Here is a 72089-nt window from a genome sequence, read left to right as displayed (position 1 = left end):
TCTTAGAAACCAGAACATGGAGTTAAGAAGAACACATGTGTATTTGAAATGTTTATTTACTAATGCCGTCTTCTCAGGCGTAGTATCTTAGATAATACAAGTACACATATTATCAGTAGCAAAATTACCAGCATAGTTACTAGTACATAAAAAGCGAATGGTGACAGTATGTTAACATGCTGTAAATGAATAAGAGTTATCAACACTTATAAGCAGCCACGGGCCGTGGAGGGAGTTACGGTGGGGCAGGGAGGCGGGGAGGGGGAGGGGCAGGGTGGAGAGGGCTCCACCCTGCCCCTCCCCCTCCCCGCCTCCCTGCCCCACCGTAACTCCCTCCACGGCCCGCGGCTGCTTATATCTCACCCTCCCTAATACACATATTATATTATTTGCTAAGAAGGTCTGTTTGTGTTGGTTTAGGGCGTGCCCATACTTTAGTGTCTTAGATTTGAAGGAATCACATCAGCATACACCAGCTCTCTCTTCAAGTGAACCGCATCAACTGTTGTGTATGTGTGTTCGGCAAAGCAATATAAAACCCGCCTCATGCCCAGAATTGGCAGAAGCTGCACTTATGTTATGAGTATGAAGTCGTGCAGATCAGACCTCATAACAATTCTGTATCGTGTTGTTCTTGAAACTTCAGCACTCGCTGTACAGATATAGTTTAACAAGCAAAGCAGATAGTAGAGCAATAACATATTATTCTCATGTAAACCACGATGAACTACTAGGTGGAAAGCTAAAGCAACAACTAAGTGTCGTGTGCAGAAGTTGCAAAAAAGGAAAAATGGCGTTTAAACCGGTAATGAGCCCATGCTAACTTAACACGGTGTAAAGATATCCAGGACCTAGATGACACCTCCCCATGATCCGGAAACGAACTGAATAAGATAATAGAAGTGCCATCTCATGAGAGCAGATTGCAACTTTATATGTGGACGGTCCGCAAGGTAAAACATTAAAAACTAGGAAAATTTAATGCTAAAGAAAAATAAAACAGCCAAGTACTTTATCGAGTCTTAAGCCAATAGGCAAGCTAAATAATAAAAACTTGACAAATAAGTCAATGAATTGTCAATGAAATGCTAGTACTCAGCATATCAAACATGAAAAAGGTCTATGACATAACTGTGTATGCAAAATAAGCTGCAACAGCCTCCAATAGGAAGTCACCGTCTTCATCCGAAAAGAGTTCAGCCATCCAATTTAAAAGCGGAAAAGAACATACGTGCTCTCCCAGCACCGGATCCTCTATCACCATCAGAGGACAGCTCGGTGGGTTTTCAAGAAAGCTCTGTTCCAAGAAAGACTGTGTTGCCGCCAGTAAATTCCAGGGACCAATTAGTCCATGCATCAATGCCACAGCCATAATCCTTTCGCCAGGACAAACCAACTTGTGAGTAATGATAGGAGTCATCAGCTGATTAAAGTCGACGTCAGGAGAAACCGGTCCGCAGAGACACAAATCAATGGCCCAATCGAAATCACAGGTCAGGCAGTGAAATACAGGCTGGACACAGGTGAAGTAGGAGAATCGAAAAGATAATCCATATGCCGTGCTTAATATCGCCAACGGCATTGTGCCATAATATTCTAGCATGCGATTGCGGAACAGTGTCAGCAGCTGCAGGGCGGGAGCTTGCACAGGAGGGACATCCATATTTAAAAATTTAAAAAAGCACAAGAGCGTCCGCTGGTAATGCAAGTAAAAATGGCAATCCACGAAGCACAGTGGAAAAAATAGAATGAAAGAAAGCAGGGATGACTCCAAAGATTTTCTCAAATGAAGTCACGAGACCACTGGTAACAACTTTAAAAAAGTGCGCCAGGGCCTTTGTGGAGGATGCGTTAAAGATAGTCCGAACCATCTTGCTGAAATGGAAAGGCAAATCTGTATTGAAAAGGGTCTGCACCTCTGTACGGGTGTTCGCTATGTGAAGCACGAAAGTTTCACGGGCCGAACTCAAGGCCACCTCTCTCTGAGACAAAAGAGCTCTTATTCTTGCCATGCCGTTGAAATCTGCTCCCAAGGTTGGTATTTGTGGCGAGATTGAAAACTCCCTATGTTCATGTGTGGGAGGAAATAGAACATTTCTGCAGCAAATAACCCGTTCACTTACTGTTACGATAAAAGGAATACTTTTAATTAACCCAGAACAATCTTCATTATTGAGCATCAAATAACTACCATTTTCCAACAACTTGAACGTGGGGATGATAGCAGGAACTGGTGTGCCTTGCAACACGCAAGCCATATTTGGTCGGTGTTTGTTGCATGAACCGTGTAACTGTATGTGCCTACACATTAGTGAATGATCTGGCGTCTCAGTGCATTCCTCTCCATTCAGATAAACTTCTTGATCATCTTTGAAACATCTGTATGTGTATGGAAGCGACCAGACCTCATGAAGAAAAGCACTACCTAAAGGTTCATAACGACCTATTGGTATATATTTTATACAATTTGAAAACTTATATAAAGCAAAAGGCAGCGTTATTAAACCGTGGATAAGGCACGTTGCCAAAAAACCCGCAATCCTCTGCTGATGATGTCACTGAGCATGTCATGAATGATGTAATATGTGACATCATCAGCAGTGGATTACGGGTAATAGTATCTCTAGTTTACTCCCCTATAGCTGTCTTTCTTTTAACATAAGTGTCTGTTTCCTTCCCTTATACTTACTGTTTTTGGTTCGCTTCCGGTTCGCGTACCGGCGAGCGAACTGGGAAGCGTACTACGAGAAATAGAGTTTGGCACAGTTCCAAATATTGTACCAATTTTTTAATAACGGGGAGGTAGTTCTGAAAAGAACTTTTTTTTTTATTGTTTTTGTTGTTTTATATTTTTTTTATTATTTTTCTGAACTTTTTTTACTTTTTTTGAATTTTTCTGAACAGTTTTATATTTTTGGGGGTTTTTCTTGCAGGGGGCAATGAAAACGATTCATTGTAAAGGGCTCAACAGGAGCAACAAAACAAAAAAAAAGTATTTATTATTTGGGGCGTTTCGTACAAACTTGCATATGATAGTCAATAGCTCTGTTGATCAGAGTGATGCTTCTTTCTCCGTAGCAAATGAATCCACTGCAATGTACGCAGACGTGTTTTACTTCATGAAATCTCGTTTGAATATTTGGCACCATCTCCCTGCCCTCTGGTCCCGTTACTTCCGGTACAACAGATCTTCTGGCCATAATAGGGAGATTATCTAGGTCGTTCCGAAACTGTGCAGCACTGTAGTTGTTAGGATGCCACCTAGTCATATGGCGATGCATTGTGTAGTTTCCGAAGCTGTATTTTTTGTCGGTCCCTCTGGACAGTCTATCTTGACATATAAGGCAAGTTACGTATCTTGCATTTACTTTTTTCTGACCTTTGGGAATTTTTAAAAATTGCCAAATGAAGTTTTCTTTCCGGTGAGACGTCCTGGGCTCCTCAGGCAAAAACTGCCTCTCTTCGTGCTCGTCGTCCTGTTCCTCTTCTTCCTCTTCTTGTTGAATTATAACTTGAGCAGGTGGTCCACTCTTCCTTGGATGTGGTGGAGGTGGTGGGGAAGCACCAGCTGAAGCTACTAAAGAAGCCATTGCTCACTGGTAACAAAGGGTCTTTCTCTCACAATGATGAAAGTCAGAGTGAGGAAAGAAGGAGGGATTTTCATCATTTGGGAAAAACAAGAGTTCTCAACCAATGAAAAGTGTTCATTTTAGATTATATGACCTAGTCTTACATCATTAGGAAACCAAAAGTGAAATGAACCAATGAAAAGTGTTATTACCAAGTCACATGACCTGCTGTGTTTACGTTAAGCGCTTTGCAGGGCCTCCCGGTTTGCTTCCAGAAACCTGCGCTTTGCGACTCGCTTCGCGTACCAGTTCGCTAACGTAGCACGTCATATGACGTATCACGCGACAACGTGAAACGTCATGCGGACGGGAGGCATCACGATGTTGTTTTCTAACGCGGCAGTTGCGGTAAAGAAACGTTTACCGGCTCGCGGTCTATTTCGCGGCATCAAGGTCAGCTAACGGGAAGCTTCCCGATTCGCGAAGCGGGAACGAAGAAAAAAAAATATTAAAAAAAAAAATGTATTCATAAACATATAAAATATATTTTGGGATTTAAAGAAGAATACATTTTACAGCTACAGATATTAGCTGTTAAAAAACCGATGAAATTCACTGAAAAAACCATAGGTTATAGACCATATATAGTTAGGAATTAGCATTTACAAAACCTTGAAAATTCACTGAAAAAACCATAGGTTATGGACCATATATAGTTAGGAATTACCATTTACAAAACCTTATTTTACTCACACAAAACCATTGAAATTCCATATATAGTTAGTTGCACTAACTATATATCGCGCACCCGCAATCCACTGCTGATGATGTCACATATTACATAATTCATGACATGGTCAGTGACATCACTGATGACATCACTGATGACATCACTGATGACATCTCATTTGACATCAATGACCACATCACTGATGATATCATTCATGTGACAATACAATGCATCTCCTCACATTTTAATATAACCTCTGTTTCACCCAGTGTTAAATACAGAGTATAATTTTTGAAACCATTGACACACCAATACTAGTTACTACATACCCACTCACGGATTCCTATGTCTACACACACATTCACTCATTCACCCATACAATCATTCATACATACAATCACTCATCTTTACAACACTATCATATGCACTCATACACCTATACAGACACTCACAGTCTGCCACTCATCCATGGAGTTACTCACACACCTAGTCAGTCCTGTAAAGAATCAATGACACTTCCATTTTCTTGTGTATACAGTTAAACATAGAGCACCTTACATTTTCAAACATATACTAACACATACTTACCTTCTTATACAATCATTGATACAAGTACACATTGATCTGCACAGAGTCACACACCTCCCAGCCAGCTACACACACACTCAGTCTCCCATACAAACACTTGGACAATCAATCAGTAACCCATATAGTTAATCATATAGCTACTGATCAACACATGCAGCAGTTTACAGAACAACAGACATAATGATGCACAAATTAAGACAGTTTAGTCACTAACCCATGCACTCAGTGAGACACATTTAATCACTCACTCATACATTCAGTCATGCACCTACTAAATCCTTTGTCCAGACACTTATACTTCCACTCATTCTTCAATATGTAAGACACATTTTAACTTTACAGAAACATACAGTCACTGGATGTTGTCATCAGTGATGTCATCAGTGATGTCATCAGTGATGTCATTTGAGATGTCATCAGTGATGTCATCAGTGATGTCACTGACCATGTCATGAATGATGTAATATGTGACATCATCAGCAGTGGATTGCGGGTGCGCGATATAGTTAGTGCAACTAACTATATATGGAATTTCAATGGTTTTGTGTGAGTAAAATAAGGTTTTGTAAATGGTAATTCCTAACTATATATGGTCTATAACCTATGGTTTTTTCAGTGAATTTTCAAGGTTTTGTAAATGCTAATTCCTAACTATATATGGTCTATAACCTATGGTTTTTTCAGTGAATATATATATATATATATTCATTGAAAAAACATAGGTTTCAGACATGTTACAGATAGGAATTAGCATTTAAAGAACCTTTGAAATTCACTGAAAAAACCATAGGTTTCAGACATGTTATAGTTAGGAATTAGCATTTAAAAAAACCTTAGAAATTCACTGCAAAAACCATAGGTTTTAGGGGTGTTATAGTTCGCTAGACATTTCACTCATATAAAACCATTGAAATTCCCCTGTTATAGTTAGTTTTACTAACTATAACTCGCGCGCCCGCAAGCCACTGCTGATGATGTCACATATTATATCATTCATGACATGGTCAGTGACATCACTGATGACGTCACTGATGACATCTCAAATTACATCACTGATGATATCATCCAGTGAATGTGGTTTGGCACAATATTTAAATAAGTATTTTATATATATATCAATCTGCCTTGAAGACTGAGTGGATGTATAAGTGTCTGAATGGAGGATTTAGTAGCAATGTGATTGACTGTCTAAGTGACGAATTTAATGTGTCTCACTAAATATATGGGATAGTGATTAAACTGTGTGAATACCTGTATCACTCTATCTCTTGTTGTACTAGCTATGTGAAAGTCTATATTAGTAATTAATTAGTTACGTCAGTATTTGTATGGGATAGTGAATGAATGTGTGTGTGGTTGGGTGGGACGTGTATGACTGTCAAAAGATGTGTAAATAGTTCATTTAGTAGGAATATGAGGTTAAGAGTGTATGTGGAAATAGTTGTTTGAGTGAGTGAATCTCTTTATGGGTGTAGTGATGAGTAAATATATTTCTGAATGATATATGTCCAACAAACTAGAAATATAAAAGGCAGTGTATGTGACAGTTGTTGTATATAAATACGTATACCTAAGACTCAGTGATTGTATGAGTGACTATCAGCTAGATTCATCAAGCTTAATTGCGCTCGCAAAGGGCCAGATTCTGAGAATCTGGCCCTTTTCGAGTGCAATTTTTGCATTTGGGATTCATCATCCCAAATGCAAAATTCGCTAATAAAGAATTCGCACATTTGCGAGGAATTGCATTTAAGGAATCTCTATTTGAGATTCCTTAAATGCAATTCATGAACCATTTTGAAATTGCGAAATCGCAATTTAGGACCGCTATTTACCACGAAGTCAAACCTCGTGGTAAATAGCTAAAACTTAGAAAAATGCATTTAAATGCATTTTTCTAAGTTGCATGTTCTACACACACATGTCCTTTGGACATGTGTGTGCGCAACACATGTGTACATTTTCATTTCAGGGGTGCTACAGGGTGTCCTTTGGACACCCCTGCACCCTTGAAATGCATCCTTATTTGCGATTAGCAAATTGCTAATCGCAAATAAGGAATACCTCCCCATTCATTCCTATGGGCCTTTAGGCCCATAGGAAGGCCTTTAGGGCCTTTACGCATAGGAATGAATGGGGAGTTATTCCTTATTTGCGATTAGCAATTTGCTAATCGCAAATAAGGAATGTGTAGAAATCGCAATTTATTTAGCAATTCCTACATGAATCCCGTTTTGCAAGTCCTTAATAGCGATTCCTTATGAATCGCTATTAAAGACTCGCAAAACGGCCCTTTCATGAATCTAGCTGCATATGGGTAACTGTATACTTGTAATAGTGATTTAATAACACACTAAGTATGAGTTACTTTCTCTATGATTAAATGAAGTGGTGTTTGTATAAGTGTGTAGCTTAGTAAATGTAAGTATGATCAATTGTGTGCATAAGTGAGTAGGATGACTGCATAAGTGAATAGGATGTGTGCTGGTGTGTAATGTTTATGTAGGTGTATAAGTATAATATATAGTGTTCTATTGATCTTTGTTAGCATGTATGAGTGAATCTATAGGTAAGTGTTTAGATATGTGTGTAGATGTAGGAATCACTGAGTGGGTGTTTAGAAACTTGTATTGGTGTGTCAGTGGTTTCAAATATGGTACTTAATATTTTATAATGAGTGTTGAAAAGTTATACTAGTGTACGATGAGATGTATCAGATTGTCCCGTGGATGATGTCATCAGTAATGTCATCAGTGATGTCATCAGTGATGTCATTTGATATGTCATCAGTGATGTCATCAGTGATGTCACTCACCATGTCATGCATGATGTAATATGTGACATCATCAGCAGTGGATTGAGGGAGCGCGAGTTATAGTTAGTACAACTAACTATAACGTGGGAATTTCAATGGTTTTATACGAGTGAAATGTCTAGCTAACTATAACACCCCTAAAACCTATGGTTTTCAGTGAATTTCTAAGGTTTTTTAAATGCTAATCCTAACTATAACATGTCTGAAACCTATGGTTTTTTCAGTGAATCTCAAAGGTTTTTTTAAATGCTATTTCCTAAATATAAAATATTAAAAACCTTTGTTTTTTTTAGTGAATTTCAAAGGTTTTTTAAATGATAATTTTGAAATATATTTATTGTTGTTTTTTAAAATATTTTGTAAATAATTTTTTTTTAAATCTTTTTATTATTAGATATGTTATTTTTTAAATTACATTTCACATATTTTTTTATGCATTTTTTTACATAAAAAGATATAATTTTTAATATTTTATATTGTTTATGATATATTTGAATTATTTCTATTCTTTATTTTCCTTTTTCATGGAGTCACGCACCCAAAGCGCACCCTATTCATTTACTGCATAAAACCTGTCCGCCGTTTTAGGGTCGCTGTCTATGATCCGCGTAGGGTGTGCGACGGATATGACTTGTCCAACGCGGTTGCTATGCGGCTTGTGCGCTAGTCCTGGTGCATACGCGAGATGTATGTATTACGCGACGTGACGGACACGCGGTAGCGCATAATGTCATATGTATATCGGACACGGTGGGTGCGCGACTCCCGCGATTTGTTTAATGTTGAAAAACGTTTTATATATATTTAACATAAATATTAAGACAAGAGATTATCTGAGGTTGTTCTTATAATAATATTCTTTAACTTTCTTAAAAAGTACATCACTTTTTAATGCAATTTTGCAAAGTCGCGCTTGGTGCGAGCACAGTGCGAGAAGGGTGCTTGCTGAGTGCGCGCATCCTACGCGCACCCCATGTGACCTCAAAAAAAGAGATTTGATTGGTTCATGACACTTCCTATTGAAACTATTGAAGGACCCCACCCATTTCAATCACTCTTCTTAGAACTTTTCTTAGGGAAAGACCTCCTGAAAAGATCTGCTGCTCCATCATTATTGGAGAAGAGATTCACCTGAATACACCATGGCTGCAATCCACCACCTTCCTCTGATTCGGAGAATTCATCAGAGCAAGAATTTGTTCCTGAACCTCCACCTAAGGAAAGATATACCAGCATTGTCTGGAAATTTTTCACTATACCTCCAGACTTTTAAAAGGTGAATGCAACGAAAGTCACTTGCCGCATTTGCAAGGCAGTGCTTTCAAGGGGAGACCCCACCCAAAAATATTCCTGCGGTACTGCAAGTATGCGGAAGCACTTGCAAACCAAGCATCCGGTGAACTTTGCCAGGGAGGAGTTAAGAAGATTGAGGGAGACTCCTCCTGATTCATCAGCAGTCCCAAGTTCTAGTGGAGCAACAACAGCAAGCTCTTCATCACAGCCTGACATCCATCCCCAATAAGGGAAAGTCCGCATGATGTGCATTAAATGCGGATGGCTAATTGCATATGGGAAGCAGTCAGTGGACCTGGTGTGTCGAGCCATTGACCACCACCATTGTTAGTTTTCTTTTTTCCTCTCCTCCCAGTTTTTAGTTCTCTTTTCCCAGTTCGCATTTTTCCCCTGTTTTAAAAAAAAAAAAAAAAATACAAAATCATTCAAAAAATCCACAAAAAAAACAAAACAATGAAAAGAAAAAAAAAGTTCTTTTCGGAACTAACTACTCTGGTTAAAGAAACATCTAAACTAGTATGCTAGTGTGTGAAAGTTTAGGTGAATGTATGTTTAGTGCATAATTGACTGCAAAAATACATTTGTTATGTGTGTTGAATGCATGAGTGCAAAAGTATAAGGAAGTGCTGCAGCATGACACTGTAAACTTTTTAACGACAGCATACTGTGATATTTACCAAGCACAGGGATGCAACATATGTATATAAATATGCTGCAGGTCTGGGTTTCACTTTGCACAGCTGCTTAAACTGCAGCCATGTGGTTACACAGGCACCCTTGCACCATGGTGCAAGGATGTCCATGTCATGCGGAGATTGTTTTTGTGCAGGAAGGGACACCTTCCTGCACAAAAATAATCAGTATAGGCATTTTTCTCCTTCAATATATGCTGTGCATTGTGGCATATATTAAAATTGAGAAAATGAGGAAAAGTGAAAACTATTTTCCTCATGGTGCAGCATTCACAAACATGTCCAGATTTATAATTTTAGATGAATCTGAATATGTGTCTTGTTCTATGAGTCTTCTGTGCAAACACGCCCAGCAAAACCAATAGTACACCTTTTCAAAGGGAAGTGCTGTGTATATTGAGATTATATTTACATGGAAAAGAAAAGGTAAACAGAATACCTTTTCCTCACCTTGTAAATAAGAAAGAGAGTTAATTGCTAAGCCAATTGTTATTATAGGAGTACATTTCTGTACTGATAACAGAGAACAATATACATTTAACAACTACTTAAGTTTTAGGGAACTGATAGGACATATTTATATATTACTGAAGGGAAGGGATGCAGCCTAATATGACGTGCAAAAACACTCAGTGATGTGGTTTAAGTTAAAGAGTTTCATTTCTTTTAATTCTGAAATTATCAACACCTGCAAAACAACCATATCAGTCTATTCTGTACTATACCATGTATCTTGCAGACAGGTGTTCTTAAGCTGTCCCCTATTTCATACTTGTCTGCATTGGAATTTTGTGGCACAAACCTAGTCCATCCATCTTCCTTCTCTTCAACTGTGTGAAAACACAGTCCATTGTGCATTTTAAGACTTACTAAAACGTACCTGAATAGTAATACAACTAAAAAACGCTACACATTTTATTCACTTGTTTTTTATAATCTAAATTGTGGTAAGATCCAAATCTTAAAATTAAGATCTGTAAAAGAAAAGAAAAAATTGTTATAACATGTAATAATAAATTTGTAACAGCACAGCATGATTTTAACATTTTACAAAGCAATTTCTTTGCCTTTTTTGCTGTTTTCAGAATATATTGAATTTCACTGGAAATAGTGATTTGAATCGTACTCATCACATAACAGCGGGAAAAAAAAACAATGAATTAGATTGTTTAAAAAAAAACAATAATCCATCTATTGTAGAATACTAGATGATACAAATCACACATTATTAAAATATTACTGCTAATAAAATGTTATAACTTAAATTTATAAACACTATAAATGATGTCAGTTAAAATTATACACCGAGACAATGTGCAACAAAAAGTCCATAATTCAAAGAAATACCTTTCCTTGAGGCCAAATTGTATTTTTACAGTCATTTTTATGTAAATTGTCCAATGGTAATCCTATTAAATCATAATAATAAATACCTCAGAGGCTGGTAGGAATTTGGTAATTCAGAAGGCAAAGGTTGTTTGAAAACAAACTCAGCATCATTACAAAGCCTCCAGCCTTTCTCACTTTTTAAATAGGCAGATGTTGTTGAAGGACCATCATGGAACATTTTTGCCACTGCTACAAAAGTCCTTCCTGATATTGATAGTTGTGTAGCTACAAAATGTTTTTTTAAAGTTTGCAATTTTCTTCCATCTGCTGTACAACATTGCATCATTAAGATTAATATTGTCCATATCTTTTTGTATAAATAATGTTGATAACATTTCTGATTTGCATTGGCTACACTCCATGTTTTGATTTGCAGCTTTAACTAATTTATTTAAAGACACTGATTTACAGTCCGGTAATGTCAAATATAGAAATCTTTCAGTGTCTACATTAGTGCTACATGTATAAATACAATTCTCACAATAATGATCCCATTTATAACAAAGACCAAAAATACTCTCTATGTCTACACCTTCATTTTCCAAAACAGTAAGCATATACATTAGAAATTCCTGAGCATCTTGTTGGATATTTTGTGTAAATTGTGTAGAACCAAAACATACATCCAAAAGATTACGAACCTCAGGAGCGCTTTGTATTTTACTTTAATCAGTTCTCAATTTTCCTTAAACAGAATGCAACAAGGAACAACATTTTTTTTCCCGATTCTCCATAATTTGCTGTTGAAAACTTTCAAGAAAAAAAACAACATTGACCACTACATTAGCATAGCAGTTGACACAGAACTATTTTCAAACTGATAACCAACAATCTCTTCAACAGTGTCCTTTTTCTTCTTGCTTGCAATTACATTATCTTGTTTTTTCCCTTCTCTACACCTTCAGTACAGATATTGTTATACCTTCTTTTTCGACCAACCACATGCTTTTCAAATACAGGATATTGACCTAAAGTAGGAGCATATGTTCTTCTTAACCTATTATACTCTTTGACACAGTTGGCATCTGCAGTAACCTTCGTATCATCAAAATCAATCAAAAACAATCCAGATAATGTTCTAACTCGCGACAAAGCAACATATGGCATACCCTCTTTAAACACAGTATTTCAAATGTTCACCAAAGCACTGTCAACCCTTAAACCTTGAGATTTATGAGTAGTCACTGCATATGCCAGAGAACCTGGAAACTGTTTTCTACGGACATATAAATATTTGACAAGCAAAAAACAAACTGAACAATCACCAATTTGTTTAACTTCTTCAATCTGATCAAATATTATTTTTAAGAATTCAATACCATCTTTATGTTGATAATTAACAAAATCCACAACTTTGCCCATTGCTCCATTAATTAAACTTTCTCTACATCCAAATTATGCCTTAAAATTATCCGGCAGATTCTACATGCATATAGATTCTTTTCTAAACCAGCATATTTAGTTATTGCTTTTTCTAAAGAATCCAATTTTGTCTTCGATTCTTCGGTCTAAATAATAGTGATTCCTTCATGCTCTATTTTATTGATGGCTTCCATTTTTTATTATTTCTTCATTTTGCAGTTTCAAAACTTGTTCATTGAATATAGAACACTCGCACAGTGTAGGCATTAAGCTGATTACAGATTTCTTTTCTGCAATTTCCATGTATATTTTCTCAGGAAATACATTTTTATTTGGAAACAAATTGGAAAGTAATCGAGTCTGCAAAGCTTGTTTGCCATGTTCAGTCAGTAGTCCAATTCTCATATCTTGGAGAATAGTTCCATAATCAACATCATTTGCCTGTCGCATATTTGTAATTTATTATTTATTTTTTATTTGTTAGATTTATATTGCGCATGGCTGCCCCAGCGACGGGGCGTCCAAGCGCAGACCAACAACTCCTAGACCAGAAACCACAACAAACAGCCTTAAGCCGGGAAAAGCCAGGTCTTAATGGCTTTCCGGAACGCAGAATGGTTTTGAATTATTCTGATAGACCCGGGGAGAGAGTTCCAGAGTTGCGCAGCCAGGCAGCGGAAGGAACGGCCACCCGCTCTGGCTCTCCAGACGCGTGGGGTGCATGCCAGCGCTGAGGTGGCAGATCTTAAAGGACGTCGGGGTGCGTAAGACTGCAGCAAACCCCTCAAACCAGCCGGTGCCCGCGGTGATAGGATCTTATGTGCCAAGCAGAGCGTCTTAAATTGAATTCGCTTTGCTATCGGCAACAAGTGAAGCCTCTGCAGGACATGGGAAACCGAACAGGTATAGGGGTGGGCCAGCAACATGCGAGCAGCAGCGTTCTGTGCCCTCTGCAGACGCTTAATGCTAGCTTTGTTTGCGCCTAGATATAATGAGTTCTTTGTATTCAAATTATGACCAAATGTTCATGTTTCCAACAGTACCGAGAGACTTTCGGGTGTCTTCATGCGCAAGTGTTTTAAATACTGGTTGTCCTTTTACAGGAGTCAGTTGAGGTAGATCACCAAAAACTATGATGTGTTTTCCTCCAAATAACACATCATACTCTGTTTTAAGAATTTGCTGCATTCTTAAATGCACAGAGGCAAGCATTAAGTTTGATACCAAGCTTACCTCATCAATAATGAGAAGTTTCATTTTCTTCAAGACTCTTGAAACTTCACAACAAGCTTCTCCAGATAGCTTATGGTATTCAAAGTTTTCATGCTCTACTGGTAGCATTAGTAAACAATGTAAAGTAATTCCTTTAATGTTGTGTGCTGCCAAACCAGTTGGAGCAGTGACAAGACAAGTTCTTTTAGGTATTTACCAATTAAAATGTTGCTTCAGAAATGTTGGTCCTATGCCCTGAAATGCCTTAAAAACTAGACACAAGGCCTTGAATTTGGTCCGCTTCCTCATGGGTAGCCAATGTAGGCCTTTGATTACACCGCTAATCGATGCATGCCTAGGTGTTCCTGAGAGGAGTCTAGCGGCTGCATTCTGCAAAATCTACAGTTTATTCATTAGGCCTTCTTGTATCTTGAGGTAAAGGCTGTGACAATAATCCAGTTTGGACAACACTAATCCTGTAACTACTGTTTGTTGTGCTTCTTTGGGAATTAGAGGCATGATTTTTTTGCAAGCTCTAAGGGTAAACGCAGTCGAGGATGCTATTGAGTTCACTTGGTCCTTGAAGCTGAGAGTCTCATCTATCCAAATGCCCAGGTTCTTCACTTTCCTAGTTGGGACTGGCAGTTGTCCTAGTGCATTCGACCAGCAGTTAGGTGACCAAAACACTGGGTTATTCCCAAATAATATAACCTCAGTCTTGCTGGAGTTTAACTTCAAATAGTTGTTAGCCATCCAATTACCTGTAGCGTACATGCAGTCATGGAATTTGGCAGTTGTGTCATGCAGTCTCTCTGGTTGAATGGCAACAACGATTTGAGTATCGTCGGCGTAAGATGTTAAACTGAAGCCGTAGGATTCGATAAGCGGCGCAAGGGAGGACACATACACATTAAATAGAGTCGGGCTCAGTGAAGATCCCTGCGGGACTCCACATGGCAGTGAAAAGGCCTCTGCCTCATATTTATCAAGTTTGACTGTTTGAATTCTTTCCAAAAGAAACGATTTTGAGAGTTTTAGGGCAGTGCCTTTTATTCCTTTCTCCTCTAATCGGTCAATCATTAATGTGTGGTGTATCGTATCAAATGCGGCCGATAAGTCCAACATAATGAGGGCTGCCCGACCTCCTTGATCCAGAGTAGCTCTGATTTCCGCCGTGGACTTAATGAGGGCCGTCTCGGTGCTGTGGCCTTCTCTAAAGCCGTGTTGGGTGGGGTCCAGAGCCTGAGTCTGATTAAGGAACCGGTTAATTTTGGTTATTCATGTTCTTTTCTATTAATTTGGCTGGGAGGGGGAGTCTGGATATGGGCCTAAAATTGTTTGGGTCATCTGGGTTCAGATTGGATTTTTTCAACAGCGGAAGTATAGCGGCCCGCTTCCATTCCCTGGGGAAGTATCCTTCATTGTATATTAGGTTAAAAATGGAAGTGAGTTTGCTTGCCACTGTATGACCAGCACGTTTTAGCACTTCTATCGGACAGCGGACATAGGGGGCGCCTGATTTAGTTTTAGCCAACAATTTGTATGTGCCCCCTTCCGCAAAAGGACTAAAGAAGGTAAGTTCAGATTTGGCATTTATATTTGGGGTTATACTGGAGCTGGCACCCTGTTTGACTGAAATTTCCTTAGGTAGGTCTGAGAATGTAGAACAAATGATGTTGACCTTGTCAAAAAAACATTTGGCTATTCTATTGCATAGATCTTGGCTTGCCGGAATAGCTGGGGCTTTGGGATGTGCCAGGTCATTTACAGTTTTGAACAGTGTTTTGGAAGAGTTTTTTGCCTCGTGTATTTTCTCCGTATAGTATTTTTGTTTTGTATTTTGTAACAGTTGTTTGTATTGTACATGGCTTATTTTGTATTCTTTTTTATCTTTGTTGTTATAACCCTTCCTCCAGTTTCTTTCCAGCTGTTTACATACACGTTTCTGGTCTTTGAGCTCCTGTGAGAACCAGGGCGCAGATGGACGTGTTCTGTGGTGGTGAACTGTTTTTAATGGGGCCAACTTCTTCCCTGCGCCTTCTAGCTAGTTAAAATAAGTTTTAGTGGCCTGATCCAGATCGATCAGAATGAGGGTGTCTGTGATTGTGAGGAAATCATGAACATCCTCCTCTACTATGTTTTTCCATGCTCTGGCTTCAACATATTTATTAAAGGGTTTGTTGACCGAACGATGCGGCATAGTGAGTTTAAAAAGTACTGCTAGATGGTCTGACCACGTAAGAGGAAGTGCTTTCGTAAAGGCGAGTAGGGGGTTGTTAGAAAAAATACCATCCAGAGTGTGCCCCGATGAGTGTGTGGGTACTTTGACCCGTTGTTCCAGGTTGCCACCTGACATAAGGTCCATCAGGTTGATTGTGTCTGGGTCCTGATCTGCCTCAAGGTGAAAGTTAAGATCGCCTAGTATTGTAAATGAAGGAGTGTTTAACCCAATCTCTAAAATGTCGCCTACTTGGGCAATAAACAGTTTTCGAGGGCCTGGAGGTCTATAAATAAGGGAGCCTCTAAAGGAGTCCTGATGGGAGATCTGAAGACAGAACTCCAGTGCTTCACATCCCTCGTTTTTTAGTGGGCTAAATGATGATATAATAGAGTTGTGGTGTATCACTGCTAATCCAGCTCCTTTTTTTTTATTTCTGCTAAGTGAATAGCAGATGTAATCTGAAGGTGTCGCTTTCACTAAATCAGGACCTGAAGCTTCGTCTGTCCATGTCTCTGTAATGAAGGTTAGCTTGATATCTTTGCTTTCTAAGAAGGCGGCACACTCTATGCTATGCTTGACCAGTGATCTTGCGTTGATCAGGACACAGTTCCACACGGTGTCCTGCTTGGAGATGCCCTTCTTCCTAGTCAGCCCTGCCACCGGAAGCGATGTCAACTCAGGGATTTTGACGTTACATCCTGAGCAGATCTCTGAAGAGTGGTGGCACCCGTGTTCAGGTAAACAGATTTTGCAAGATTCCACGAGTCTAATTGGTTGTAGAGCCCTCAGCTCAACACTAGAGTATGTAAGCTGAGGGGCAATCTCTGATGTCAACCGAGCAGGGTGGCTGGCGCTGAGCACGGTGCGAGCGCGGACGGACACAGATGGGCTTGCCGATGGCGGGCCTTTGGCGCGCCCGCTGCGCGTCCGCTGCGTGCTCGCTTCATTCTCCACTTAAATGGGGTCTCGGGCACAAAGACTAGCCCGCTGAACCCAATCCTCCCCAAGATGGCGGCGAATCCCGCGAGGGAGTCAGTGAGTACTGTGCAAATGCGCTATATTTTTAAAAATCCTATTCGATCATTAAAATGCCCCAAATGCCTGAGGGTTGATAAAAATAAACTGTTGTGCAAATGCGCTATTTTAAAAAATCCTACTCGATCTTCAAAATGCCACAAATGCCTGAGGGTTGCTGAAGATAAACAGTTAATGCAATTCTTATAAAACAAAGCGTAGCGCCCGTCTCTCCCGGCTGTGCCTCAGGAGGACTTTACCTGGCGCGCTCGCTCTTGTGCCCCATTAAGTAGAGTCTCGGGCAAAAAGACTAGCCCACTGAACCCAATCCTCCCCAAGATGGCGGCGAATCCCGCGAGGGAGTCAGTGAGTACTGTACAAATGCGCTATATTTTAAAAAATCCTATTCGATCATTAAAATGCCACAAATGCCTGAGGGTTGATAAAAATAAACAGTTGTGCAAATGCGCTATTTTTTAAAATCCTATTTATGTATTTTGACTCTTCATTTCTTCTTAAGTTGTTGGTATTTTTGGGAGACTTTCTTGTGATAGTATGTCGCAAAGATGACATAAACTGTTCACTCTTCCTTTCGATATTACAGGATGTGGAAATCCAAAACGACATTTGGTGTAGAACTTGTCCTTAGATTTGTACTTTCGTCAACAGTATTTTCCACATTGGTGGCTTTGGAATCTTAACACTTGTGCTCTTAAGTTGCTTTCTGCTGTGCTTTTGGGTACAGCACATGTTGCATATTGTTCAATAAAACTCAAAACTGTATCATCTTCATCTGTTCCAAATTTGGGAGTGTCCTTAATCCAGAACAGCATATGTATATGAGGAGCACCTCTTGCTTGATACTCCTTTCTCCAAAAGAAATCCACAACTTCTCCAAGAGGAGGATTTTTTTTATTGCAGATAAAAGACATCATAGCTTCAAATCTATGATTGAAATACCTGCATACATTAACAGGATCCAAAGAACACAATTCTCCCGGTGTCTTGTATTCAATATTTTTCATATTAGAATTTGCCTCTTGAAGAAATTCTAGTAAATCATCCCAAGCGTACTCAGCATAGCTTAGGGTAAGGAAACATGTTGGAGTTCCTTAGTTACGAAGCATAAATTTCAGTTCTCCTTGACGACTGTACCAATATTCATCAGTCCCACGCTGACATGCCATCAAATTAATGAGCTGAGATTCTAGATGATCATCTCTCTGGTGCACTTTATCCATAAAATCTTTTGCAGATACATTTTGCAGATGTATTCCAGTTTTTAGAATATGATTGACTGCATATGAAAGTCCAGACAAGTCATTTTCAAACAAAAGATGAAATTTATAAGGGATACATTGTCGAAATCTTGGATCTTCTACATATATTCTTGTTGTCTGATATTCAGATGCGGGAATCTGCACAGAACGTTCATCATATCGTCCTCCTTTTCCAGTTGGGAACAACTGAAGAAAACAACGAGCTTCCAAGCTCTCTTCCCATACACTCATGGGAGTTCCTTTTGCTTTTTTCATTTGGAACAAATCAATAGTGTTCCCCATCACTTTTTTTGAATGAAGTGGATGCACACTGTAATGTCCATAGATTTCTTCCCATCTTAACATATCCACTTTTTCAATTTGTCCACTTGACGTTTCAGCATCTTCTGCTAAAACTATTTCTTCTGTTCCTATATAAACATTCTGATAGTATGTATTGTTTTTTATCAAATACAATGTTGCCTTTTGCACTTTCCTAACATCCACTAACTCCTGCCAAATTGTCTTATTCTTAGTCGGCACACCATTAACAAGAATAACTAGTGGTCCACTTTCTACACTCTCTACACCAATAGGTTCAATATTTTTCTTTAAATCTAACGGTAAATACACAACTCTTCCTTTTAATCCTCTTTGTAAATCTGAAGGAGGCAATTTACCCGTTTTAGGCTCCATACGAACAATAGCCTGAAACGGGTGCACACATTGAATGAGAATAGACTCAATCTATCAGTTCTGGAGGAATAGCAACCAACTCTAGATTACAGATCAGAACCCATATCAAAACAATTCTCCACCAACAAAGAAGTTGCAAATTCCTTCCACGTATCATTATTTTCTATTTCACTTTTTAAATACAGAACAACACTCCTAGTCTGATTTTTGTAGTGAGTTCGGCGACAACAAATACAAGAAAAATTTGGCTTTTCACCTGAAATCACCTTAAACTTTGTAATTTCATTTTCAACATTTTTTGTACAACTATGTTCAACATTCTCTACAACATTTTCTTCTATTAATGTCTGAGTTTCTTCACTCTCTTCTTCAGGATTAGAGTAGCAGAACTCAATATCATCACAAACCTTTTACACATCTGATACTGACCCACACAAAAGAGCACTGTTAAACTCATTTAACTTAGTGCTGGACTTTTTGCATAATATAATCTTCTCACTAACTTCCGCCTTTGAATATGATGTACTGTCAACATCCTGAAATGGTGAAAAACACTTTGACATACTTTCCTAGAAAGACAAGCCAAAGAATGACCATGCAAACCAGTGTATTTTCTCACTCTGCAAGGGTCTAGTCCTTGCAACAGCTTCATCTTTTGTTTAAAACTTTTTTTACAATATGCATGTAAGAAATTGCGTAATTTATCAATGGATTCTTGTTGTACACTACAAATACTACTACAATCCCAAGTGTGCACTGGGGCTTTAGGACATCTGCCTAGATCTTCATCAGCTATCACTCCTTCTGCCTTTCTAGGAACCATTTGCACTTTCTCAATTGGACAACCATCTCTAACCTCATAAGCTCGACCACTGGTGTCAACTGCATGCAACAAATTATTGCTCTGTAAATAACTCTCTTCATTAAAAAAAGGCTAAAAGGCTCAGAACTTCAAGAGTGTTTCCATTCCCCTAAAAAAAAATCACAAAAATTACTTCGGTTAATTACTCTTTTCCTCTTACTTTTGGCCTTCGTTAAATGGATTGGTTTATCTAGTGATCGAATTCTGTTTATTACTAAAATAAAGAGTTTCCTCTTTATTTACTTCAAAAGCCTTTTTAACTATGGATTCAATATGCTTCTTCTTTTTATAAAATTGTGTTCTCTTTCTATATTTCTTTTTATGTTTCAGTAAATTATGGACTACTCTGTTGTAAAAAAAAATGTTGACAATTCTTTATATTGATTTTCTCTTCTTTTACTATATGCTGTATCCTTTGTTTTTACATTGCCTTTTTTCCTTTCCTATTCTTTGCACTTTTTTATGCTTGGAACATTTTCACTGCTTTGCAAATTTGATTTTTTTTTCTAAATCTAGTAATAATTTTTTATGAAGTCCTTTGTGGTCTTACCATGAATTATTCTCTTTTTAGCCACATTATGTTGGTCTTCCAATACTTGTGGTTGAGTTGTTTTCAAGTAAGTATCCTTTTTCTGACCTTTTCTTCTTCTTTGTTTCTCCGGCATGATATCTTTATTTTAAAGGATGATAAACAGTATCTGTAAAAAATAAACATAAATAAGTATTTATTAACAACTTAAAAAAAATTATACATTTGTATTACTATACAAACACTTTTCATATAAATTCTGACTAAAAAATTGTAGGCCTGAAGCACAACTGTGAAGGTTGTAAGAGCACTACATACATAGTGCACAGCAGTTTGAAGCACTCCATAACACTAAAACCTGAAGCACTGTATGAGTACATGCTTATTTTCTAAATGCTCACAATACTATAATGAAAGACTCTGAGTGAATTCATAATTGGTTCACTTTTACTTTAGTAAATACATTACTACATGGTACATAAACAGTCACTATGGTTTTGCAACAGTACATATTTAGAATTTTAAGTAGTGCAGTGTTGTTTGTCTAGTGTAGGAAGTCGTGCTGGGGTACTGTTCTAGGGTAGTGCTGTGGTATTTCAGTAGTGTAAAAGGTTGTGCTGGTGTACATTTAAGGTTTAGAGTAGTGTAATAGTGCTTCAATAGTGTAAGGGGTCGTGCTAGGGTAGTGTTTTAGAGGTTAGGATACTACACTGGTGTTTGGGTATTGTAAGAGGTCGTGCTGGGATAGATTTAAGGTTTAGGGTACTGCAATGGTGCTTGGATAGTGTAGGGGGTCATGCTGGAATAGTCTTCTAGGATAGTGCAGTGGTGTTTATGTAGTGTGGGAGGTTGTGCTGGTGTACATTTAAGGTTTAGAGTAGTGTAATAGTGCTTCAATAGTGATGGGGTCGTGCTAGGGTAGTGTTTTAGAGGTTAGGATACTACACTGGTGTTTGGGTATTGTAAGAGGTCGTGCTGGGATAGATTTAAGGTTTAGGGTACTGCAATGGTGTTTGGATAGTGTAGGGGGTCAGGCTGATATAGTCTTCTAGGATAGTGCAGTGGTGTTTATGTAGTATACGGGGTCATGCTAGGGATAGTGTCTTAGGGTTTAAGGTAGTACAGTGGTGTTTGTGTAGTGTAGGGGGTCATGCTGGGGTAGTGCAATGGTGTTTGAGTAGTGTAGGGGGTCGTGCTAGGGTAGTGTTTTTGAGTTTAGGATACTACACTGGTGTTTGGGTAGTGTAAGAGGTCGTGCTGGGATAGATTTAAGGTTTAGGTTACTGCAATGCTGTTTGGATAGTGTAGGGGGTCATGCTGGGCTACTCTGCTAGGATAGTGCAGTGGTGTTTATGTACCATAAGGGATCATGCTAGGGATAGCGTTTTAGGGTTTAAGGTAGTGCAGAGGTGTTTGTGTAGTGTAGGGGGTTGTGGTAGGGTAGTGTTCTGGGAAATAAAGTGGTGTTTGGGTAGTGTAGGAGGTTGTGCTGGGGTAGATTTAAGGTTTAGAGTAGTAAAGTGGTGAATAGGTAGTGTAGGTGGTCATGCTGGAGGTAGATTAAGGATTTACAGTAGTGCCGTGGTGTTTGGGTAGTGTAGGAAATCATACTGGGGTAGTGTCACTGCAAGACTACATGTACTTATTTGTCTGCAAAAAACATCAAGCATGCATTCCATATATTTCAGAACTGCATTTTACTATGAATACTAAACTCATTTTAGAAACACATAACCAATGACTATTTTCTAATTCTACCAAAATGTGAGAACACAATACGTTTTTAACTAATTCGATGTTGGGAAACACATGAATTACCAAAATGCTTCTCTCAGAGTGATTCCTAAATGCACAGACTCACTGTGAGATTCTAGACAAATAATAATATTTATCCAGCGTTTTAGGGTTTAAGGTAGTTCAGTGGTGTTTGTGTAGTGTAGTGGGTCATGGTAGGGTAGTGTTCTAGGAAATAAAGTGGTGTTTGAGTAGAGTGGGAGATTGTGCTGGGGTAGATTTAAGGTTTTTCTTAAATGCCGATCACTCAGGTGCTCACGATTAGTGTTTAAATGAGCCTGCTGCTGCATTCCCATGGGAGGACACCTTATGGTGTTGCATTGCGACTACATATCCCAGAGTTCCCCTTACTGGAAATGCTGTCTCTAGTTCTTCAACCACTAGAGTCAAAACCAAACATTTTTAAGGCATGTCCCCACAGGTGCCTTCATCTTCCGCAATTCCCAATAGCATGTAGAAATGAAGATGCGGTCTCAGTAAACTGCGTCTTTCCATGAAGTCATGGCCTGACATTGTTAGCAAATTCCAACATTACTCAGGTTTGCGGAGGTCTGAGGGTCTTCCAATCACTCAGAATTAAACAACTCCGTATGCCACTGTTGCCCCTGAAAACCAAGGGTCGGGTTTCTCAGTGTACCTGTGGCTTGAACGCACATATCGCACCAAAATCCGTTCTGTTCTAAAACAAAAAAATATATATATATATATTCATTGAAAAAAACAAATGTTAAAGTGATGCTATAGTTAAGTGTTGAAATTAAATAGGAATTAACATTTAAACTGGAAAAAATACTGAAATTTGCCAGTTATAGTTTAGTGACTCTGTAACATCATAGATGACATCATTTGTGTCATCACTGATGGCATCATACGGTCATTGTGACACCATCTTATAGGGTTTGTAGATTTAAGGTAATATAGTGAACACCAGCAGTTGTTTTGGTTTTTATGCGGTAGGTGTTGTCCTATTTTAACACTTAAGTATAAACTCACTTTAAGCTAAAACCTTATTACCGTATTTAACTATAATATCAATTGAACATTTCTTTTTCTAGTGAATTTAAAGAGTTTTTTAATCATATTTACTGAGCTCCCCCGATGAGCACAGCTTCTTGCTGCATGAAGCGGTGGGTTGCCATGCCCTGCACGTAACTCCCACAGGCACCCAACTCTCTACTGTCAGGGCCTTTGACTGTGTGTGGTGTGGGATTGACCACAGAGCTTGGTCTGTTGGCAAGCTCGGCTTCTAAACCCCGCCTGTGACCAAACTTCTAGTGTGTAAGGCCTTCAGCCATGCACAGCATATGATTGGCCTTCAGGGCCTGGGCTGCGGCTAAGCCATACGCACAACTCCCCAACGGCTCCCAACCCTGCACAAAGCTTTCATTCGGCTCCGCGGGGCCTAGGGCACAGGCTTTGTCCCATAGGGGGTCGAACAGTGAATGTGAGTGCAAGGCTTGACATAATAAAATCCCAGGACCTCCACCCCACAAGTGTATTTATTCTTTGTTTGTGGTACCATTGTACTCCTGTGGAACCATTTCTCAAGCAACACCTCCATAGTACTCCGGAACCCCGAATGTTTCACCGAGTAAACTGCTGCAAAAATGGGCAGGGTTACTCCTGGGAACCTTTTCCCTAATATTTAGTGATGAACAAGGAGTCACCCCACCTGAAGGCTAAGTGTCATGCGTAACTGGGTACCACTGGGCACTCTCTTTAGAACACTACTGGACTTTTGTAAGACAGAAGGACGGTACTTGCTGTTGAGACCTGTGAGAACTATAATGACTGGGCCTGCTCACAGTTGTAGCAAGGACATAGAATGAAACTCCAAGGGTCAGATGGCTGACCTCCTGTTAAGAGACAGGGACACAAATGCTGCAAGAAGCCCATCTTCTGGGAAGATCACAGATGAGCAGTTTCCACTGGACCTGCTCTGTACGCTGCTGATGGAGCGATTCCTCATCCTCAAGTGCTGTTCCTGATGACCTGGACTCCTTGGCACTTTATCATTCTTACATCACTGTACACATTCCTGATTTCGCTCTGTACCTGTGTGTCCATTGCTGGCCACCAATAATTCCTTCACAATCTCTCTTTAGTTCTTGAAATACCCTGATGTCCATATTTGGCAATTCCAGCAACCTTGTGTGTATAGACATCTGCAGACCCAACCAAGTGCCTCCATACACATTACCAGCATTCACAGGGAATTCATTCTTCACATTCCAATAAGATTTTACTTTCGCAACCATAGTTAGCCTACACATCCAATCATTTTCCATCCACTTTATAACCTTCTGCAAAAACTCATATTCGTCAACCTCCACTTTCCATTTTTCTATACGAAATTATCCATCTTCAATAACAGAAACTTTGTCCTCTTCCTCCTCTTTCTCTACTTTAGCTTATGTTCCTTTCTTCACCATTTTTGACAAACAATCGGCATCCATGTTGCTTTTTGCGGGTACATAAAGAGCATGAATACAATATTTCTATAAAGGAATCACCATTTTGCAATGATGCATTAAATGTTATCAATACGTTTCTACTTAAGTACCTCCCTCAAAGGCTTATGATCAGTTCTTACGGCAAGCGCCTTCCCCACACAAAACATTTAAATTATTTGATTAGTGAAAAAAATGGCAATGCCTCTCTTTCATTTACGGAGTATCTCTTTTCCACAGGCTTAAGACTGCGAGAAATGAATGTTACTGTTCTTTCTACGCTGCCATTTCTCTCAATGAAGGTAGAGCCTAGCTCTTTATTGCTAGCATCCATACAAATTATGTTTTCGTTTAAATAACTATTTAGACTTTGCACCATTTCCATCTCCATCTCACCTTTTCAATTTTAAAAACTCTCTGTCACATTTCTTGTCCCACTTAAACTCCACATTCATCTTGAATGGTTTCCCAGAAAAAATTGTTACAACCTTTTTAAAAAAGTTTTTTATTGGCATTTTTGCATGATAGCAAGACTACCACTTCAAATTCGTACATTCCCTCTCCCAATCCCTATTATGTTCTTATATTTATACATTAACTTTATGTCTCATTTGAGCTTTCATCTTTAAAAAAATGTGTGTCTCATGCTGTCTGTGCCTACCTAACAACATAACACCCCCCACCTCTCCATTGTGGTTTTTGGTCTCAAAAAGAACATGTCAATCTCCCTATAGGTCATGACTGTGTACATAGTGCATTCTTTATTGTCACTTCAATTGATCGTTTCTGCCTTGTCTGTCCCCTTCTCTCCTTCACCCTTCGGCACATCAGCAGGGTCGGGGGTCCACTGCGTCTGCCATCATGAGGGACCAGGCCTGTGCAATCTCTTCCACCTTTTCATCTTTCCTAATCCATTTCATTCTGACTAGTTCTGTGGTTGCCCATTCATGAAGGTCTTTTAGCCAACCCTCCATTGTGGGGGGATCCAAACTGAGCCATCTTATCGCTATACTCCACTTTGCCAGCACTAGCACCAACAGGACAAACCTCCTGCTGAGTTTTTTTTGATTTGGGCATGGGGAGCAGTCCCAATATTACTTCCCGTTTGGTTGTAGAATTTTCCACTGAGTGGCGATTTGCATACGGTCTACTACTACTTTATACCAGTATTGTGTCAGTGCTGGACATTCCCATATCATGTGGGTGGAGTGTGCTTCTGTTTGACCGCATCTAGGATGTTGATTTGTGCGGTCTGAGTAAATTCTGCTTATAATCCGTGAGGTAAAATAGGTCTGGTGTATGATATTGTATTGTATAAGTTTAAATCTCGCTTTTGAGCTCACCGGTTTAACTCCCTCATGTATTTTTACCCACTCCTGATCTGTCAGGGGCTCATCTATTACCCTGTCGCATCTTGCTAGCTTGGATTGGGAGGGGCTTTTTGGGAAGGTCATCTTGCAACGCTCTATATTTATGCGAGACCAGTCTACGGCTTCCAGCCAAGCCAAGCATTGCATGTGGGACTGACTTGTTGGGTGGCGCCTGCGGGAGTGTGGGCCGCATTTTGCATGCCGCCACTGAAATTTTCGCATTTTGTAAGAATTGTCCTCTTCCATGTAAAAATGTGTTCTCAGCTTCCTCCCTCGTTATGAATTGTTCATTAATATATAGATCTCCCATGTATGACGTCCTCCCTCCACCCATGTTTTGACGGACATTAAATCTGCTATCTTTTTAAAAGGTTTCACCACCCACAGTGGCATACCTGGGGCATAGGGCGTGTGCCGAACAACTCTCTGAACTGATGTTTCCCATACCGCTGCAACATGCTGAATAATGTATGGCCAGGACCCAGGCACTGTCGAGACCTGGGACCACCCAGGCCTGTGAAGCACTCAACTGTGTCCCTAAAGTTTCTAAGTGTTAAAAACACCTTTTTGCAAATAATCAACGTTTTCCAATCAAAAAAATACATTCACAATAATAATACGCTCATGTGCAGTGTATTTAACTACGTATTTCCACTCCTGTCGGGCTGTTGCGAGATAACTACCCTGTAAAAACGGTGACCTCTTAAAAATGGGCAAATCTATGTAAGCGATTCTCGATCGTAAATGCACAATAACGACATTGTTTCAATAACCCGAAATGCATTGGGATTTGTGTTTTATTTGAACATGATTAAATGTATTATAAGCTGTGTACATTTCCTTCTACTAAATAGGTAGAGTTTCTTTTTGAAATTGTGTTCTGAGAATCAGTTTAACATATAAACTGCCAGTGCGTATAATTTTGAAAAAAAAAATTCTTTTCATAAATCAAACATTTTGTATGTATTTTTTTGATTGGGAAATGATGATTATTTGCAAAAAGGTGTTTTTAACATTTAGAAACCTTAGGGACACAGTTGAGCGCTTCACAGGCCTGGGTGGTCCCAGGTCTAAACAGGGCATAATACAGTGAGGGGTTTGGGCGAACCCCAAGTGCGGCAGCTCACTAATTTTGATAATTGTAGATATACTATTTGAGTACTACACGTTTAAGACTGGTGTGCAGGTCCACACATAGACAGAGCATTCAAGACCCAGGCACCCCATCCCCAATCATGAGGAACTCCGGTAGGGAGACCTCTCCATGTGTACCTGCCAATAGTTGTTTCTCCCAGTAGTTGTGCTAATTTTTCCAGTGCACTGGGTGCTGAAGCTGTAAGGCCATGTTGTATAGATCCAGGTGTGGTACTTCCATTCCTCCCGCCTCCTACGTTCATTGGAGTGTTTTGAGCTGTACTCACTTCCTCTTGTTTCCCCACAGTAGGTCAACTAGCAGGCTTTCTAACTTTGTGAAGTACTGGCTTGGGATTCTGTAGAATGACTGCTGCAGGACATATAGGCATCACGGTAGAATAACCATGTTTATTAGTGCTATCCTTCCCATCAGGGAAAGTGGGAGCTCTTTCCAAAATTTGATAGAGTTACGTATACCTCCCCCTACCCTCCCTACGTTATTTTCTAGGTAAGCGGTGGGTGTGTGTATCAGACAGACCCCTAGGTATATGACGCCACCCAGCACCTATATTAGATCGACTAGTCTCCCCATAGGGAACAGTTTTGACTTTTTGGGGTTGAGACGTAGACCAGACATTCTCGGAATTCCTTAAGAACTCTGAGAAGAGCCGGGACTGCCTTGTCTTGGCAACTCATATACACCAGTGTGTAGTCCGCATACAACAAGACCACATGGTTGGTGTCTTCCAGTTGGATTCCCCATCTTCCTAGTTTTTCTCTCAGTTTGACCGCCAAGGGCACCATTGCGATAGCCAAAATAAGTGGGGACAAGGGGCAGCCTTGACAGGTTCCTTTTGTTAGCGCATATTGCCCGATACTTGTCCCCATTGTCCCACCCCCATCTTCTTCAGGGTCACCCATATGCATTCCCATTTGATGGAGTGGAATGCCTGCTTGATGTCCAGCAGTGCTGGTGCACAGCTCCTGGTCTCAAGTCATGGGGCATGCCATACATGCCATACATGTGCTAGTCTATAGGTTATTTATGGTATTCTGCCGTGGTATAAACCCGGCTAGACCAGGGTGGATAAGTTGCGGCATGCATGTATGGTATGGTATGGTATTAATCAGTATGACAAAATTCCACTAAATATTTTGCCATCCAGGTTTAGGAGGGATATCAGTCTATAAGCGATTGGTAATAGGGGATATTTATCTAGTTTTAGAATCATAGTCACCACTGTCTCCTGCATAGTGCTTGGTAGGGACCCTTTTATTAGGGCCTCATTATTTGTGTGGCCATTTTTCAAGACCCAGAGGGGAGATATGTTTTACTACATAGAAAATGGGATGGGAGGGAACTATGCATTATAAATGTATATGACCGAAACTCAGATTGCCCCGGTTTCTTCTCGACACTCATGAAAGCAGCGGAACTGTATATGGGTGCGGAGACTATCCTCACAGGGCATTTTAACCGTGTAGTATCGAATAAAATAGAAGATATCTGGCAGGGGCTCAATGTGATTATAAATGCCAAAGATTATCAAGGTCAGGTTGATTTGAATCGGTGCTCTCAAGATGCTCTCCAGCTTTTTCCTTATTTCTTCCCAGAATGAGGCAATACCGGGGCAGTCTTTGAACATATATATGTCTGAGGCTTCGGCCAATCCACACTTCTTGCAGATTACTTGAGACCTATTCAAGAATTTGGATAGCCTAAGAGTAGATAGATAAGCTCTTTGCACAGTGAACAATGGTTTCTCTTCAGCCAAGCAGGTTTGACTATGCTAAAGAGTTTTAAATTACTCCTGCCATAGGAGATCACACTGTGCATTTGAAATCTGCTGACCCCATGTCTCATTTGCAAGTTTAAATTCACCATCTACCGCCTCTTCTATAGCCCAATACCAATGTGAAACTTCTTTCTTCCCCGCTGGCCTCTCAACTAACTGTTGCTCAAGACTGTTGCACCCGCCTATAGGTTTTTTCTGTCTTAGCTGGGATTGTACCCAGCTCTGTAACTGGATATACTTAAAACTTGAGAGACCCCTGCCCACTCTATCTCTTCTATCTTCCCATGAGATAAGTGCTTCCTCACTAACGAGATCTCCCCACACATTTAGCCCTGCTTCTTTAAGTGGTACACCCAAACTGTCCTGGAGGCATTCCGGCAAGCCCGGTGAATCCCAAAGTGGGGCTAGGTTTGACAAATAGTTATGGCCCACCACATTTTTTAATCTTGCCCATATTCTGGCAAATGCCTGTAGGACCTTAAGTTCGACCTTCATAACAAAGTTTTAGTCCCCAAATTTAAACATGAAGCCCTCTTACCGTAAACCAGCCCCTCTTAACATGGCCAGAAACATGTCTCCTCCCCCAGTGCTGACAGGCATTTTTAATAGCATCCTGGAGTGTGAGAGCTGATACACCCAGGCATAATACTGTACATCAGGTAGTGTGAGACCTCCTTTCTCTCTCCTATGCTTTAGTTTTTTCCAAGCTATTCTGGTTGATCTATATACCCAGATAAAGGAGTTTACATCCTGCCAAAATCTGTCGATGGTATGTTTGTCAAAATGTAAGGGGATTGTATTAAAGAGAAAGTTTATCTTAGGTAATCTTGTAATTTTAACCAAATTCACCCTACCCAAGATGGATGAAGGGAGGTGGGCCCATGACTTCATCTGTTTGTGACATTCCGTTAGGACTCGCGCTAAGTTGGTTTCTGCAATTTTATCTATGTCTTAAACAATTCTGACCTCCAAGTAACGCATGCAGGGACTGACCTGGTGTTGAGATTACTTAATATTCCAAGTCATTATCTCAGTCTTTCCAGCATTTACCTCATATCCCGAGACCTGCCTAAATTCCTCTGCCAGTCTAATGACTGCCAGAAAGGATGTTTCCAAATCTGCCAAAAGTATCGAGATATCATCTGCATACAGAGCCACCCTGCTCTCCCAATCCCCGTGTCTAAAAGACTTGATACTGAGATCCTACCTGAGTCTTTGAGCAAAAGGCTCTATAAAGGTATCAAAAAGTAGGGGGGAGAGGGGGCAGCCCTGTCGAGTTCCCCTGGTTATCCTGAGTGCTTTAGTCAGACTTCCATTAACCAAAAGCCGACGGTGCTTGATATAGCAGCTGGATGGTATGACAAAACTTATCTCCCAAGTTGAATCTTGCCATGACTTCCGACAGGTAAACCCAGTTCACCCTATTGAAGCATTGGTGTCGTCCAGAGTTAAGGCCGCAAGATGAAGTGAATAGGTGGAAGCGATATCTATTGCATGGACCAGGTCGTATTTGAGGTCTGCTAATTGTCTCTCTTTCACAAACCCTTTTTGATCTGGGTGAAGGATGTCATTCGCCACCATCCCCAGCTTGGTTTCTAAAATGGAAGCAAAGATTTTATAATCGGCATTCAAAAGCAATATGGGTCGATATGACCCACAGCTGGCTCGATTTTTACCGAGCTTCAGGATCAGGACTACTGTAGCCTCATTCCAAGATCCAGGTGGGATAATTCCCTCCAGTAGTATCTTATTGAATGGTTGGGATAACACCGGAATTATAACCTCCCCAAGGGATCTATATAATTCTATATAATGCAGCTGGTAGCCTGTCAGGTCTGGCAGCTTTACCCCTTTTGCATCCCGCCATAGCCTTCCTTACTTCCTCCTGCGTAATGGCTTGCTCTAGGTCTTTCTGTTGCTTAGAACCAATAGGTGTTATTGTAGTCCCATCCAGCCATTCCTTAACCTTAGGCCTATGTTCTACGCAGGTCTCCTTGTACATATCTTGGAAATATTCAAAGAAGGCCTCACTTATACCTTTGTCCGAGGATAAGGAGACTGCACCGTTACCCACAGTGATTTCTTTTATATGGTTTCGGAGCTGGCCTGCTTTAATTTTCCAAGCAAGTGACTTTCCTGCTCCTCCCCATCCTCGAAGTGGGCGATCTTACTTGCCTCCTATCTACACATGAGCCTCATTTGGAGAATACCCTCCAGCTGTTCTTTTAATTCTTTTAGTTTATCCAAATCTTCCTTCAAGTCCATACCGGCCTGGTTATTCAGTTTTGCCTCTGTTTCCCTGAATTCACTCCCCTATATGTTTGGCTCCTATAGCTCCATCTGTGGTGATGATACCCCTCAAAAAAGCTTTGAGGGTATCCCAGACCGTGGTAATGTCTGCTGTACCTAAATTATTCAGTAAGAATAGATCCGTCTCACTAGAGAAAAAAAACATGTCTTCCTCTTCAAGTAGTAATGACCGATCAAAGGACCATACTCTAGTCTGCTGTGGCTGTACCCAATCAAGGGCTAACCAAATGCCTGAGTTGTCCGACAGATTTGCTGGCAGATATTTTGTATCTTTAACTTTATCCCTGAGAATATAGCTGAGCAAAATATAGTCTATTCTTGACTTATGTTTATACTTAAATTTTCTGTAAGATACCCCCAATTTGTTTGTTATGTTAAATTGCTTTTGTGAGGCGCACAGCTACTCAAAAAGGGTTTCCCGGCACCAGCCTGGCTGGGAGCAAGCATGGAAATTATTGGTTAAATAGCCATGTTTTTAAATTCTTGCGAAAACTTGTGAAATTTGTTTCGAGGCGAAGAGATGAAGGCAAAGTGTTCCTGATGACCTGCAAATTCCGGACCTGACCTTTCCCTCCATATATCGCAGAGGCCCGTTTGCGACATCATTGTCAGAAGAAACACCCTAGATCTTGAGGGCTCTGCTGTTTGAGGATTTATCCAGTTTACGGTTAAGAACGATATTATAATCACCTTCCCATATTACTGGCTCTGGAAAATCCAAAAGGTGTGAAAAGATAGATTTAAGAAAAGAAGGGTCATCCTGGCTCAGGCCGTAATACCCAACCAAAGTAAAAAAGAATGCCCATTAGAGGGATCTTCAGTATTAACCACATGCCACCTGGATCTTCCTTATGTTGTAGAATCTGGGCCTTGGTTTGCTTTTTAAAGATAATCAGCACCCCCCTAATATTAGCCGTCTGATCGGTACAGATAAGAGTCCATCCATTTCTGAGTCTTAAGAATTTCTTTTGTCTCTGCCTTGAGAAGATGAGTCTCCTGAATGACAATGACCTGTGCTGGGGAATCTCTCAGGTATTGCAGGATTCTAGCTCCTCTTGACCTCACATGCATGTCATTCACATTCCAGGACAGTATCTAAAGTAGCGTTATGTTATTTTAAGTTTCCAGCCCACACTGAACCAAGGCAGAGGCAGCATCTGACTCTTCGTGTTCAGCTGGAGCTATCCAAACTGCATCTATCAGGTTTAACATATCTGATGCGAATGAGGTATTTTATTTTTTATTCCCCTCTGCTCCCCAGCCCCCCTCCCCTCCTTATCACCCCCCTTGGAGAACTCTTACACCATATATCTGGACCGGTGTTGTCCAGGTGTTGCGTCCAAGAACTAACCCCCCAACCTTATTGTGACTGTGTGTTACAAAAAAAAGAATTAAAGCTGGTCAAGGTTAGCCCATCCCAAACAAAAGAAAAACCTAAGTAAGTGTTATAAAAGACAGCAGTTGTGCACCCTACGCAGCCTGAGGGTCCTCCGATGTTTGCATTACATTCTTTATTCCTTCTTCCTCGATTTATTTGTGCAGAGTGCAAGCGAATGTACCCCAGCAGTTCAATGCTTCAGTGTGATATAGACAGATATTTACAAAGTGCTGCCCTGCAATGCACTACACTACACTAAAAGAAGAAAGAGGAAATAGTGGAGCTTCTATTAGAGAACTTTGGGCCCTCCTTGCTGATTATATCAATCAGTTCCTCTGCCTCCTGGACTGATCTGATGTTGTGCATTTTGTTATTATACATGACTTTTAAGAAGTCAGGAAATCTGAGTTGCACTACTGTGCCGATCTTCTTGAAATTGTCCATCCTTCTGCTGAGTTCCCACTGCCTTTCTAGGGTAGCTTTAGAGAGATCCAAGCGGACTTCAAAGGAGAAGTCCTTACTCCTCAACGTTTTTGCCTTTAAAGCCAAGTTCAGAATCTTTTCTTTTACAGAGTAAGTAAGGACATTTATGAGAATTTTCCTTGGCTTAGCCCTATTTGGTTTCAGACGAAACAGATCCCTATGGATTCTTTGAATGTGTTTGTCTAGGAACTCTGTTGACTCTTCCAGTGACAAGACTTCCTTAAGCAATGAGATGATGAATGTCTTGAGATCTGACCCTTCCTTTCCTTCTGGAACATTCATAACGTGGAGATTATTTCTACAGGAGTTGTTTTCCAGCATCTCCATTCTTTCCCGAAGAGCAGCTTCCCCTCTTTGAAGGTCCTGGACCTTTGACTCTGCTGTCCCTAGATTAGCTTCAAGGTGTTCCACAGATCTTTCTAGGGACTCAGTCCTGGAGTTTAGGAGATCCACCTTCTTCTCTAAGTTCTCACATTAACTCCTTATCTCGCCTTGATTAGCGGCTGATCCGGCAAAACCTTTCTTCATATCCTCCGTCAATAAGGCAAACAAAGCTTCCATTGAGACCAATGAGGGCCCAGTCTGCCCTTGAGACTTATGGCCTGGTTCAACCCCTCTGCTGATTTGAAATGGCGGCTTCAGCCTGACTCTGGACGGCTAACTCTACCTCTTCTCCCAACGATGACTCAGGCAGGTGTTCAGCCATTAAAGTAGATATAACGTTCTGACTAAGAAGGTCCCCTTGGGCTCCATATTATCTCGAGATACACTGTATTTGGAGCAAGTGTCGAATTCGCCTCTGAGGTCCTCTCCCTGTTTAGTAATGATCAAGACCTCAGGTTGTACCCACAAAAAGGACCGCAAGGAAGGGGCGACTTTGACTTTACTGTGCAAGGAGATGCCTTCATTCCTCCCCCCTTTTATGCTCCTTCCCTTAACCTGATAATTCTGGAAAGCTGAACAATTGCTGGAAGCGACCTTATTATTAGAGCCTTTCAAGGCCTGCTCCTCCTCTAGCTGTCCCCCTTGTTTCGCAATATCCTTATCCTTAGCTTTTGCCTTACTATAGCCAGATGCACCCCGTGTTTCCTACCTTTTTTTCCATCTCTATGTCTGCTTTCGGGGTTCTTGCAACCCCCACCGTCACCTGTGTGTGGGGCAGACCTGCGCCTCCTGGGCACTCATGTTCTCCTGTGGGTGTATTAGGAGTTTCTCCGCAACTTGAGCTGGGGATGATTCCCCCCTACTGCCCGACTTCAGCCCAACCAAGAGAGGTGAAGTGCCCGGGGCAAACGAAGCTGCAAGCTCCTCCGGAGTGGCACCAAGCTCTCCCCCATCCCAACTGGAGGCTGCCGCGTCGAAAAACCAGCTGATGCTGGCGCTGCCACTGCAGACCCGGAGGAGCCCGCAAGCTGGTGCAGTTTTTTGTGCCTTTTTTGTGCAGGTTCTGAAGTCACAAACTTGGGTCTCTCCTTTGTCTTTTGTTGCAAGTCGATCAGATCAGAGGCTCTGGTGCCAGGTGAGCCATCAAATCCTAGATTTAGAGCCGTTGGAAACGTGGGAGCTAGTAGCCAATTCGCTGCTATCCTCAGCGGGTAATTCGCCCCTGAGATGACTACTTCCTGGGGGGTGTGGCATCTTTTCTAGCCAGAAGCCTCTATCTGCCACTTTTAAAAATGACAGAACCCTTCTTTGGTTGGACAGACCAGGTAGCCCACCTTCAATCAATCATATCATTTGTAAAGCGCACTACTCACCCGTGAGGGTCTCAAGGTGCTGGGGTGGGGAATGCTGCTACTGCTCAAAAAGCCTGGTCTTGAGGAGTTTTCTGAAGGTCAGCAGGTCTTGGGTCTGCCGTAGGTGGATGGGGAGGGTGTTCCAGGTCTTGGCTGCAAGGTGGGAGAACGATCTGCTGCGGAAGGTTGCTCTTTGGAAGCGGGGGACTGTGGGGAGGGCGAGGTCGGCGGAGCGGAGCTGGCGGGAGGGGGTGTAGAAGCTGAGTCGTCTGTTGAGGTACCTTGGTCCGGTGTTGCGGGGTGCTTTGTGTGCGTGGGGGAGGCGCTTGAAGGTTACCCTCTTGTTGACCGGGAGCCAGTGCAGGTCTCTCAGGTGGGGTGTGATGTGGCTGCGGCGAGGGATGTCGAGCATCAGGCGTGCAGAGGCGTTCTGGATGTGTTGGAGCCGTCTCAGGAGTTTGGCCGAGGCTCCTGCGTAGAGGGCGCTTCTGTAGTCCAACCTGCTGCTGACGAGGGCCTGGGTGACCTTTCTTCTCGTTTCAGTGGGGATCCACTTGTAGATCCTGTGGAGCATGCGGAGGGTATTGAAGCAGGAGTAGTAGACGGCGTTGGCCTGTTTAGTCATGGAGAGGGTGGAGTCGGGGATGACCCCTAGGTTGCGTGCGTGGTTGGTGGGTGTTGGGGCGGTTCCCAGTGTGGTCGGCCACCAGGAGTCATCCCAGGCCGAAGGGGTAGATCCGAGGATGAGGACCTCAGTCTTGTCTGAGTTCAGCTTCAGTCGGCTGTTCCTCATCCATTCAGCGACGGCCTTCATTCCTTCGTGAAGGTTGGTTTTAGCGGTGTGGGGGTCCTTGGTGAGGGAGAGGATCAGCTGGGTGTCATCTACATAGGAGATGATATTTAGGTCGTGCCGACAGGCGACGTGGGCGAGCGGTGCCATGTAGATGTTAAACAGAGTTGGGCTGAGGGATGAGCCCTGGGGTACGCCGCAGATGATCTTGGTGGCTGCAGAGCGGAAGGGGGGAAGGTGTTCTGCCAGAGAGGAAGGAGGTGGTCCAGTCCAGGGCCTTCTCTTGGATCCCGGCGTTGTGGAGGTGTGTTCGTAGTGTGTGGTGGCAGACCGTGTCGAAGGCGGCTGCCCGGTCCAGGAGGATGAGGGCCGCTGTTTCTCCATTGTTCAGCAGGGACTTAATGTCATCGGTGGCGCCGATGAGGGCAGTCTCGGTGCTGTGGTTGGTGCGGGACCCAGACTGGGAAGGGTCCAGGATGTTGTTCTCCTCGAGGTAGCGGGTCAGTTGTTTGTTGAAGGTCTTCTCGATGACCTTTGCCGGCAACCGGAGAAGGGAGATGGGCCGGAAGTTCTTGAGGCACTTGGGGTCCGCCTTGGGTTTCTTGAGTAAGGCATTGATCTCTGCGTGCTTCCAGCTCTCCGGGAAAGTTGCTGTTTCAAAGGAGGTGTTGATGACTTTCTGCAGATGGGGTGTGATGGCTGTGCTGGCTTTGTTGAAGATGTGGTGTGGGCATGGGTCTGACGGAGATCCGGAGTGGATGGTGTTCATGATCTTGATGGTGTCGTCGTCGTTGATGTTGGTCCAGGACAGCAGGTGGTTGGTGCGGATGGTGGGCATGGGGGCGGAGGTCTCAGTGGTTGTCGGGGCAGTCATGGCATTGAAGCTGTCGTGGATGTCAGCGATCTTGCGGTGGAAGAAGGTGGCTGGCGAGTCGAACAGGTCTTGTGAGGGTGGGACGTCATTGGTGTTGGAGCTGGGGTTGGAGAGTTCCTTCACGATGTTGAAGAGCTCTTTGCTGTTGTGCCCATTGTTGTCTAGGTGGTCTTTGAAGGAGGCCTTTTTGGCAGATCTGATGAGGTGATGGTGTCTGCGGGTGGCATTCTTGTGGGCTGCGTTGCTGTCCGGTGTACGTTCACGGAGCCAGATCTTCTCCAGGTTTCGGCAGGTTTGCTTGGAGGCCCAGAGGTCTTCAGTGAATCCGCTGGCTTTCTTGTTGGTGTGACTGTTGGAGGGTTTTTGGATCGGGGCAAGGGTGTTGGCACAGCGGCGGTGTCGGTGGGGTCGGCGGGTGGGCTCTAGGCGAGGGTGGTCATTAGCTGGTCTTCAGTGACTTTGCTCCAGCAGCGGCGAGGCATCTGTTGGGTGCGGTGGTGCGTGGTGGGTTTCTTGAAGGTGAAGTGGATGCAGCGATGGTTGGTCCAGTGGAGTTCGGTGGTGTGGTTGAAGGAGACATGGGGGCTTGCGGAGAAGATGGGGTCAAGCGTGTGACCGGCCGAGTGGGTGGGTGTTGTGATGAGTTGTCTGAGTCCAAGGTTGGCTAGGTTGTCGATCAGGGTGGTGGAGTTGGTGTCGTTGTTGTTCTCAAGGTGGAAGTTCAGGTCCCCGAGGAGGATGTAGTCTGTGGAGGCGAGGGCATGTGTGCTGAAGAAGTCGGCGATGGAGTCGCAGAACTGTGGTCGGGGTCCGGGGGGTCTGTAGATGAGGGTTCCTCTGAGGGTGGTGTTGGGGTTGGTGTGGATCTGAAGTGCAGGTGTTCGGCGGTGCTGAGGGTGTTGTCTGTGTTGGTCGAGACTCTGAGAGTGTTCCTGTGGACGATGGCGATTCCTCCTCCTGCTCCGCTGGTGCCGTCCCTGCGGATGATATTGTAGCCTTCCGGGACGGCTTGGCTATGTCGGGTGCCGAGGCGGGGTTCAGCCAGGTCTCTGTCAGGAAGGCAACGTCTGGGGAGGTTGAGTCGAGTAGGCCCCAGAGAAGGATGCATCTGACGTGGTTGGGTTCTTTCCTGGTCGGCAGCATGGTGGGGCGGATGCTTGTGAAGCTGCAGTTCCGGCAGGTGAAAGCTCCGTGGGTGTGCTTCTGGGCGGCCAGGAAGCAGGTGTGTGATCGTCCGGTGTTGAGTGCATGGAGGGTTCTGGCATCGTAGCGGTGTTGGGCGTTGTGGCGTTCACGGGGTCCAGGGGTCCTGCCGCTGGGTGCAGTCCAGGCACAGAAAGGCACAGACAGGCTTGCCTTAGGCACGCCAGAGGCATGCCCGCTGCGTGCCCGCTGCGCGGCCTTCATATGAGGGGATGTGGAAGAGAAGAGCAGCTGGGAGGAGGGAGCAGGCGACAAATGGGATTGCAGGGGCCGTGGCTGCTGGGATGTAGCAGTGGGAAAAACGGGCGGGGGCCGCGGGAGTACTGGGCACAGGAAGGAAAAACAACTTTAGGCAAGAAAACAAGTACAGGCACAGAGGAATAAAAACAAGTCTGGGCAAGAAAGCAAGTACAGGCACAGAGGAATAAAAACAAGTCTGGGCAAAAAAGCAAGTACAGGCACAAAGGAATAAAAACAAGTCTGGGTAAGAAAGCAGGTTAGGCACAGGGTAAGAATACAAGATTAGGCAAAAACAAAGCAGGCAGAGCCGTGCAGCTTCGTGGGGAGCGGCCTGCCTGCGACTTTAGTGGTGTGGCTAGCCTTCAGGAGTTTTATGCCCCCTGACTATCTAATTTTCCTGCCTGCTTAGGTTGAAAATTTGCATGGGGCAGGTGGTTGGCTTTTTTTCCCCTCTTGGGGATGCCTGGTTGCATATCAGAGGTGGTGAGAGCTTTGAAGCTCACCCCCTTGATGTGCCACTTCACTAGCTATCCTGTCAGGGCGGTAGATTACACCTCCCACCCAGGCAGACCTTTGTTTTGACTCACTCCAGAGAGGTTCACACCACCTAGCAAGGGATCAGATTTCTGTCATGGTGGCAGCAGCTGCAGGCTGTCAGCCAGGGCACAGGAAATGCTGGGGCAACCAGATGGACAACCTCTAAGGTAGCCACCTGGGTACATGCCATATTAAAAACAACTTTGGTAAAAGGTCGAGTTCGATGAGACAAGTTGTTTGACACCCAACACTTTTGACACTTTTCAGTAGGACCATAATGGAGCTGACAACCTAGGATGCCACTGTGCCAGCCCATATTCTCCTTTGGCCCCCTGACCACTTATAGTAGCCCCTAATGGAAGGAGGTTATTATAAGGACATTTGAGCTCGGACTTATATGTCCACACCTTAACATAATTCACCCTGTCTCCTAATTTCAGGAGGCCTACCTTTAGGGTGAGTGACATATATTAAAAACAGTGCTTAGACCTTGCCACTTATGGTGAGTGCAAAGTCAAGTTTGAGTGGTTTGCACTACTCCTGAAGTCTGAAATGGCAGGCATGCTGTCATCCTTTTACTTGGGTCACTCAGGATGGCACAATCAGTGCTGTAGGTTCTGGAGACCCCTTTACCTCCCATGCCCAGGGTACACTGGTAGCAATTATCAGGAACTTTTAAAGGGGTTAAAGTCCTTGTCAATTTGGGTTACCAATTTATATGCAACATATTTTAGGGAGAGAGCACAGGCACGATGGCCTAGTTACAGGCTCCAGTACACTTTCAGAGCCAAATACCATCAGCTTTGGAGAAAAAAATGTAGGAGTGGCCATAAAAAGAATGCACTTTCCTTCATGTATGATGCCACAGCAGCTGATAGCCTCTTACATATCATAACTTGCCATACTCTCAGTTTGTGCCAAATGTGGGAGTATGTTGCTGCTAGTAAATAATTAAAGTAAAATCCTCCAAATCCTTTTTGAAAAAATAGTTTCTTGAACAACCATACAACAATTTATTTTGAAGCACTGAAAATAAAACTCACCACACCTCAATTACGCTTGTTGCCAATGTAGAAAGGTATAATCAACCATCTAAAAAACATCTAAAAGAAGAGCTTTGGTTACATAAGTTTATTCCTCACAGTTCTACATCCGCAGATCCTACTCCACTGGCTACTGGAAACATCTCAAATACATTCTACATTCGATCTTCTTCCTCCTTGCATTGTGACAGAACCAAACTACAATGTTAGTTCTGTTACTCTAGATACTGCAAAGAGTAAGCCATTATTTCCACCCCACATGTAATGTTAAAGGCTTTCCCCTCTCTGCAAACTTTTAGAGCTGCTCTTAAAACCCGTCTCTTTGCTCAAGCATATAATTTAAGCGCATGAGTGCTAGCTTTCTGATCTTTTTGCTAGGCGCCTTGACACCTTCGGGTTTTAGTTTGCGCGGTATAAAATGCATAATAAATAAATAATAAATAAATAAATGTTCAAAGCTGGTTAGATGCAGTTTTCAATAAATACATTTATAATAATTTGTTTATTTACCCTTTTAAATCCACTAATAACTAATAAAATTGCACTAAATTGTGATCATGGGGGGTCTGTTACTAAATGAAAACAAACATTCTCATTTGGGTGTTGCTTTTCAGTTTATTGAGAAAATCTTGACATTCACACAGCAGTTAGGGTTCAGGAACCAATTGGCCTTCTTGGAGTGTTGTTTGCTAGGTCTTTTCTTGAGGGGTGCCAGGGTGTTGGTGCAGTTGGAGATCCATCAGTGGAGGTTGCGCGCTGTAACATAGGCGTCTTTAAGCAAAGATGGAGTGGTGGTACAGGAGAGTCCTGTGGTGTGGCTGCAGTTAAAGCTCCAGCTGGTGGAGAAGATGGGCTTGAGCGTGTGTCAGGCTTTGTGGGTTGGTGCAGTGACTAGCTGATTGAGTCCGATGTTGGCGAGGTTCCCTGGGTGGGGGGTAGTGTTCTGGTCACTGGAGTTGTCCAGGTGGAACTTGAGGTCTCCGAGTAAGATGGAGTCGGTGGATGGGAAAGTCTGGGGTGCGATGAGGTCTACTATTGCCTTAGTGAATGTGAGTTCATGGTCCAGGGGGCCTGTAGATGAGGGTGCCATGGAGGGTGGTTGGGGTTGGCCTGGATCTAGAAGTGGAGGTGTTCCATGGTTACCGTTGGGTCATCAGAGTGATGGGTCAGTCGGAGTGTGCTTTTTCAGACAATGGCAATGCCTCCTTCTGGGTGCTTGGGAGTAGGTGTTTGTGCGGCTGAATTTGTAGCCATCATGATTGGTCAGGTCAGGAGCAGAGGTTGATCCAGGTTTCTGTGATGTAGGCGATGTCTGAAGAGGTGGTTTCGAGAAGGTCCCAGATTTCTGTTGCATGTTTGTCGAGGGACCGCACATTGAGGAGGATGCAGTGAAGCCAGTCGGCTGCGCTGTTGGTTGGCTGGAGGCGCTGGTGTGCTGATGTGGCAGAAGGTGAGTTTGCAGTTTTGATAGATGCAGGGTGCAAGGGAATTCTACAGTATTGTTAGATCGTAGGCGGTGTGGCATCCAGGGTTGATTGCGAGGAGGGTGTTGGCATGGTATCGGTGGAGTGTCCGAGAGGAAGGGTCCTTGGTGCTGGGTGCGGTCCTGGGGCAGACGAGCTTGCCTTTGGCTTGCCTTTGCCTTTGGGGCACCAGTGGTACGCCTGCTGCTCATGGTGGCACATCACCTGCCATTAAGTGGTGCTGCAGGGAAGACTGGACAGCTGGGAGGTGGGAACCGAGGGAAAGGACACAAGGGGGCAGGGACGCAGGGGGGGAGCAGGGCTGTAAATATATTATTAAAAATTCTTACCTTGAGGCTGGATCCCATGTCTTTTGTGCTCTTGCTCTCCTTAGTCTGCTTCCAGGAACAGGAAGCAGGCAGCCAGTCTCCCTTCCCTAAGACCTTGTGATTGTTCTTTAGCGCTATGACAAGGCCTTCAGCCAGGGGCTGGCGGGGGGCATGTACTCCATGTGCGCTGTAATGCAGCCTGCACAGCAAACAGGGAAGTGTGCATGACTGCTTTGGGCGGCCTCAGAGGGCTGACCAAACAATCATTACTCACTTGAGTGGGCATATCACTCCGCCCCTGCTCTTCTCCATGAGTAGAGCTGCCCCACCCACAGTCCTTCCTGCAAAGGAAACATAGCATGAGTACATCTGAAAAGTTATCATCATGTTATGTTTCCTCTTCTTGCACTGCTAGAAAGCAGTAGGGCGACGTTCTTCTGCCATAGCGGAAAAGCCACCAGTGTGGTTGCATCACCCACAGGTGCTTGGCATGGGCCCGTCTCGACCCCAGGGCCTCCTCCGCTATGTGTCCCACCCTCTCCTCACATGGACATTGACACCGTGGTGCAATCCACTGCACTCTCTCCAAATCTGTGACTTAGCCAGCAGGAGCCTCAGCCTGCCTGGGTAAAGCATTCACCACCAAGTCCACTGAGTTACCCCCCGATGCAGGTGATGCAACAGGGCCCGCTTAAGCCTGAAGTTGTAGCACTCCCACCACACAAGTTTGGCGCAGCTCAGGGGCCTCACCATCCACAGCGTCCGGCCAGCGCCACATCCTCCGGCCTGTGATGCAGAGAGGCATGGCCCACCATTGGTAATCTCCTCTGTGCACCCCGGTGTGGTGGTAGAGCTAGTATGAGATGCAGAACTCCCTACGTTGGTGCCCAGGAGCACCTCTGCCATTCAAAGCTCCAAGGGGCAACAGGCCGTCATCTCACACTGGTCAGCAACGTGTCTCCATGAGACCTGGCAGACTTCACAACCAGGTAAGGGCGATCGCCGATGCCTCAATGTCTACCGCCATGGCCCAGCAACTGCACAGCTCCTCCGAATCCTGAATGCGCAGGCCCAGTAATGCCTCTGGGCCCCAGGGAATGTCCACTCTTTCAAGGTTTTGGATTAATTGGTTTTGCAATGAGTGTGCTATGATAAGTGATGCATTACTGGCTTTGCCCAGCGATGCGCCTCTTTTCATGATTGTAGCCCTGAATGTCTTCTTCCCTGGTACTCTGGCTGGTTATCCTGGCTGTTGGGGGGCTTGGGGGGCTGTTGATCTGTGCTGGCTGCTCTATTCTGCATTCCATTGGTTTCGGTTCCTATTTTACATTGGAGGTGGACTTATAGGCTATTTTTGCCTCTAGAAGAAAAAAAAGTCATGTGGGGCTGACTAACATGAGATTTTCAGTTTTTGCCGGCTAACGTCATAATTTGTATCGCCTTCACACAAGTGTTAGCAGCAGTTTTCATCGCGACTACCTGAAACTATTGCTATGTAGCGACGTATTGTAAAGACATTGCTAACAGGGTGATAGTTTTTGGTGATCGGCCGTATTAAGAAAACTGCCGCTAACTAGCTATAGCGTTAGTTAGCAGCAGTTCTTGTACATATACCCCACAGATTGGAAGGAGAAGGCCCATAAATGCCATTGCCAAAAACACAAATGAAGGGAAGTAAGTGAAGCAAAAAGGGAAAAGATACTATCACAAGCATTTTAGCCGATTTTAAGAAGAGCCCCTGTGGTAAATGAGAGCTCAAACAAATGTAACTAGTGTGTTTGATGCACTCCAGGAGTGCCTGGTAAAACCTACTAAAAGCCTTCCCCAGAAAAGTAAGCATGGAAAAGAACTGCAAGGTCTGCAAGATCAAATAATGTGTTAGGCTATGCTGCTCTCGACTACATTATAAAGCTACAATGAGGGGGAGGAAAGCAGCTTTGGCAGTGGTGGCATGGATTCCCTAACTAGGAGTGGAAACCTTCCACGCAGCAACATTAAAGTGCTTCAACATCATTTAAGATGTTTTTGAGATGATCAATCGATTGATTGCATGAGTTTGAAAAATGAGCTGATGGATGTGAAAAAAGTATTTTGGGTATTGTAGACAAAAGTTAGTCACAGTTTGAAACGCATATTCAGTAGAGTTCATGGAGTAAGAGTATGTAAGAGGTGTGGCTCAGATGCCAGAGCAGCTGATTTCAGAAGGCGGGGTGGCACCAAGCTCTCCCCCATCCCAACTGGAGGCTGCCGCTGATGCTGGCGCTGCCACTGCAGACCCGGAGGAGCCCGCAAGCTGGTGCAGTTTTTTGTGCCTTTTTTGTGCAGGTTCTGAAGTCACAAACTTGGGTCTCTCCTTTGTCTTTTGTTGCAAGTCGATCAGATCAGAGGCTCTGGTGCCAGGTGAGCCATCAAATCCTAGATTTAGAGCCGTTGGAAATGTGGGAGCTAGTAGCCAATTCGCTGCTATCCTCAGCGGGTAATTCGCCCCTGAGATGACTACTTCCTGGGGGGTGTGGCATCTTTTCTAGCCAGAAGCCTCTATCTGCCACTTTTAAAAATGACAGAACCCTTCTTTGGTTGGACAGACCAGGTAGCCCACCTTCAATCAATCATATCATTTGTAAAGCGCACTACTCACCCGTGAGGGTCTCAAGGTGCTGGGGTGGGGAATGCTGCTACTGCTCAAAAAGCCTGGTCTTGAGGAGTTTTCTGAAGGTCAGCAGGTCTTGGGTCTGCCGTAGGTGGATGGGGAGGGTGTTCCAGGTCTTGGCTGCAAGGTGGGAGAACGATCTGCTGCGGAAGGTTGCTCTTTGGAAGCGGGGGACTGTGGGGAGGGCGAGGTCGGCGGAGCGGAGCTGGCGGGAGGGGGTGTAGAAGCTGAGTCGTCTGTTGAGGTACCTTGGTCCGGTGTTGCGGGGTGCTTTGTGTGCGTGGGGGAGGCGCTTGAAGGTTACCCTCTTGTTGACCGGGAGCCAGTGCAGGTCTCTCAGGTGGGGTGTGATGTGGCTGCGGCGAGGGATGTCGAGCATCAGGCGTGCAGAGGCGTTCTGGATGTGTTGGAGCCGTCTCAGGAGTTTGGCCGAGGCTCCTGCGTAGAGGGCGCTTCTGTAGTCCAACCTGCTGCTGACGAGGGCCTGGGTGACCTTTCTTCTCGTTTCAGTGGGGATCCACTTGTAGATCCTGTGGAGCATGCGGAGGGTATTGAAGCAGGAGTAGTAGACGGCGTTGGCCTGTTTAGTCATGGAGAGGGTGGAGTCGGGGATGACCCCTAGGTTGCGTGCGTGGTTGGTGGGTGTTGGGGCGGTTCCCAGTGTGGTCGGCCACCAGGAGTCATCCCAGGCCGAAGGGGTAGATCCGAGGATGAGGACCTCAGTCTTGTCTGAGTTCAGCTTCAGTCGGCTGTTCCTCATCCATTCAGCGACGGCCTTCATTCCTTCGTGAAGGTTGGTTTTAGCGGTGTGGGGGTCCTTGGTGAGGGAGAGGATCAGCTGGGTGTCATCTACATAGGAGATGATATTTAGGTCGTGCCGACAGGCGACGTGGGCGAGCGGTGCCATGTAGATGTTAAACAGAGTTGGGCTGAGGGATGAGCCCTGGGGTACGCCGCAGATGATCTTGGTGGCTGCAGAGCGGAAGGGGGGGAGGTGTTCTGCCAGAGAGGAAGGAGGTGGTCCAGTCCAGGGCCTTCTCTTGGATCCCGGCATTGTGGAGGTGTGTTCGTAGTGTGTGGTGGCAGACCGTGTCGAAGGCGGCTGCCCGGTCCAGGAGGATGAGGGCCGCTGTTTCTCCATTGTTCAGCAGGGACTTAATGTCATCGGTGGCGCCGATGAGGGCAGTCTCGGTGCTGTGGTTGGTGCGGGACCCAGACTGGGAAGGGTCCAGGATGTTGTTCTCCTCGAGGTAGCGGGTCAGTTGTTTGTTGAAGGTCTTCTCGATGACCTTTGCCGGCAACCGGAGCAGGGAGATGGGCCGGAAGTTCTTGAGGCACTTGGGGTCCGCCTTGGGTTTCTTGAGTAAGGCATTGATCTCTGCGTGCTTCCAGCTCTCCGGGAAGGTTGCTGTTTCAAAGGAGGTGTTGATGACTTTCTGCAGATGGGGTGTGATGGCTGTGCTGGCTTTGTTGAAGATGTGGTGTGGGCATGGGTCTGACGGAGATCCGGAGTGGATGGTGTTCATGATCTTGATGGTGTCGTCGTCGTTGATGTTGGTCCAGGACAGCAGGTGGTTGGTGCGGATGGTGGGCATGGGGGCGGAGGTCTCAGTGGTTGTCGGGGCAGTCATGGCATTGAAGCTGTCGTGGATGTCAGCGATCTTGCGGTGGAAGAAGGTGGCTGGCGAGTCGAACAGGTCTTGTGAGGGTGGGACGTCATTGGTGTTGGAGCTGGGGTTGGAGAGTTCCTTCACGATGTTGAAGAGCTCTTTGCTGTTGTGCCCATTGTTGTCTAGGTTGTCTTTGAAGGAGGCCTTTTTGGCAGATCTGATGAGGTGATGGTGTCTGCGGGTGGCATTCTTGTGGGCTGCGTTGCTGTCCGGTGTACGTTCACGGAGCCAGATCTTCTCCAGGTTTCGGCAGGTTTGCTTGGAGGCCCAGAGGTCTTCAGTGAATCCGCTGGCTTTCTTGTTGGTGTGACTGTTGGAGGGTTTTTGATCGGGGCAAGGGTGTTGGCACAGCGGCGGTGTCGGTGGGGTCGGCGGGTGGGCTCTAGGCGAGGGTGGTCATTAGCTGGTCTTCAGTGACTTTGCTCCAGCAGCGGCGAGGCATCTGTTGGGTGCGGTGGTGCGTGGTGGGTTTCTTGAAGGTGAAGTGGATGCAGCGATGGTTGGTCCAGTGGAGTTCGGTGGTGTGGTTGAAGGAGACATGGGGGCTTGCGGAGAAGATGGGGTCAAGCGTGTGACCGGCCGAGTGGGTGGGTGTTGTGATGAGTTGTCTGAGTCCAAGGTTGGCTAGGTTGTCGATCAGGGTGGTGGAGTTGGTGTCGTTGTTGTTCTCAAGGTGGAAGTTCAGGTCCCCGAGGAGGATGTAGTCTGTGGAGGCGAGGGCATGTGTGCTGAAGAAGTCGGCGATGGAGTCGCAGAACTGTGGTCGGGGTCCGGGGGGTCTGTAGATGAGGGTTCCTCTGAGGGTGGTGTTGGGGTTGGTGTGGATCTGAAGTGCAGGTGTTCAGCGGTGCTGAGGGTGTTGTCTGTGTTGGTCGAGACTCTGAGAGTGTTCCTGTGGACGATGGCGATTCCTCCTCCTGCTCCGCTGGTGCCGTCCCTGCGGATGATATTGTAGCCTTCCGGGACGGCTTGGCTATGTCGGGTGCCGAGGCGGGGTTCAGCCAGGTCTCTGTCAGGAAGGCAACGTCTGGGGAGGTTGAGTCGAGTAGGCCCCAGAGAAGGATGCATCTGAGGTGGTTGGGTTCTTTCCTGGTCGGCAGCATGGTGGGGCGGATGCTTGTGAAGCTGCAGTTCCGTCAGGTGAAAGCTCCGTGGGTGTGCTTCTGGGCGGCCAGGAAGCAGGTGTGTGATCGTCCGGTGTTGAGTGCATGGAGGGTTCTGGCATCGTAGCGGTGTTCGGCGTTGTGGCGTTCACGGGGTCCAGGGGTCCTGCCGCTGGGTGCAGTCCAGGCACAGAAAGGCACAGACAGGCTTGCCTTAGGCACGCCAGAGGCATGCCCGCTGCGTGCCCGCTGCGCGGCCTTCATATGAGGGGATGTGGAAGAGAAGAGCAGCTGGGAGGAGGGAGCAGGCGACAAATGGGATTGCAGGGGCCGTGGCTGCTGGGATGTAGCAGTGGGAAAAACGGGCGGGGGCCGCGGGAGTACTGGGCACAGGAAGGAAAAACAACTTTAGGCAAGAAAACAAGTACAGGCACAGAGGAATAAAAACAAGTCTGGGCAAGAAAGCAAGTACAGGCACAGAGGAATAAAAACAAGTCTGGGCAAAAAAGCAAGTACAGGCACAAAGGAATAAAAACAAGTCTGGGTAAGAAAGCAGGTTAGGCACAGGGTAAGAATACAAGATTAGGCAAAAACAAAGCAGGCAGAGCCGTGCAGCTTCGTGGGGAGCGGCCTGCCTGCGACTTTAGTGGTGTGGCTAGCCTTCAGGAGTTTTATGCCCCCTGACTATCTAATTTTCCTGCCTGCTTAGGTTGAAAATTTGCATGGGGCAGGTGGTTGGCTTTTTTTCCCCTCTTGGGGATGCCTGGTTGCATATCAGAGGTGGTGAGAGCTTTGAAGCTCACCCCCTTGATGTGCCACTTCACTAGCTATCCTGTCAGGGCGGTAGATTACACCTCCCACCCAGGCAGACCTTTGTTTTGACTCACTCCAGAGAGGTTCACACCACCTAGCAAGGGATCAGATTTCTGTCATGGTGGCAGCAGCTGCAGGCTGTCAGCCAGGGCACAGGAAATGCTGGGGCAACCAGATGGACAACCTCTAAGGTAGCCACCTGGGTACATGCCATATTAAAAACAACTTTGGTAAAAGGTCGAGTTCGATGAGACAAGTTGTTTGACACCCAACACTTTTGACACTTTTCAGTAGGACCATAATGGAGCTGACAACCTAGGATGCCACTGTGCCAGCCCATATTCTCCTTTGGCCCCCTGACCACTTATAGTAGCCCCTAATGGAAGGAGGTTATTATAAGGACATTTGAGCTCGGACTTATATGTCCACACCTTAACATAATTCACCCTGTCTCCTGATTTCAGGAGGCCTACCTTTAGGGTGAGTGACATATATTAGACCTTGCCACTTATGGTGAGTGCAAAGTCAAGTTTGAGTGGTTTGCACTACTCCTGAAGTCTGAAATGGCAGGCATGCTGTCATCTTTTTACTTGGGTCACTCAGGATGGCACAATCAGTGCTGTAGGTTCTGGAGACCCCTTTACCTCCCATGCCCAGGGTACACTGGTAGCAATTATCAGGAACTTTTAAAGGGGTTAAAGTCCTTGTCAATTTGGGTTACCAATTTATATGCAACATATTTTAGGGAGAGAGCACAGGCACGATGGCCTAGTTACAGGCTCCAGTACACTTTCAGAGCCAAATACCATCAGCTTTGGAGAAAAAAATGTAGGAGTGGCCATAAAAAGAATGCACTTTCCTTCATGTATGATGCCACAGCAGCTGATAGCCTCTTACATATCATAACTTGCCATACTCTCAGTTTGTGCCAAATGTGAGAGTATGTTGCTGCTAGTAAATAATTAAAGTAAAATCCTCCAAATCCTTTTTGAAAAAATAGTTTCTTGAACAACCATACAACAATTTATTTTAAAGCACTGAAAATAAAACTCACCACACCTCAATTACGCTTGTTGCCAATGTAGAAAGGTATAATCAACCATCTAAAAAACATCTAAAAGAAGAGCTTTGGTTACATAAGTTTATTCCTCACAGTTCTCCATCCACAGATCCTACTCCACTGGCTACTGGAAACATCTCAAATACATTCTACATTCGATCTTCTTCCTCCTTGCATTGTGACAGAACCAAACTACAATGTTAGTTCTGTTACTCTAGATACTGCAAAGAGTAAGCCATTATTTCCACCCCACATGTAATGTTAAAGGCTTTCCAAACAATGTTCAAAGCTGGTTAGATGCAGTTTTCAATAAATACATTTATAATAATTTGTTTATTTACCCTTTTAAATCCACTAATAACTAATAAAATTGCACTAAATTGTGATCATGGGGGGTCTGTTACTAAATGAAAACAAACATTCTCATTTGGGTGTTGCTTTTCAGTTTATTGAGAAAATCTTGACATTCACACAGCAGTTAGGGTTCAGGAACCAATTGGCCTTCTTGGAGTGTTGTTTGCTAGGTCTTTTCTTGAGGGGTGCCATGGTGTTGGTGCAGTTGGAGATCCATCAGTGGAGGTTGCGCGCTGTGACATAGGCGTCTTTAAGCAAAGATGGAGTGGTGGTACAGGAGAGTCCTGTGGTGTGGCTGCAGTTAAAGCTCCAGCTGGTGGAGAAGATGGGCTTGAGCGTGTGTCAGGCTTTGTGGGTTGGTGCAGTGACTAGCTGATTGAGTCCGATGTTGGCGAGGTTCTCTGGGTGGGGGGTAGTGTTCTGGTCACTGGAGTTGTCCAGGTGGAACTTGAGGTCTCCGAGTAAGATGGAGTCGGTGGATGTGAAAGCCTGGGGTGCGATGAGGTCTACTATTGCCTTAGTGAATGTGAGTTCATGGTCCAGGGGGCCTGTAGATGAGGGTGCCGTGGAGGGTCGTTGGGGTTGGCCTGGATCTAGAAGTGGAGGTGTTCCATGGTTACCGTTGGGTCATCAGAGTGATGGGTCAGTCGGAGTGTGCTTTTTCAGACAATGGCAATGCCTCCTTCTGGGTGCTTGGGAGTAGGTGTTTGTGCGGCTGAATTTGTAGCCATCATGATTGGTCAGGTCAGGAGCAGAGGTTGATCCAGGTTTCTGTGATGTAGGCGATGTCTGAAGAGGTGGTTTCGAGAAGGTCCCAGATTTCTGTTGCATGTTTGTCGAGGGACCGCACATTGAGGAGGATGCAGTGAAGCCAGTCGGCTGCGCTGTTGGTTGGCTGGAGGCGCTGGTGTGCTGATGTGGCAGAAGGTGAGTTTGCAGTTTTGATAGATGCAGGGTGCAAGGGAATTCTACAGTATTGTTAGATCGTAGGCGGTGTGGCATCCAGGGTTGATTGCGAGGAGGGTGTTGGCATGGTATCGGTGGAGTGTCCGAGAGGAAGGGTCCTTGGTGCTGGGTGCGGTCCTGGGGCAGACGAGCTTGCCTTTGGCTTGCCTTTGCCTTTGGGGCACCAGTGGTACGCCTGCTGCTCATGGTGGCACATCACCTGCCATTAAGTGGTGCTGCAGGGAAGACTGGACAGCTGGGAGGTGGGAACCGAGGGAAAGGACACAAGGAGGCAGGGACGCAGGGGGGGAGCAGGGCTGTAAATATATTATTAAAAATTCTTACCTTGAGGCTGGATCCCATGTCTTTTGTGCTCTTGCTCTCCTTAGTCTGCTTCCAGGAACAGGAAGCAGGCAGCCAGTCTCCCTTCCCTAAGACCTTGTGATTGTTCTTTAGCGCTATGACAAGGCCTTCAGCCAGGGGCTGGCGGGGGGCATGTACTCCATGTGCGCTGTAATGCAGCCTGCACAGCAAACAGGGAAGTGTGCATGACTGCTTTGGGCGGCCTCAGAGGGCTGACCAAACAATCATTACTCACTTGAGTGGGCATATCACTCCGCCCCTGCTCTTCTCCATGAGTAGAGCTGCCCCACCCACAGTCCTTCCTGCAAAGGAAACATAGCATGAGTACATCTGAAAAGTTATCATCATGTTATGTTTCCTCTTCTTGCACTGCTAGAAAGCAGTAGGGCGACGTTCTTCTGCCATAGCGGAAAAGCCACCAGTGTGGTTGCATCACCCACAGGTGCTTGGCATGGGCCCGTCTCGACCCCAGGGCCTCCTCCGCTATGTGTCCCACCCTCTCCTCACATGGACATTGACACCGTGGTGCAATCCACTGCACTCTCTCCAAATCTGTGACTTAGCCAGCAGGAGCCTCAGCCTGCCTGGGTAAAGCATTCACCACCAAGTCCACTGAGTTACCCCCCGATGCAGGTGATGCAACAGGGCCCGCTTAAGCCTGAAGTTGTAGCACTCCCACCACACAAGTTTGGCGCAGCTCAGGGGCCTCACCATCCACAGCGTCCGGCCAGCGCCACATCCTCCGGCCTGTGATGCAGAGAGGCATGGCCCACCATTGGTAATCTCCTCTGTGCACCCCGGTGTGGTGGTAGAGCTAGTATGAGATGCAGAACTCCCTACGTTGGTGCCCAGGAGCACCTCTGCCATTCAAAGCTCCAAGGGGCAACAGGCCGTCATCTCACACTGGTCAGCAACGTGTCTCCATGAGACCTGGCAGACTTCACAACCAGGTAAGGGCGATCGCCGATGCCTCAATGTCTACCGCCATGGCCCAGCAACTGCACAGCTCCTCCGAATCCTGAATGCGCAGGCCCAGTAATGCCTCTGGGCCCCAGGGAATGTCCACTCTTTCAAGGTTTTGGATTAATTGGTTTTGCAATGAGTGTGCTATGATAAGTGATGCATTACTGGCTTTGCCCAGCGATGCGCCTCTTTTCATGATTGTAGCCCTGAATGTCTTCTTCCCTGGTACTCTGGCTGGTTATCCTGGCTGTTGGGGGGCTGTTGGGGGGCTTGGGGGGTTGTTGATCTGTGCTGGCTGCTCTATTCTGCATTCCATTGGTTTCGGTTCCTATTTTACATTGGAGGTGGACTTATAGGCTATTTTTGCCTCTAGAAGAAAAAAAAGTCATGTGGGGCTGACTAACATGAGATTTTTTTGCCACTAATGGGCCTTTCGTCAGTTTTTGCCGGCTAACGTCATAATTTGTATCGCCTTCACACAAGTGTTAGCAGCAGTTTTCATCGCGACTACCTGAAACTATTGCTATGTAGCGACGTATTGTAAAGACATTGCTAACAGGGTGATAGTTTTTGGTGATCGGCCGTATTAAGAAAACTGCCGCTAACTAGCTATAGCGTTAGTTAGCAGCAGTTCTTGTATATAAGTAAGTGAAGCAAAAAGGGAAAAGATACTATCACAAGCATTTTAGCCGATTTTAAGAAGAGCCCCTGTGGTAAATGAGAGCTCAAACAAATGTAACTAGTGTGTTTGATGCACTCCAGGAGTGCCTGGTAAAACCTACTAAAAGCCTTCCCCAGAAAAGTAAGCATGGAAAAGAACTGCAAGGTCTGCAAGATCAAATAATGTGTTAGGCTATGCTGCTCTCGACTACATTATAAAGCTACAATGAGGGGGAGGAAAGCAGCTTTGGCAGTGGTGGCATGGATTCCCTAACTAGGAGTGGAAACCTTCCACGCAGCAACATTAAAGTGCTTCAACATCATTTAAGATGTTTTTGAGATGATCAATCGATTGATTGCATGAGTTTGAAAAATGAGCTGATGGATGTGAAAAAAGTATTTTGGGTATTGTAGACAAAAGTTAGTCACAGTTTGAAACGCATATTCAGTAGAGTTCATGGAGTAAGAGTATGTAAGAGGTGTGGCTCAGATGCCAGAGCAGCTGATTTCAGAAGGCGGGGTTCACGGTCCAATCCCCGGTGCTGATGGCAGCTCAGCACCCTGCGTATCTGGACAATACCTCGCTCAATCTCATCAACAGCCCCCAGCGCCTTGAAACCTTAAGGGGTGATATGTGCACGCTTTACAAAAATGGGTTTATTGTTATTTATTTATTAACATCCAAAGCGACAAGATGGAGGATCTCACTAGTGATGGTAGTGCTGCTCAAATTAGCAGGGGAGCTGGAAGGTTAAAGCTTGGCCTCTTTGAAGATGGACACTGCTGTGAGAAGCATTTTCTGTCACCATGGATGACCTTACATCTACATGTAAGTGGTACTGATAGGAGCAATGGGTGCTTCCAAGATGTGACCTGGGGGCTCTCTCCATTAAAATGTTTAGTATTTCATGGAAATTAGGGAAAACCACATTCTTCCACTCTGAACACCCAATTCTTCTACTCTAAAGCTATTGTAGGGTGAGACCCTGGGGAGACTGGGACGCCATACTCACAGTGTATAAGGATTATTTCCTATTAATAGTCTTCTGTCGTTATCAGGGATTTTAAAGTGTTCCACCCTCTCCCTGTGCTCTATGTGAATATAAATCAATTGTCATATTCTGCCCTCCATTTCCTGTGACCTGAAGGCTGTTAAAGTCTGGATTCTTTGTACCCTTGGGTGCCAGCGGCTGAGTAGTATCCAGTCAAGAACATGCTGCTGTGGGGCAGGTGTGATGGAGAGATGATGCCAAACATAACAGGGCACCATCCACTTGACTGATCCCCATCTGTGAGTGTGGTCTGAAAGAAAATGACAACTAAAATATACTAAATTGCAAGCAGCCACAACATTGGGGGCCTTCTGGAACTGCATTATCTAGCCCAAAACCCATCTCAGCTATCACTTCTTTGACTAAGGCTAAAATTGGTGAGGCTCTCTATTAGAAATCCCATGAGCCTTGACATAGTGTACCACTTGATATATCCTCTATCACCTGCAATTTCCCCATGTTTCATGCATTGATAGAGACCTGGGAGGTATTGGAAGTTTGGTGAATAGGGGATATCTGAACAGAACTGACTGACTACACGTTTCAGCTATCAACCAAATGAACAGTGTTGCATCACTCCACTTGCTGTTGGGGAAATTAGTTTTTGCACCCTGTTTTCTTACAGTTCATCATAAATCTGCTTTGGTCTAGCAACATCCCATTAAGCTTGTGATGCTGGTCTTTTGGACAACACCCAGTACTATCCAAAAGATTGTGAAATGTTTGTTGCTATTTACCTTACACCTCACCCATAAGCTGAACCTGAGAACTAGTCAATGCCATCACTTACACATGCTGTTAGAGTACCATATCATTTCTGAGAGATGGCACCATAAACAATATGAAGGAAAGAGAATTAAGGGGTATGCTTTTTCTACTACAAAGAGTTTGACATGCCTGTTACTCTTGATGCTACTGGTGAACAGAAGTAGAAGTAGTGTGGCATTTGTTCATTTCAGCCATACCTGTGTTACAAGGTGTATGTCAGGTATCCCACTTTGCATCTATGTTCAATAAGTAGAAAATATAACACCCAAAGACAGGCATATGAGCAACCATTCACAAGTGTCCTTCACTTGAACATTATGGGCCAGATGTAGGTCGCCAAATACCGGTCGGTAACGGCCGATTACGGCCGTTACCGACCGGTATTTGGAGTTTGAGATGTAGAGGGCTTAACTTTACAGAATCGGTAAAGTTACAGATTCGGTATATTTACCGATTTGGTAAAATACTGAATCGGTAAATTTACCGATTCTGTAAATCCAGATGTAGGTGGCACTGAAAACAGTGCCACAGGCCCTTAGGAATTCATTATTTACCACCAAATAATACTTGGTGGTAAATAATTAATTTCTGTGTACATGCACATCTGTGCATGTACACCGGTGCCATGTGACACATATACATGCACTGAGGGCATGTATGTGTGTCACATTGCACGCAAGCCAGAATCAGGGGTGCAACAGGGTGTCAAAGTGACACCTGTCCCCCTTGTAAAATCGGTAATTTTACCGAATCGGTATTTACCGTTTCGGTAATTGACATTGATTCCTGTGGGCCTCAAAGCCCATAGGAATCAATGGCAATTACACAATCGGTAAATACCGATTCGGTAATTACCGAATCTTACCGATTCGGAAATTGAATAGGTAAAAATACCTACATCCCGATTGCCAGTTCTTAAATACCGAATCGGTATGATTCGGTATTTAAGAATCGGTAATCTGAGATTACCTACATTGGGCCCTTTATCTTTTAGGACTCTTCAGATCACAGCCATTTCTACTTAATAAGTTAAATAAACACGTACACTAGCATCAGTTGTTTAATTTATCACAGCTTCAAGCACCTATATATATCTGTTCAACATCGCATCACATCTCTAAATAGTAATTTCAGAACATAATCCTTGCCCAATTGCGTGGTTCCAAAGTATGTCTTTCTTTTTGCTGTAACCTCACCTAGGAATGCCGTTAATTTGAATTAAAAAAATAGGTAACTGACATGTTCTCACATAAACTGCAGTATCACCGGAAGTGTCTCTAAAACGACCTTAAGATGAGTGTCTCTCAACCACTCTACTGCACACAAAATGAATGGGTCTAGCAGAGGATACGATGACTTTCTAGTATGGCCCTTAAAGCTTGGTAACTTGCTTCAATAGCCCGTTCAATAACAACCTAACCATCTCATAATTATAGCTGCTCTAAATTACCTCATTTTTTCCACTCTTAGAAGGCCACCCTTGTTCCTAGATAAGTTGTTAATCACTACTTTTATTTCAGTGCCCAGAGAAAAGTATTGACCTTAGTGTACTAAACAAGTGACACCAACGACCCAGGTATACATTCTTTGTTGACCATGCACCCACCTTATTCTGTTCAAACATGCAATCCATACATGTGTAGTTAGCACAGCCATACTAAGGTACATTTGTGAGACAACCTATACATTTAAAGTCACCACGTTCAGAATCCTTCACCCTCACTTTCAAGTTTGCACATCGGTGACAATATCTTTTTTTTATCTTTGCAATTTAACAGCTTGCAGCCCTCAAAGAGTCATTTTATGAAACAATGTTAGCAACCAATAACACGCCCTTAGTCAATCTAACCTGCTTACTCTTTCTCTGCCGATGAGAACCATTCTATAAATGGGATCTAAATGACATATGGCCACCATGACCTAGAAAGTGAGTTTATCGCTGAGGAAGAGCATGTAATAGAAGAAAGAACATTGCTATTATCTGTTTGAGTCATTGTGCTGCGGCACCCAGAGATAACTTGATGATCTGCTTTTTGAATCATAAATTACAGCTTGCATTGCTCACTGGGAACAGAAATAGAAGCAGAATACCCGGTGGTCAGAAGATAAATTATTACTGGTCTTTCCCTGAAATATTATATTAATATAATAAAAAGCACAAGGAATGCAAACATGAATAAATAATGTTGTTTGTTCTTCTCTTTTACATCCATTAGTATCCTTAACGTTTTTTCAGTGCCTAGCAAGTGTGGGCCCCGTCACAAAGGAACTTTGTGAAAGTTTGAAATCCATGCACAGCAATTTCGATGATTTCTATGCATAGAAAGTTCGATGATTTCTAGAAATAGCAATTTCGATGATTTCTATACATTTTTGAATTTCATGAGGTTTGCAAAATATTCCGATCCTAGATGTCCTCCGATTTTTTCCTCCACAATACCTTTTTACAAGGATGGTCCTTTGAGAGTAATATTGTGAAAAGATCTGTTTCTTTATTGTATTCATTGATATGTATTTTTTAGTACATGCTTACTAATAAAATCATGAAAGAGCTCTAAAAAAGTGTATTGTTACTAAGGGCCAGATGTAGGAAGGCAAATACTGGTCGGTAACAGCCGATTTTGGCCGTTACCGACCAGTATTTGGAGTTTGGGATGTAGGGGCATGTTAAAATACAGATTCGGTAATTTACCGAATCTGTAAAATACCAAATCGGTATATTTACCGAATCTGTATTTTGACGTGTAGGTAGCACTGTAATCAGTGCTACAGGGGTTTAAGAATTCTTAATTTACCACCAACTAGAAGTTGGTGGTGAATTATGAAAACCCTTTAAAAAGCATTTATTTTGCTTTTTAAACAGTGCCATGTTGCAGACATACATGACCTAAGGGCATGTATGTCTGCAACATGTGCACCCATGCACAATTGAGGGGTGCAACAGGGTGTCAAAGTGACACCCTGCTACCCTTCAATGTTTCCCCAATTACCGAATCGGTCTTTACCGATTCGGTAATTGACATTCATTCCTATGGGCCTCCAGGCCCATAGGAATAAATGGCAAATACCGAATCGGTAAATACCGATTCGGTAATTACCGAATCATACTGATTTGGTAATTAAATCAGTAAAATTACCTACATCCCGATTGCCAGTTCTTAAATACCGAATCGGTATGATTCGGTATTTAAGAATCGGTAATCTGGGATTACCTACATCTGGCCCTTAGTGTCTTTTCTATACTGAAGTGGTACTGAGGCTGGATTTAAGCCTCGGCGGAGTTCATGGAATGCCACTAAGCGGTACTCCGCAAAGTGCAAAAATAACTCTGAAGTGCTATGAGGAGCTCCGCAAGCTTTTTGCAGTAATTTTCAGTGCTGGGTGTTTGTCTGTGCTGTGAAATTATTGCGAACAGCACTATGCACAGCGCAAGCAGGCGCATGCGGGCGCTGCTTCCATTCCACCGCTCTAGTAGATTTTCTACGCGAGTGGCAGCTTTCTCAATGTGAACAGATGGTTTCTCAACATGAGCAATCGCGAGCATACACGGCCATTCGCTCTGAGAGATCCGACTGCCCCCGGGAGGTTGATTTCCCTCACTTGCACTCACCAACTTGACGTTGACGAGCGCAAATGAGGGTAAATCTCACGAGAGGTGGATTTTCCTCGCTCACGTTCACCAACTTAATGTTGACGAGCGCAAGTGAGGAAAAAAACTCTGTTTCACTATACGGAGTGGAGTTTTTTGAAACTCCACGAGCTCTGCTTAAAGCAGAGTGCAGAAAACTCCTAGAGTGGAGGGGAGTTCACCGCACAGACTTAGTTGGATTATATAATACATTTGTGGCAAGTTTTGGTGAGGTGTTAGATTGAATGGTGTATATATCTGTGGTACTGTATCGCCCAAGGGTAAAACTAATTTTTATTGTTTACAACGGTGACTTGTCCCCTTGTAGAATGGAGTCCTCTCTACAATTCTGTTTGGTCGATTAGGAAGACAGTCTCTATGAGTGGATGTGCGATTCATTGTTTACCTTTGTTTCTAAGCCTGTGTGCATTTTTCAGGTGAAGAAACTCTTTAACCGTTTCAGTCCTGGTGTGTTGCCACACATATGTGCCACAGCACTTTTAAAACAAATCGGTGTTTAGTTGTTGAAACCGATATATGTCTTTGGTTTCTTTGTGCACTCATACAAACTTTGGGCAACTTCTATCAACACTGCACTGGTGCAAAGTCCCCAAAAGTGACACAAACCTGTGCAAAGTATTCATTTTTTATTTACTTTCTAACACAAAACTGTATTTTCACTGAACAGTTGTTTAAAATTAGCACAAATAGAGCTTTCTCTACTTTACATCAAGGAAGTGTACGGGCGCTCTATTGGCATTTCCATGCTGCCATTCATGGTTTGTGTTGTATTGCATATCTACTAACATTTTGTAGAAAGGGCTTTGTGTTAAAAAATTGTGCCTATTTGAGGCAGTAGTTAACAAAGAGATTTTTTTTTATGCCAACTTGTCTCACATTGAATATAAAGAAAATATCCAATTTAGTTTGCCTAAGAATGATATTATCTATTGGAAGGGTATAATTCCAGTACAAAACCTATGCTAGATATCATACACAAATGATTGCACTATGGTGCAAAATATGTGCATGGCGGCAAGCAGCCTGTTTGTGTGCCAGCACTACGAAAGAGAGCAGGAGTTGCTGCAGTGTAGCTCTATTTTAAAGTAAATATGCTCCTAATTACATTTGATCTCTGTCTCTTCAACAGCAGAAAAGGGAAATGCTAATGTTTTTTATTATGAAATATTTTATTTCTGGTTTATGTGAATCTTAATTAACACAGGCTTGTTTGTAAGTAATTCAGCGTATGCAAAACTCGTCAATCCAATCAAGGTGTACTGTTTTGCTAACGTACTTTATTGTATAAAACAACACACTCTGTGCAAATCCTCCCATATTGATTATCATTAATATATGCAATAGCTTCCTAATTAGCTACCTATTCTGTTATTGGTATACACTGTGCTGCCTGATTTGGGTTGATAAAGCTTTCTTAAGTCAATAATTAAATAGATAAAACATAAAACTATAGTCTCTTTTCAGTAAATGCACTTTTGTTTTTGCTGCAGGCCAACTCTGATTTAGAAAATGAGGAAGTTGGGATTTTATTTTTTGCTCCTTATTTTCTTTTTGAGTAATGGCAATTAGAAAATAGTGGTTCAGCTCAGATCTCTATGGAATACCTGTGCTGCTGCAAAGCATCATTCAAAGGAGGGACTATTTGTCAATATAGTGAAAGTAGGCAATAGTCTTATCACAGTGGCTGTGCAAGTAAGTTGATAGAAGAATGTCTACAGACCCATAATAGTTGTGTGGCTCCTGAAGAAGGCGTTTGTTTGAACGCCGAAACGCGCGTCGAGAGACTGAATTATGTCATGCCACTTTTTTAATGAAATGTTTTGAAAGATTATATTCTGTTTTGTCAATATTTCAAGTCAAGTTTTTAATTTAATGTTATAGAAGAAATATGAACGTTTATCATTTATTGTGAATTTATATGTATGTAATAGGTAGTCATTGTTATTATTAGTTTCAATATTAATGTCTAGGACCTGTGTTTTTTAACTCGTTTTCTGTGTAGATACAATGATTATATATGTGCCCGTTTTTTAATTAAAAATGTTCACTAAGTGAAAAAGATTTGTCTTATCAGTTCATGATAGTTTGAAATCTATTTTTCTGTTTTGACCAATGACCTTCCTCTGTAGTTATCAAAATGTATGAAAGTATTCCAATATACAGACCCATAATCTTCAGTACAATATTTGTTTAGCCAGTCTCCTTTGCACAGCTCCAAATACTCCTTTTTCAATCTCAAAGGAGTAAATGCAATTCTTGGTTTTATTTTGTACTAGAAGTGCTTTTCCACCTGTGCTCCCTTTTTATTTCTATGGTGGAGCATTGTGCGTAAATGCAACCCTATTATTGAAGGAATCCACATTTTTCTTGTTAATATCCTTTGCATGCAAACTAATGAAATAATAAAATGATGATGCTCGGAATGCTCACTTGTGAAAGGGAAGTAAGGCTAAAAGGGTAAAGTGCAGTATCTATTTTTGTTATGCTTAATTTTTTATGCATATGAGATTAGAAATTAGATATTAGAAGTTATGCTCAGTGTTATAGCATGGTAAACTACATAATGCAAGGAGAGCCAACCTCTTCCATCACATGCAGTGAAGGAAGGAAATACATTTACAGAATATATGCCCATCCAGAATCCTTTGCACAGTCCCAAGCACGTTTTCTTTTATTCTCATAGGAAAAATATATTACTGAACAGTATAAAATATTGGGAAAGGTTAAGCAATTGCTTTGTTATTATTTTTGTGTAACAACATGGTCTGTAAGACTCCCTTAATAGAGGGTCCTTTATTTTTCTTGTTAGTATCCAGTGCATCTTGTTCCTGAAACAAAAGAGTGTTAATATCTCTAATTGCTCATTTCTAAAGAGTGTGTAACAGTACAAGTGGCACAATTATAAAAAGGTGGTTTTAGTGCCTAGTCAGTCTTTTTTCCAACTTCCAGAGGAGTGGATACAGAGATGACAATGATGGATGGAGAGCCAGACCCTTCTATAGTGTGGATGGTGCTACAAGTCTCCATACAATATCTGTATATCCATAATCCTTTGCACAATCCCAAGGCTTTCTGTTCTATCATTTACTGGGTATTAGTATTAAGTACTAGGAAAGACTTTCAGCAGGTGATTTTGGAATTTTGTAATATGGTACACAAAGATTGCCTTGATACTTAAGGGAAACATCGTTTACAATGCATTGTTTACACCGCACTACCTTAACAACGCTGCCATTACAACGCAAGTCGTTATTACGACTTGCGCTGGATGGCGCTGTTGGTTAAGGAATATTGTAATTTTACATTCCAACACCTTCCCTACTGTTACGTGGACTGGTGTTGGAATATAAAATTATAATAGTACACAAACCGCGCCCTCCAACGCAAGTCGTTGTAACGACTTGCGTTGTAATGGCAGCGTTGTAAAGTACCGCGATCTAAAAGATCGCGTTGTACTGACATACATCCATACGTAAGGAGCTTTAATTTTCCATGCTAATATCCATTGTACATAAGTTAAGACTCATGAAATAAAAGAGTCATGTTGAAAATGGTAGTTATCTCAGAATGGGTATTTTATTGCTGCCAATGGAGAAGCACATACTAACATGGCTGCCCTTTATCCTTAAATCGGAGAGCGTGCATTGCCAAAGTATCAGTGATAGCTGGACTGCCCCTGGTTCTAGCAACTGTCCCTGACATGCATCCTTGCAGTGCTCCACCATCTAAGCGAGTCAGGGTACTACAGTGCCTGATCATCAATTCTTTAGATGCATGCTTCCAACAGGCTCCTTTGAATTTTAGATATTGGTGGACAGGATTTACTCTCTATGGGCAATGGAGTACAGTACTCCATCGCTCTGATGGAGTACCCACCCACCAAATTTAAAGATGTGTGCATGCCCAGCGGACATCTCTTGTATTGCCAGGAATGGCCATCACAAGAGTTCCTGTCAATGCATTAAATGTTTGCCGAAGTAAATCCCGTACACCAAAATTGCATTTTTGTTATTTCCATAAACAAAGTCCCAAAATAGGATTTCGTTTTTGAAAATAAATAAAAAAATAATGGCCCCCTTATCATAGTCGTTATCTCCTATAGCGGCAGGGACATTTTTTCTTTACCATCAGGTTTTAGCTTGAAGGGATACAAAGTGAAAACTTGCCATTTGTTTGCCCACACTAAAAAAGGCAGGCAGGCAAATAGCAAAACCTCAGCTGTCCCTTACTCCATTGGGCCATCAAAGGTGCAGGGGCGGCTCTAGGCTCATGGCAGCCCTGGGCAGGGAGCGTAGGTAGGGCGCCCCGGAAGAGGGGGTCTGGGCGGGGTGAAGCGCGGAGGCCAGTGGAGAGCGGGGGGTCAGGGTGTTTAGAAGTGGAACAGAGCCGGAGGCTGCCAAATCCCTCCTAGGGGCCGCCACGCAAATATGTATCCATCCTCAGAGGATTATTATATTAAGGATATATATTGGCGTGGTGGCCCCTGAGGTTTGGTGGCCCTGTGCAGGTGCACAGCTTGCACATGCCTAAGGCCGCCCCTGAAAGGTGTATCGTATATCAGTGGCTGAGACAGAGTATTCTCCGATGTTGACATACTGAAGGTGCGCCCCATTCTAAATGAGGCCGTCCTTCAGTTTGGCAGAGAGGGTACTCTGTCGCCTTTGTGATGGAGTACCCTCTACACCAAACGTTAAATCAAACAATAGTCATAAGTTCCAAAAAGCTAAAAGATGATGGCATCACGAAATGCCATGGTTTAGTCGCAAAATATGATTAAAAAAACCAGCAAGTCAATGCTTACAGTCGGCTTTCACAAACAAGCCAATGGACGAAAGGGGATTTGTGAAAGGCCCTTTCTGTAGATAATTTGTATGTTGTGCTGACATGAAATGTGTCAGACAGCTACAGCTCTCTGTTGCCAAACCTGATAATATATTTACATGGTTATATAACGTTACAAAGGACATATGTACAAAAACCAGAGAAATTTCTTTTTTTTTTCTTGGAAAAGATAATGATGCAGAGTGGCACAGGATTATATTTAAGGTTAAGTATCACTAGTAATTTTGGAGTGGCCTTAAAAACAGACATGGACGACAGAACAGTTTAAAGAAATAGCTCATAGAGTCAGAGAGATTCAACTGTAAGAATTGCACTTTAGTTGTTTTGTAAATGTTGCAAGTAATTGGGACTGACAAACTGTCGTAGGGAATGAGTTCCATATTTTACTACCTTATCTGAGGCGAAATGAGACAGAATACTCTGCATGGGAAAACCTTTGGCTTCCAGAGGGTAACTCCTCTTTGATACATGATGACTGCTGGCCTCCATCGGGGTTTCATTCGTGACAAATAGTGGAACCAGCAAAAGTTCCCACATCATTCGGATATCCTCCATGTCACTCTGCATAGGGAAGCTGTGCAGATAAATACAAGAGGCCTCTAAATATGGGTGATACATGCTACATGGTTTTATTAATAGGGAAAGAAAGAGGATTTAGACATTGTGGCCCGAATTTACCTTCAGACAAAGCAATGCAGCAAGGCTACTTGAAACTTGAAAAGGGAGAGAACGCAAATGTACCATATCTACTAAGATATGGCACACTTCTACTCTCTCATTGTGTTGGTGCGCTTCAGGCTTGCGCCATGACGTAAGAGTGCCTGGGTTACGTAGAGGATTGTTTAATCAATCCTTAGAGGCATATTCCTCTTACTATATTTGCTGCAGAATGCAGCTCGCATGCAGTAGAGGCCCGTATAGGGCGTGCTGCCGGGCGGTGACGCAGGGCGGGGGGTAGTAAACTACGGAATATGACCCTACGAAGGTAAGAATACAAAAAAGAACTGTAACTGCGCGCACGGCATCGCCAAATGCAATGCAGCGCGCGCAATGGAATTTGTTTTATTAGTGTTTTTGTGTACTTACCTCCGTAGGGTCGGATTCCTCCCCCACTCTTTGTCACCGCCCGGCAGCTTGCCCTATACAGGCCGCTACTGCTCATATGCACAGAAGTAGTAGCAAGGAGAAATGAAGATATTGCTCCTTGATACGCCTCTCTAAGGTAAGTTCACCATTTTGGTGTAAAGCCAGGTTTATTGCCTTTCGTAAAACTGGGTTTGTTTCAAAATCCACGTTTGGATGCATGGGAATGATTATGCTCCACCCATGGAATGCCTAACCGACTCAGTTTAATGCAACGCAGCACAAGGAACAAAACAAAGCAATTTGTCTTTGTAAAACTCGAATAGCCTTTGGTGTTGTGGCTGCATCAAAAAGATGTACAATCATGACGCAAAATGGTAGTAACTCTGGGCTTTTTTGATGTAGTGTTCATTACTCCCTGGAAAATAGTAAACCATTTATTAAAGAAATGCAGTGATTCTCATTTGTAATGTGATTTTACAGAAAATCCGCTGAAAGGAGTGTACGATAAGTAATAAAGCAATTATCTTATGTAGCCAATTCAAATTTGAAAAGAGAAAATGTGAATTTATGAACTTTATGAGCTGCATTGGACTAATTTTAAAGCATATATACATTGAGTTACTTATAGTTGGATGTCAGAATATTGATAACGAACGTTTGACATAAATATTGTGACTGAAACTATTGCTCTATGTGGAGTGGAGTTAAATAAGCAACTACTTGGGGACATTATATGAAAGATACCATATACTTGGGAGATGCTGTATGTTAGATGTCTTTCTGTGGTGGCCAGCTTGGATGGCCTAAGATACCCCAACGTTACAGCACTAAATAAATCTTTAAAACAAGAACATTTCATAAGAAAGAGTCCAGAAAATTGGGGAAAGCATGGACAGTTAGGGAATTGACAGTAAAAAAGTTCGAAATTATATAGGCCTAGTTTCAGCAGTTTACTTAACACACGGATCGGGACACTTCAAAGGCTACTTTCTCTTCACACAAGGAAATCCAAAGACTTATTAGAGCCCACATAAAAAAAGTAAGTATAATACCCAATCACGGCTACTTTTGGAAGGTACGGGGTGATGGATTCAGGGGCGTGCAGTTTTTTTATGTAGGCTAGAAAAGCAAAATACTAATCTAGACCTTTTGTTGGCGATCTATGTTGTATATTAAAATGGAATTAAAACATTGTAAGATTTGTTTTGGAAACATATGATAGTTTAGTTATAAAAATGCCGGTTAACTAATACTGTAAGGATCTTTGATTTTAGAATCCAACTAAAACCCTTTATTGTTTTTGTTTTGAAACAGATGTCATGAATGCAATGATTTGTAGTGAGTTAATTTAATACAAATGTATTACAGTAAAAATGAATTTGAAATCAAATGTTTTCATTCATGAAGAAATGGGGATATGTCCTTTCGCATAACACTCTCCATTTAGGATAACCAAGGTGAGTTAATGCTCTCCTTTCTTTTGGCTTGATCTTCCAAGTCTAAACTTTCTGCATCATGTCATACCCAAAAGGTCTTTGAGAATAAGCCTACATACACAGGCAAGAAAAGAAATACGGACAGATAAATCTCTAGTTTGGCTTCCCGCAAATAACAGCGCTCTGTTTTGGAACCCAGATGCTTCATCCTGACAACTAAAACCATCTTCTACAAGACTACAGGCACAAAATAACTAATAGGAGTAAAGCCTTCTTCAAGGCAATAAAAGATAACATACATCTCGTTCTAGAAACATTTAATGCTGTTATCAGTGAACAAAATGCAACTTCATCAATCGCATCTTCTCTAACAAAGTTAACAAAATCTGATCCTGCATCAACAGCACAACACTAATATTTACTTAACTACCTTTTCTCAGTACACCACTCCAAAGTAGGTGCCCTTCAACCTACTCACTCATGTGAAACTTGCAATCTTTCTGAATTCCCTCAAGGTCACTGCCTATGATGTAAGGGTTTGTGAATTTTGTTTAGGCATTTCGGCAAAATTAAACGAAATTACATATAATTTCATGAAAAGCAAATCTGTTGATTCCACTTTATTTTACCATGAAATGCATTAATGCAATATTTTTTGGCATGTACGCTCATTTAAACAAAGCAAATCAAACAACACCGCTTGCATTCTCTAGTTCCCAGACATTTGCAGTACATTTTTTACCACGAATGGCCCCATTCACTGTACATTTTTATCATGAATTGAACATAATTATGCAAAGTGGCGTTAGCGCCTTGTTTTGTGAATTTTTCGCCCAGGCCTGCTAAGAAGATGACATTTTACCATCATTCATCAAATCTCTTAGAGGAACTGCCCATAAACCTTGATCAACTGTAATTCCTCCATCATCAATGGCACGAACGTGGACACCTTCTGATCTGGATACATCCTACCGGTTGTGAAAAATCTTACTCTGATAACCTAACCTATTTCTGTCCAACACACACCTATGCTTCATATGAAAAATCAAGCAAAAGGCAGTGTCCATCCAGCAGCAGGACCAGATCAACATGGCCCATCTTCTGCATGATTACTATTCTGCTTTCAGAGCACGTTGCAGCATGAAGGCAACTACCCTTAAGGAGGATGACAATGCCCTCTCTTCATCAATTTCCCTAACTGCCTCTGCCTCCTGATACTGCTAGCGCTTCTTGCAGAATTATACACAGTTGCTCATCAGATGTTATTTCATGCCATCACACATTGAAAACTACTTCATTTTCTACGTCTACTTGAGCCCCCTTAGACTCATGTTCATCAAAAATATCATCAAGATCCAACTACACTCCAATGACCAATGCTACCTCTAAATATCCTTAACCTATCACGCACAAAGTGGCTCAAATACTGCCAGACACTAATACTGGATTGTATGTCAAGCACCAACCTGAATTTCAATGATAATGAATTAACCTCATTCACCAGCACTGCAAGCATGGCCTTATCCTGCCTGGAATGAGGACACACTCTGTCCAATGTCCTAGCAGGCCCTTCACAACTTCACTAACACAGCCAAAAAAAGCATAATCACCATAACCAACAGCATCACCTTGGAGGACATCAGAAAATATATCCCAACATATCTGACCAAAAAAATAACCTCTCCAGCAGATTGCCCCACACTACGAACCAGGAATTCTCTAGATGGGAGAGGAAAGGATTTATGGGAAAGAAAAAATTGAGACAGGCCGTCTCCATCTATGCACCCATGATCTGAAACAATCACGCTATTGACTTCAATTCCAAGGCGACCATCCTGCAATTTAGTAAATCATTGAAAGCACATCTCCCAAAGGAGCATTAATCCAACATTATAGAACTCACATGATGGTGCCTTTTGTAAACAGTTTGTTGTTCCTCTGTTCCATTCAGAGCTCTGTTGCCTCCCAGCTAGGTAAATAACTCAACACATTTACATATTTCTACCTTAAAACCTGACATATTGTATCCCCTCTCCCTCCCTTATTCTTTATCACTTGTACTTTTTGAAGATACATTAACAAAGTGTGCTCTGTTATCAGGCTATTGCATTTAATTTTAAGAGGACTGTAAGCTTCATGTATTCCTATGTTATACTTGGCCTTTGACATAGCTCGAAGGCAAGGGGTAAAGCAGGAAAGGGATAACATGTCCAGTGATTTATAGGGCTGAAGCATGAGCAAGACAGATAAGAAAAAAAGATACACCATGAATGACTTACGGATATAGCTCCCATTTATTTCTCCACCAGGAGAGCTGAAATTGAAGTGACATGATTCCCTGAAGTGTTATTTTTTATAGTTTAAAAACTTATTTTAGGATAATGATATTTTTAAGCCAGAATAATTTTGCAAACTGCATATGCTTTTACAAATTAACACTATGTTTTACAGCGCCAACAGCTCATGCTGAAAGTGCATCAATCCAGAAAGTAAATGTGAGCCTTATGACTGAATTACAATTTCAAACCTTGTAGTAATTGCTTACATTTACATACATTCTTTAAGCTTACAGATGTGTATACATTGTGTATTCCCTATATATGTACATACATTTTTCACTTATAGTTCTGTTTCAAATGTTTCCATGTTCTGACTTAGTTGCCTAGCTCTTGTGCTACTCTCTGTCTTTTCAATAATCATGCATTTTAAGAACGGGGTTTCAATGCTTTAGAGCATGGGTGCTCACATTTTCTCAGGGGCCAAAAGTACAGTCTGGTTTGTAGTGAGGGCCTGCAGGCGGGGTGGGTGCTGTGAAGGCGGGGCTACTAGAGTATAAAGAAATCACCACCTTTTCTAAACATTGCAATACAATGCTGTATTTCAAAAGCAGATGTAACTATAGAGCAACAAAAAGAAACTTTTCAAACCACTGAGTGATCTTTTCAGAGATATTCACACTTTAAAAGAAACATTCTATTGACATTTTAATAATACATTTTTATTACCTGACAATAGCAGTCTTAAGGGCCAATGCATTGTAATCCTCCTTAACCAGATATTCAAAACAGGCCCAAAGCAGCACTGGTTGAACTGAGTCCAAAAACTAGGTAAGTTAATGATAGTTATACTTGGAACCTATTTGGCAGTTCATCTCTCCTAATAGTGTACTGTAATCTGGTACTATGTCTGAAACTGTAGGCCTCAAGAGCTGATCCAGATGTAAGTCTGTTAGTTTATTTCTGAGTTTACTCTTCAACACTCATTCATTCAGAACTCCAGACCCAGACATAGCCTCACACATGAAGCCTGACCAGTGATGTGCACACAGTGCAGTTGTAACACAGCAGTCTTTACTTACTCTTCAGATTCTAACTTTCCACCCCAATATTCTGAATTTCCCATCCCTTGTTATATTAGTTCCAAACTCTAAGGTCATTTGATGTGAGAACAGTCAGTACAGAAATGTGTTTTTACAATAATTATATCAAGTGATAATTTGCATTGCGAAACAAACATTTACAAAATCAGTAGATTTCCCCTTGCCTAAACTTTGAAATTCGAACATTAGAATGGAGTACCTGAACTATGCATTGGCAAGAGGGTTGGCTAGGTCTGTACTGTAATGAAATGTTGCATGCATTCACTTGCATTGGTTCCGCTTTTCTCTGTGCCTACTTTAACTTTAATGCATTCAGAATTATTTATTGTGCCATGGTGGCCAATGTGCACATCGCTCATGCGCACTCAGGTACACACACACACACACACAATTTCATAGACATGCACTTTTGTAAATTTGCACACTCACTCACATACACACACAGACGGGCATATTTACAAGCCCCTTGCGCCATTTTTGCGTCATTTGTAACATGGGAAAAGTGACGCAAAAGTGGCGCAAGGGGCTTGTAAATATGCCCCAGAGTGTTTAAGGTATTTCTGCTTTTTTTTACACTTAACTTCACTGGCCAGAGCTTCATCCCTTCTGTGCATGGCTGGAATACCTAAGGCAGACTTACAATTGGCATTTACAGGAGGAGGGAGATTAATATAAAAGTGCCTCAACCAAATGGGTGAAGGAGCCATTGTGTGTGGTTTGGGTTAGCAGTGTAGGGAGGCAGAGAGGACCTTAGATTGAACTTGGAATGGCCAAAGGAGGAAGGAGAGAGGGTCACTAGATGTGCTTCGACCAACTGCATTGGCAGTAAAGGGGGCCATCACATGCTCTTTCTGGACATAGGATAAGAGGCGGTGAGAGCCACTGAGTGCTCTTTAGAAGCTGACATGACATGGTGAAGGTCATTGGATGTGTTTCAGTTTATATGGACGACTAAGCGGAGCATTGTGCATGCTTTGCTGGTAAGATGTTGAAGGTGCGGAGGGGTGTTACATAGTGCTTGGCAGCTAGAGGAGGATACGGAGGGGGTCCATTGGGTGTTCTTGGGGTAGCTGTGATAAGGGAGTAAAAGTGTCATTAAGCGTACTTTGAGTTGCTGAGAGGATCGTGATGAAGGAGGGACAGACAGGAGTGCCTCCTGAGTCTGGCAAAGGGTTGCTGGATTGGTATATCTTTGGGGGTTGGGAGAGGTGGATGGAAGGGCAGACTCTCATAGTTCCGATCTGCCAGATGCTTCACTTCAGGTAGCGGTATTTCTATTTTTTTTATTTTTTTCCTCCACTGTTAGATACATTAATAGGTACATTCTTTTTAACTTTGATTTACAGTTGTAAGCTTTTTTTCCCCGCACCTACATAGCAAGTGACTTCTTTCCATGGTAGCATGTCGTCAAAAGTTTCATCTTGCAATGGCAACATAATGCCTTGCCTCAAGGCACTACCATATGGTGCCACTGAGCCAAATCGAAAAAGGTGTGGTTTGTTTTATTAATGGGGTAAGAGTACAGTTAGGGTGTGGGTTATGGTTAGGGCTTTTCTAAGTGCTGGCTTTAGATTAAGGGTTATTATGAGGGTTAACTAAACTGGTGGAGTTTGGGAAGGGGCAGGGTTATGGATAGAGGTACAAAACAGAATTAAAAGTGAGTAGAAAAAGAGTTAGGGTACGATTTGGCTTATTAGAAGGGGCTTGCAAATTATAATTACACCTGCAAATTCAAATAAATTCAGGGAACTTCACAAAGATGTATGTTACTCCCCATATTTTCCCAGTGTCCCAATACTTAACTTCCTCTAGCTGACATTCTCTGCAACTGAATGCCCCCCTCTATATTGATAGGACATGAGACTGCCAGGAATTGTAGGAGATGGTTTGCCCTGTCATCTCCTCTCCCAGCTAACTGAAGTCCCACTTTGTGGCAAAAGGAAACAGAGCGAGTACTACAGAGAAAAAGATATGTGGTAACTGAACAGTATTGAGTGAGATATTTTCCATGGCAATGTAGTGGCAGCTTAGTGTTGCAGAATGTTTTACTATTGTTGTTATGTCAACATGTAACACAAGAAGATGATGGACGGAATGCTTAACATTGTCAAACATTCACCCCAAGTCACAGATCTGAGTTTAACCCATCGTTATGTTGCTCGCCACGCCTTCCAGTTTAGACCCAGCCATATGCAAATCATCTGTGATGCTGTTCCCCATGGGAACTCTCCAGCTCGAACTGCAAGACCATGTGCTCCCTGGAATGGAAAACAAGATTACTTGTCAAAATGGGAAGAGTTAAAGTGGACCAGGAATCTGAAAATCTATACCATTGCAGGCTTTTTGTAAGAGAGAAGGGTTTTTCCACTCCTGCGAAAAATTGGGTTTTAGGTTGAGGGAAATGTGAGCCCTTCTTAAGCAAAAGCCATAATCCTAGTCAGGGTGAACCACAAAAGTCACTACTTTAACACTTGCTTAACCCTGAGGTAGATTGGCACAAAAGCAGTCAAACCCAACTTAGAGGCAATGTGTAAAGTATTTATACAGCACACCAAACAGAAGTAAAGTGAAAACACAGCACAAAAAATCCCACACCAGTTTAGAACAATAGATTAAAATATAATACATTATTTGCCACCAAAACAACTAAAATCCAACCAGTAGATCTGGAGACATGCAAGTTCAAAGATTTGAGGTAAGTAAAGCACCGAAATACACAAAGTGCCACTGGCGGTTATCTAGCCGTGAAAGTCACATATTGAGGTCAGTCATGATAGAGTGCAGGCTGGATATTTAGACTAGGTTATCCCCACTGCAAAATTAACCTTCTGAAGTCCGGTGCAAAGAGTTCAGTTTGCAGTGGAGGAGGCTTCGAGGAGCAGGGAGAGCATCGCAAATAATAATAATAATACAGAATTTTATAAAGCGCGAAACGACTACCTCAAGCAGAGGTGTCCTGGCGCTAAGTGGGTAGCATGAGACTAGGTGGAAGAATCAGGGCCTGTGCCTTAGGGCTTCTGGGTAAAGAGCCACGTCTTCAGCAATTTCCTAAAGAGGGTGCCATCTGGATCGCAGGTGGCAGAGTGTTCCATAGAAGCGCCGTGCTTGCCGAGAATGTCCTGCCACCCAAACGTGCCCTTCTAACTCGTGGAATGGTTAGTTGAACCAGATGGTTGGAGCGGAGGATTCTCGCCTGGGAATTTCTAGGCAGGCGAGTTTTAAGGTAGTTCGGGTAAATTCCATATAAGGCTCTAAAGGCTAAGGTGAGAGCCTTAAATTTTATCCGACTGACCACTGGCAGCCAATGTAGCATACGTAAATGCGGAGAGACATGATGTTTATAACGAATATGCTTTATCAGCCTCACAGCCGCATTTTGAACGGTTTGCAGACGTTGTATCAAAAATTTCGGGAGGCCCAGATAGAGGCCGTTGGCACAATCCAGCCTGGAAGTAACCATGGCATGGATTACCGTTTTTCGGCATCCCTCTGGAAGCAAATGGAGAAATTTCCGCAAATTCCGCAATTTGCTTAGACATCCTCCAATCACCTGCTGGATGTGGGAAGAGAAAGATAAACTGTCATCCCACTTGACCCCCAGATTTTTTGCCATTTTACTGGGGGGGGGGGGGGCTCTGGACCCATCTCAGCAGGCCACCAGAGCTCCGCCGGGGGGTGGGGGGGTGCCTTTCCCGAAAAAGATCACCTCCGTTTTGTCTGCATTCAGTTTTAATTTATTAGTGTTCATCCAATTTGCTACATCACGGAGGCACCCCTTGAAGCTAGCAAAGGCAGCCTCCAACACCTCTGAGTACGGGAAGACCAACTGGGTGTCGTCAGCATACGAAATTGCCGTGACGCCCCAGTTAGCAATCAGCGTAAAAAGCGGGGCCAGATAAATATTCAAAAGCAGCGGACTGAGCGCCGAGCCCTGCGGGAACCCGCAACTCAGTCTCCTAGGTTTAGAGGAAATAGCGCCCAGCGCCACCTTCTGAGATCTGTTAGACAGATACGAGTGTAGCCACCCGAGCGCCTGATCCTGAAGGCCAATCTCCGTCAGTCGCTGCATTTGCCTACCGTGATCCACGGTATCAAAGACGGCCGATAGATACAGGAGCACGAGCGTAGCCGAGGC

The sequence above is a fragment of the Lissotriton helveticus genome, chromosome 6, assembly GCF_964261635.1.
Source record: "Lissotriton helveticus chromosome 6, aLisHel1.1, whole genome shotgun sequence".
In the NCBI taxonomy this organism is placed as follows: domain Eukaryota; kingdom Metazoa; phylum Chordata; class Amphibia; order Caudata; family Salamandridae; genus Lissotriton; species Lissotriton helveticus.
This window is presented reverse-complemented; position numbering follows the sequence as displayed.